Below are 72,089 nucleotides of genomic sequence, written 5' to 3' on the forward strand. Positions count from 1 at the left end.
ACTAATTATAATTTTGGAAAATAAAACATAAACATAATATTAATCAGTAACTATTCCAAACTTTTTCTTTGTTTATTGACACTTTTAGGTATCTATCACTATATCTTTTTTATGTTTTAGAATGATAATAAACCTAATTAAGATCATTTAGAAAATTTAACAAAGTTTTAATATAGTCATAGAATTACTTGGCATGCTTATACTAATAAAGTCATTATATTCCAAAAATTATAACACACAGTATTTCTTTCACTGTTCATTTTGATTAACCAAATTATAACTTGTATAAAATGACTGAAATCCTTTCAGGGGAATATTTTTATCTTTAATGAAAGTTTTATTAAACTTCCAACAAAAATATTGCTTATTAAAATTTTATAAGATAAAAAATTTATCTGCATTGTTTTTGAATCATTACTTTCAAATAATTGTCAGCAATAAACTGTTAACATAGATTCATTCTCAGAATGAATTTACAAACTAATTTTGTTTCCAGTAGATAACTGCCTCTCTCCTCAAGTGCACTATCAAACGAAACCATTATTTCATTGTTTCATTACTTTCATAACACAATGTTTGTTTATGATATTTAAAAAAATTATGACATAATGTTGGAACAGATTATTTTAAACAGAGAATAATGTAGATTTTAGCAGTATATTTACTGCTATTCCTGTAACAAGTCTTGCAAGAGATTTAAAATCATTTCATTTTTTAGCTACCATTAATTTAAAAAATGAGTGATGTCTCTTTAAGATGATATGAATATAGACTACTTTTTTCTGTTTTCTTTATTATTTTATTTATTATATCTTTTGTACTTGTCTAAGGGGATATAGCTTAAACATAAAAGTCAAATTGGGAGATAAAACAATATTTTACTTTAATACAAAAATCATTTGGTATCCTACTTCAAATTTAAATGTCATTATAGATTATTTCAATAGCATTTTAGATTCTTGTTAGGAGCGTGTGTGTGTGTGTGTGTGCGCGCGCGTGTGTGTGTGTGTGTGCATGCCCTCTCTAGCTGATTACTGGGTAGACTTCCTCTGTCTTTTTATTTTGGATACTGTATATTATGACCTCATGTAATGTTTTAATGAACTAATTTTACATAGTTTTCTTAAATTTTTATTAGGTCATCAGGATACAGTAACTATATCAAGAAGAGAAGAGAAAATCAATAGCATGTGTTGATGCACACATATATCTGAGTACACAGATGTAGTCTCAGGGAGAGGAGAGAGAGAGAGAGAGAGGAAGTTGTTCAAGTTCTATGAAATCAACATATGTTTGATCAAGATGTTTACCCTGAACATCTTGAATTATAAAAAATAATTTGGTGATCTATATCACTGTCAACATAACTACCTTGTAGAGAGAAATGTAGTCCATGACTGTCTGTGAATGCTTAGCCTTGAGGAAAAAGCTGAGAATCAGTACATATTTTGCCACGAAGTTGTAAAATTTCTGCATTTTGCTAGCCCTATTGCCTGAGTTCATCAGGGAATTTAGATAGTAGGACATAATTTCAAGTAAACTGAGATTAGAATACATGTTTTACAAGGCACTTTGATAATTTCTTAACATTTTTTAAATAATTATTTTACTTTGGTGATTGTATAATTATAAAATATTTCACTATAAAATATTTTGTTGACTTAAAGTTATCAAACAACACAACTCAAATATTGAATTAATACATTTTATTTCATAATACTTGCAAATGAAATTAAACATATAGGTCATAAAAATAGGCTCAGTTTTTAATAATTCTTCATAGTTATTTTAAATAGTGAATATTATGAGATCATGCATTCTCAGTGAAATTTTACCAAGAAAAATATTTTTTTTCTTAGGAATAAACAGCAGAAAGTATTTGCCAAAATGTGTCATTTTGTGTCAAAAATTTGAAAAGGTGTGCTTGTTATTGATAAAAAATAGACAAAACTTTTGTTCTTCTAAAATATGATTTGGGGAGATTGAGTTTTATTATCCTAATTTTAAAAGTATAAAACCATATGCACTATCTCATATATTTAATAAACTGGGGAAAGTAGTAAAATAATGGTGATGATTATGATAATTATAATATTGTAATGTTCATAATGATAAATTATTTGGTAACTTATTAATTGGTAAGTAACAAACAGAGACAAAAGTACCCCCATTTGCCTACTTATAAATCTAGGCTATTTGATCTTAGCCTTTATTTTTGTGAGAAACAGAGATGACCTTCATACTTATTAGAACTATAGTTTCTAATATGTCTGAATCTAAAATTTAAATTATTAGTGGAACAGTGAGTGGAACTTTGGAAAAGATATTCTCCAGACAACAGAAATTTTTGAGCCTTATATAAGCTAAGTTGATTTAGCTATTTAATTAATGCTTAAATAAATAATGTTTCAGTTTTAAGGTTCATTCTGTTTTAAAACTGAGGGAAGACAACAATTTTCTACAAGTTATTCTCTTTTTAGTTCAAATTATCTTGTAGTATTCATTGTGAAAACTTAAAGCCTAGAAAGCCCTAATGATGTTAGAAAAACAATTATCTAAAAGAGCACAACAGTCCTTGAAAGAGATGTATTAGATACAGATGTGCTGCTACTTTAAAAGAGACTGATAGTGTTGAAAGGAAACTAAACTACAGAAGCAACAACTTACCAGAAAAAGACGAAAACCATTTTTAAGAGTTGCTTTTTCCCTTTTTCATCTTCTACATTAGGTATGAAATTAGTGTTTACAAGTACTAGATTTAAAAGTTAGAAATTTATATATGCAAAAATAGTCTTTTTCTGCTTTAATTATATGTAGTATTATATTTCTTCATGTTACTTTGTGCATAGGAAGATAAATTTAGGGTTTCCAAGACTCCAAGTAGAAAGAGAAGATGTCTAGTACTGTAGAAGGACAGTAATGGACTGAGAGTTAGAAGACTGAATTCTAGCTTCATCTCCATATTTAATAAATGTTTCTAGTCTTGACTATATTAATCAATGTTTTAGAGTAGGTTTTCTTAATTTTTTTCATAATATATTCATTATCAACTCTATGAATTTTTCCATGTAATTATGAGAATCACAAATAGGTAGTAAATACATACACACATACTTATATACAGACACACGTGCATACATAATTTTATATACATCAGGAATTAGTTACTACAGAAAGATTTCGAAAGCAGCTTTGCTGCTGTAGTCCAAATTACATTCCTCCTCTTTGATTTACAATCTACAACATAGAAATAAGCTGGGCTTACATTCAGAAATATGTCCAGAGTGAGCTTTTCAAATTTAACAAAAACAATCAATACTACATTCCATTCAGTCAATGATCAAAGCTTATGAACTTGTTTTAATTATAAGCAAAATAGCCGGGTGCGGTGGCTCAAGCCTGTAATCCCAGCACTTTGGGAGGCCGAGATGGGCAGATCACGAGGTCAGAAGATCGAGACCATCCTGGCTAACACGGTGAAACCCCGTCTCTACTAAAAAATACAAAAAACTAGCCGGGCGAGGTGGCGGGCGCCTGTAGTCCCAGCTACTCGGGAGGCTGAGGCAGGAGAATGGCGTAAACCCGGGAAGCGGAGCTTGCAGTGAGCCGAGATCGCGCCACTGGACTCCAGCCTGGGCGACACAGTGAGATCCCGTCTCAAAAAAAAAAAAAAAAAAATTATAAGCAAAATACATTAATACATTCAATCTAGAATTATACTCTAAAATATATTGAATAAATAAGCATTGATTGTCTATTACTTGCAAGCTAACATGGTAGCCCTTGGGCATATACCAAAAAGGAATTTAAATACGGTCCCTGATCTCATCCCAATAAATGTATTTAAGAACGTTGCTGCAGGCCATGTGTGGTGGCTCACACCTGTAATCCCAGCACTTTGGAAGGCTGAGGCGGGCGGATCACCTGAGGTCAAGAGTTCGACATCAGCCTGGCCAACATGGTGAAACCCCATCTCTAGTAAAATACAAAAAAAATTAGCTGGGCATGGTCGTGAGCACCTGTATTCCCAGATACGTGGAAGGCTAAGACAGAGAATCTCTTGAACCCAGGAGGCGGAGGTTGCAGTGGTGGCAATTGTGCCACTGCAGTGACAGAGCAAGACTCTGTCTCAAAACAAAGAATGTTCCTGGAAATCTATTTTGCAAAAATATAAAATTTTTGTCACTGAAGTTGGTATTTCTCTGCCTATTAGTGTAGCTGAAAATGTTAAGTTTGATCATTTTTGTATTTCTTCTTTTGTAAATTTTACATTAACGGTCTGTCAAGTTTTATAGAACATTTCTTTCTTATATTTTAGGAGTTCTTTTTGTTTGAGATGATATAGTCATCATTATACTGAATAATGATAATTATTACAGTATGAAATACTATAATGTTTACAGTATTAATAATGAATGAAATAATCACAGTATGAAATATAATAGTGAAATTTGTTTGCTATTCACTTATTGATTATGAGTTTTGTGTGGATAATGGGAATAAGGCTCTCATTTGCCAGTCAGTTTACTCCAGTGAATATAAAAGAAGGAAGTTCTTTTATATTTAGAGAAAGGGCAAATGGGAAAATAGAGAGAAGAGAGTTTGAGAAGAGAGTTTGCTTTTGCTTTACTCTTCCTTGTGCATCTGGTTGAGGGAGAAACACACACACACACACACACACACACCACTTACCTATGTCTAACATACATAGATATGTATCCTCAAGAAGTGATGCTGAAGCAAGGCACCCATAAGAATTTCACTTTAATATAAGGGGCTGATTTGGAAACAGGGATGGAAAACACTTTCTGTTCTGTATTTTCTTATGTTGCATGCTTAATAACTGAATTGAAATGCAAAACCAGGACGTTCTAAATTCATACTGAAAGTTTTTAACAATATGCAAGTTAGCATCTCTGAATTATATCATGATTTTACTATAGTTCTGTGTTAAGCCACAGAAATTTTTAGAAATCCAAATATATATTTTTAAAAAATGGTGGCAGGGTGCAGTGGCTCACACCTGTAATCCCAGCAGTTTAGAAGGCGAAGATGGGTGGATCACATGAGGTCAGGAGTTTGAGACCAACCTGACCAACATGGAGAAACCCCATCTCTACTAAAAATACAAAAAATTAGCCGGGAGTGGTGGCACATGCCTGTAATCCCAGCTACTCAGGAGGCTGGCGTAGGAGAATCGCTTGAACCTGGGAGAGAGAGGTTGCAGTGAGCCGAGATCGCACCATTGCACTCCACCATGGCCAATAAGAGTGAAACTCTGTCTCAAAAAAAAAAAAAAAAAAAAACACAGATGAAAAAACTCATTGCCTCATTCATTTGCTGAATTCAATGTGCCTGTTTCAGGTTTAGTACTTTTAACTTTTGCGTAGTGAAGAATCAGCTTTACCAAAAGATAGGTCTGGCCTTCATCCTTGGCTCTTGGTTAGTGATCTCTAGGCTACTAGAATATCCTTCCTGATGGGAATGTCTTTGTCTGGGAGCTTTGGCCACTATCCAGTCAAAAAGTGTTCTGCGATGGAATCTTTGGACCACAAGTTTTCAATTCTGCCTCCAAAGGGGACTAGGGAATAAAAATGTCAGTCCAACTTCCAGAAAGGGCTGAAGACTAAATGCCAGCCACAGCAATGGTAAGTGATTGAACCCTATTAAAAATTCTGGACACCAAAGACTTGAAAGCTTTTCTAGTTAATAATACTTCATGTGTATGGTTACATGTTAATACCTAGAAACTAATAAATTTGCCACTCCCCCAGGTTGGGGGCAATGGGAGATTCACATTTGGTACCTTTGCTGGACTCTGACCTAGGTATAATACTTCATCTCCTGGCAGATTTTAATCTGTATTCTCTTTCTGTAATAAGCTGTAACCACAAGTAAAACAGCTTTAAATGAGTTCTGTGAGTCTTTCTAGTGAAATCACATACAAGAGTGGTGTTGTGTACCTTGTCCCGTGAACTTTCAATTGATATCTGAAATAATGGCAGTCTTTTGTTGACTGTTTATTCTAAACTTTGTAATTGGCCACAACTCTCAAAGGTGTTTATGTAAAAATTTCTAACATACCATATTGTTGATGAAAGTGATGGTAGGAAGTTAAACACAATAGCAAATAAATAAAACAAATCTTTAAAAGTGCCTTCTAAACAGTCTTATTCAAAAATTTTAGTCAATGGTGTATACTATCTCTAGTTATATAGCCAGCTTGAGTCAAAAGAGCAAAAGTAAAATTGTGAAAAAATATAGCAACTGTATTTTCCAAATTGTACCTGGCAGAAAAACTGAGAAGTCCACATCTGTTGCTGGGAATTAATATTACCTTATCACAGAAGAAACACCTTAGGTTATTTGTTATAGCTGCCATGAAATAAAATATCAAAATGAAACAGAAATCTAATGTTATATTTTGAACCCTCTGAGAATACACTTCAAGTGGCTGCAGGCCTCCAAATAACTGAAGGATGTAGTTATTTAAATGAATGAAAAATAATGATGGACAATTGATGAAAAGGTAAGTGGCATTACCATTATAAGGTCTTGATATAAAATAAATTCTTGTAAATCAAATTGTATGGCAATTATAGTTTGTAAATTTATCCATTTTTTTCATTATGCAGTGAATCAGAAGGAAATATATTATTTTACATTACATTATATTAAACATTTACATTACACTAAATATATATTTAGGTTGCATTATGAAGAAAAAATACACATACTTTACTAATGTTTAGCTGCTACTAAGATTATGATGGAATTACATTCGTTAAAAAACTTTTTATCTCAAACAATAATATTCATGATTGAAATTAGGACAACATAGTTTCTTTTATCTTAGTAAGAATTAGTTAAGAGTACTCTGAAAAAAAAAATGCTGTTTTAGTCTGTTTTGTGAAGCTGTAACATAACACTACAGACTGGGTAATTTATAACGAAGAGAAATGTATTTGGCTTATTGTTCTGGAGGCCAGGATGTCCAAAAGCATGGTGTCCACATCTTCATGAAGTACTGTCAGGGAAGGCCTTTGTGGTATGTCATCCCAAGTCATAAGACAAAAGGCAAGAGAGGAAGAGAGTGAACAAGAGATTGAAATTGCAACTTCAAGCCCTTTTGTAATCAGCAGTAATCCATTCATGAGGGTGGATTTTTCATGACCTAAATGCCTCTCATTAGGCTTACCTCCCATCCCTCTTGCGTTGGGATTGTGTTTTCAACACATAATTTTTAGGGGACATATTCAAAGCAGAACAAATGCCAAGTTACTGTATACTGTCAGACAAAATATATAAGGTATGAACTCCAGAAATATTGTCTCTACAACTAGATGACATATTGTTAACTTATAATATAATATGACTATTTTGTATAATACAAGAAATTACTAAATTCTCCAGATATCTCTCTAGGTTTTGAAAAAACATAGTTTAAATATAAATTAAACAACAGACTAGCTTTAACATTAACTATAGTAAAAGGTATTATGCTTTTTTTGCAAATACATTTCAGAATAGTATTTTGGTTTATTATGTTAATGCTGTTTTCACATGTGATCATGACTGAGAAAAAAACTCACTGGTTATGATCTGAACAGTCAAAAAGTTTAATTGCTAACATTTTGTATATGTACTTTTTTTTATTTTAAAAGGAATGCTCACTTTAAAAATAATATTAATAAAAATACAATGAGGGTTATACTAAAATGTACATTAAAATAATTTCCATGAACTTTAATTTTTGCAATGTAATAGTATTAGGTATATTTGAGACTATGTATGTTAAAAAAGACATCCAATAATAGATTATAATTTCAAGTGAAATGTTTAAAATGTTTACTTCTCATCCAAATCTAATTTTCTTTCTACATAGCAATATCATTTATTATTATTAAAGATCAGCAATTTAGCAGTGTAAAAACATAAAATTTAGGCTGGGCAATGTGGCTCACATTTGTAATCCCTGCATTTTGGGAGGCTGAGGTGGAAGGATCACTTCAGCTGAAGCATTTGAGACCAGTCTGAGCAACATAGGGAGACACTATCACTATAATTTTTTTTTTTCTAAACATTAACCAAGCATGGTCATATGTGCATGTGGTCCCAGCTAGCTGGGGGGCTTAGGTGGGAGGACCTCTTGGGCATGGTAAGTCAAGACTGCAATGAGCTGTGATTGCACTACTGCATTCCAGTTTGGGTGACAGAGCAAGTCCCTGTCTCAAGGCCCTATTTTGTGGGATCTGATTTATTTAGTAATTATATTTTAGATATAATACAGAAGAAATAAAGTTTTAAATTATTTGTATGTGTCTAATATATGGAGCAACGTAATGTTTATATGTCAAATATTCCAAAGTGTAACACCTAAGGTTCTTGCCTAGCCACACCAAAGAATTGGTGTGGCAGCTGACTGTGGCGAGTGATAGAGACACGAACAAAGAGAGAAAAAGCTGTAGGTTTTACTGAGCAGAGTGAAAGTACAAAACTTCCACAGCAAGGAAGGGGTCCTGAACGGGTAGCCACTGCTGGTTTTGGGTGATTGCCTTTTAAACTCTTTAAGTCAGGGAAATACATCAGGTGGAAAGATGTTACCAGAGCAAGAAACAAAGGCAGTAGAGTATTTTATGACATGTCTCAGATTTTGAGGAAAACCGGAATTGCAACTTAGGTTTTATCTATTTTATGACCTTGCAGCGGCATGGCAAAGGAGACAGGATCTTACAAGACTTTACAAAGTATGTTTACAAGGAACTGGAATTGGGAGTATAGATAAGGTCTGCTGGTCACAGAAAAACAGGCAGTTAACATTCCTTTTACTTTAGTTTCAGGGGAGGGGGAAGGGAGAGAGGGAGACAGGACACAAGGAAACTTAAAGCAACATTTTCCCTGTTTATAGCTTTCTTGGGGTAGAAAACACATGCACAAATCCTGGTGTTAGGAATATTTTAAGCATATATCTTCAATATTATCCATCCAGGACTGAAGGAAGTCCTGATGCAGGAAATGAGAGAGTGTCACAGCTTTCTGAGCCCCTTCTCCACCCAGGAAGCCCAGCTGGCACCTACTCTCTAAAGGATTCAGTTTACATAAAACTTAATAGTCACACATAGTTGTAAATCACATCTGTATATATTAATATGTATTATACATGCAAATTACCTAACTGCTTAATTCTAAAATTAAATAATTATACACAACTCATGAAACATTTTTATTATCTGTACTATTTGTGCCAAGGTTGCTTTAGATGAACTAATTCACAGGAAATCTACAAGTATGTGTCATTTATGAGTCATTTTTACTTTCTAGATGTTTACATTAAAATACTAAAACATGTAGGAAATAAATAATAATATTGTAAGCGTTGTCCTAAAAAGAATATGCTGCTAGATTTCAGAAGGGACTTAAATTATATTTTTAAGGTGTCTGAACCCAAGCTAAGCCATCTCATCCCCTGTGACTTGCATGTATAGGCCCAGATGGCCAGAAGTAAATGAAGAATCACAAAAGAAGTGCAAATACCCTGTCTCATCTTAACTGATGACATTCCACCACAAAAGAAGAGAAAATGGCTGGTCCTTGCCTTAAGCGATGATATTATCTTGTGAAATTGCTTTTCCTGGCTCATCCTGGCTCAAAACCTCCCCCACTGAGCACCTTGTGACCCCCCACTCCTGTCCACCAGAGAACAACCTGCCTTTGACTGTAATTTTCCTTTACCTACCCAAATCCTATAAAACAGCCCCACCCTTATCTCCCTTCGCTGACTCTCTTTTCGGACTCAGCCCGCCTGCACCCAGGTGAAATAAACAGCTTTATTGCTCACACAAAACCTGTTTGGTGGTCTCTTCACATGGACGCGCATGACAGTGGAATATCATTTGTTGGAAACTATATTCTAGAATTAGCTTATAAAATGATTCAAATTAGAAAAGAGTCAGTATTGCCCATAGGAATGGAAATAAACTAGGAAAGTTGACTCACTAATTATTTAGCACACTTGAATAAATTGGTATCCAAAAGGATTACTGCCCAAAAGTCTGCCCTGGGGTCGGAACAGGTGTTGTTTCATCAGAATTCTGGATTGCTGCTATTTCAAGGAGGAATTCAAAAAGACAACCCAGGGAAAGAAAATCCCATCTATGTGACATGAAAAGCATGACTCCTAAGTTAGTTAGTATGCTTTCTCCCTCTCAGTTATTTCCTAGACTTCTCTCTGTCTCAAATAGATCCCTTACCAGTTCCAAAGCAGCTGGCATAAGTCTTCTCCTGAAAATGGCAATAGCACCCTTGCAGCAAATCTCAGGCACACAGGTGTTTCAAGGGATCTGAGACACAGCTAGGCAGAAGCCAAATTTCAGGTACAATCACCCATAAAGGTTATGACTATGAGGCCAAAAATTGCCAACTAATCTTCCTTCCAAAGGTTTACTGCTCAAGGCTACACTTAAGAACCTTCCTCCTCAAAGTGAGTTACCATTAAATTCCTCTGCAACTGTTTGGGAGATTGTTTTGGTTGGAATTACAGTGGTATAATGACTGCAGTGCTCATTGCCTCTGTGCATAACACCTGCAAGTTCTTTAGTCCTTATTATCTCTCAAACAATTTAAATGACTTTGAATACTTTGCTAAGCACTCTGAGTAGGAGTTTAAAAAGTGGTCTATTGTTCCTGATGCTAATTATTACAAATTGTCACTCAGTCTTGACAGCAGATGCTTTGTCTTACTGTTTTCCGTGGGCAAGAGGCTATAGAAACTTTGCTTTGGGAGGAAGAAAGGAAAATGAAAAAGAAACTTTAGGTCTTGAGGATCACTTCTTTATTTGCACTACAGATATAATTTGCATGTGTGTCTGTGTGCGCGCACGCTCAAAGTGTAAACCAAAGAGTATCTAAGTCTCAATCAAGTTGTAAGTTTATTTTGACTAAAAGTTAAGGACATGCCTGTGACACAGTCTCAGGAGGTCCTGATATGTGCCTAAGGTGGTCAGGCTACACCTGATTTTTTACATTTTAGGGAGACATGAGACATGAATTAACACATGTAAGATGTACATTGGTTCAGTCTGGAAAGAAAGGTCGACTAAAACTGGGGGAATATTGGGGACGGATTTCAGGGCATAGGTGGATTCAAAGAATTTCCGATTGGCAATTGGTTGAAAATGTTTATCTAACAATCTGTAATCAACAGAAGGAAGTGTCTGGGTTAAAATAAGAGGTTGTGCGGGAGGAGGAGGTTGCAGTGAGCCGAGATCACGCACTGCACTCCAGCCTGGGCGACAGAGCGAAATTCCGTCATCAATCAATCATTCAATCAATCAGTCACTAAAGGGTTGTGGAGACTCCCTCATAAATAAATAAATAAATAAATAAATAAATAAATAAATAAAGAGTTGTGGAGACCAAGGCTCTTATTATGCAGATGAAGCCTCCAGGTAGCAGGCTTCAGAGAGAATAAATAAATCAGACTTTTTAAAGAGTTTGTTTTGTCAGTCTTAAGGTCTCTGTTTTAATGTTAATGCTGGCCAGCCATGCCTGAATTCCAAAGGAGGAAGATAGGATGAGACACGTCTGATCACTCATTTCTATCATGGCCTGAACTATTGTTTACTTTAGAATGCCATTGGTGCCATCTCAGGTTTAGAATGCCATTTCAGGTTTACTTTAGAATGCCATTGGTGGAGAGGAGGGATCCATTCAGTTGGTTGGAGGGCTGAGAATGTTATTTTTGGTTTACCAAAGAAATCAATTTGTATGAAAGTAACATAAAGTTAAATCAGAGGAGTCTGTTTTCTGAGTACAGAATAATGAATCTAAGGAACTCTCCTAAGCATAATTTTACTTTTCTTGGAATCTCAGCTTTTCTGGATGTTTGTTAGTAATTCTTACTGAATAAAAGATGCGCACATTTTTTTCCTTGCTTTCTTATCCAGCTCTACCATCTCCAGTCATTTTATTTTTAAGTAATTAATCATGGAGGTGAAATATATTCATAACAGTGTTCCTGAGTCTGAACACCATTTTCAGATTTTTTTTTTTTTAATCTTTGCCTAATCCCAGTCAGACAAAGGGACACTGAAACTGTGGCAGCAGATATTTTGTATCACAGATGAGAGTTTGATATAATAATTAATTTTGGAGGCATCCTAATTTATGGAAGTAATTACCTTAAGTATCAGTTCACAAACTAAAACCTTGACACATCTCTTACAGAAAACACTCAATTTAGGGACAGATTCAGGTGTGTGGAAAAGCAAAACCGAACGCAGAGCTTACCTCTTAGGTTGTTCACTACAGGGATACCTTTTGAGGTAATAGATATTAGCTAGGAATAACAGGTAGAAATGTAGGAATATAGAAGCGAAGCATATACCACCTTAATATGCATCATGCCCAAGCTATTAAGTTTATCTTATACTATACTTTACATTAATTTATACATTCATTTGCTTTCAACAAAAAATGAGAGTATTGTTACAATAAATTTAGAAATCTTAAGATAGGAGAGGACCCTCATGTTATTTCGGTAGAGAAAGGTAACAAATGGCTGATGACTCCATTCTATGAGTAGGAAGGAGAATTAGTCACTCGTGATTTTTGTGTTCTTAAGCTATAAACTTATTTTTTAACTATAAACTTCAGTTTATAGTTAACAGTTTTATAGCTAACCTTGGACTTAGAAAATGCCCTTCTTTATAGACCACCCTTTTTGTCATACCAAAGTGATTTCAACTAAATCTCTCAAGAGTATTATATTAGAGATTTCAGCATCAGACTCTTACAAGTGAAAACCCGTATCTGCCCTTGTTAACAGTGGTGAATCCGTATGGTTCTGCAGCAACCTCAATTCTTGCCTCCTCAGAAGAAAGAATTCCACTGAAGGGCATAAGGCAGAAGGAGAGACTAAGGCAGGTTTTTGAGTTGGAGTGAAAGCTTATTAAAAACTTTTAGAACAGGAATAAAAGGAAGGAAAGTACACTTGGAAGAGGGCCAAGCAGGCAACTTCAAAGAGTCAAGCGCCTGGTTTGACCTTCTGACGGTTTTTTTTGTTTGTTTTTTTGTTTTTTTGTTTTTTTGCTTTTTTTTTTTGAGACGAAGTCTTGCTCTCTCTCCCAGTCTAGAGGGCAGTGGCGCGATCTCGGCTCACTGCAGGCTATGCCTCGCAGGTTCACGCCATTCTCCTGCCTCAGTCTCCTGAGTAGCTGGGACTACAGGCGCCCGCCACCACACCCGGCTAATTTTTTTTTTGTATTTTTGGTAGAGATTGGGATTCACCGTGTTAGCCAGGGTGGTCTCGATCTCCTGACTTCAAGATCCACCCGCTTCGGCCTCCCAAAGTTCTGGGATCACAGGCATGAGCCACGTGTCCAGCTGACTTGGGGTTTTATATATTGTATGCATGCTCACTGGAGGCATTCTTCCCTTAGAGGTGGAATGTCCCTGGAAGGTCACATACCAGTTAAATTACAACATTTTGCCTCTTATGGTACATGCTTGAGCTTACTTGCCCAACTCCTGAGATTTTATGGAAAGCTACTTATTGGGAAGCAACACTATTTTCAGGTGTTTCTATCTATTGGGAAACGGCCGTTCCCTGACACCAGCTGTAACCAATTGAGACAGCCAGGTGGAAGGGGGGTCCCTGGAGAAACTTCAACCAGCCTACCCACTGACGTGGAGTCTCAGGAAGTTCCCGCCCTTTGCAGCAGGGAGGAGCCTGGCCCCGCCTCTTCCTGTGTGGAACCTGGACTTGGAACCTGGAATTTGAACTGTGGATAGGAAGAACTTTAGCAAGGCACTTTGGCCTAGCGAGAGTCCCTGTTTTCCCCTTTTCTTCATTTTCACCCAATAAAAACCTATCTTACTCACTATTTAAATTGCTTGCCTGAATTGTTGTGGCTGTGAGACAAAGAACCCCGTTTTTAGTCAACTAAGGGAGAAGTCCTGCAACACAATTATTATTTCAGAGAGGTAGTGAGTGTGATAACTGCCTAACTATCACCTGATGGTTTCCTGACATTCCTGGTGGGAGAACAGTGGGCGGTGTGGTGGGAGGGTGCTCTTCTTCCCTGCTCATGCCTGAGTAGCTACCCACTGTTAACACCCTCTTCATATAGCAGGAATAGTACTGATGGTAAAAATCCTAAATCAAATGTCCAGTAAGATGATGGGAGCTGGTCTCCTTCCAAAATACACAAATTAGTCTAATAAATTGAAACTCTTTAACAGTGTAGACTTTTTTTTAAAGAATAAATTATGCACAAATTCTAATTTATCACAGTAGTTTGCCATAGTTAAGCTAATCCATAGAGTTTTGGTTTCTTTTTAGTGAGTCTTCATCTGACCTTTAGAATAGCTGAGTTAGGCTAGCATTAAAGTAATTAATCAGCATTCTTGTCTTCATGTTGGCATAAGCAATTGGGGAATGCATAACATGTGTGTTATGTAGATCCCTAGACTAAATAAAAGCAGGCTGTGATATATAAATTAAAGACTTTTATGACTCCTAAACAATATTATGACTTTTTAGTGAAACCCCAGAAAAGTATAAGTAAAGTTTGATCTCATGTTTATAACTTTCATAAATTATTCAACTGAACCTGGGTTTTTGAAGTAACTATAAATGAAAATCTTTCTTACATATTTATGTGCCAGGTAGGTTTTCATATGTACCACTGCTGCTTTAAAAAGAAAAATTACTAACTTTATTTACTTTGGAATGGAGTGGAGTTAATAGAGAGATTAATACAAAGAAACAAAAAAAGAGCAGTCATTTCAGACCTCTAACAAGAGTCTAGAAAACTGAAGCAGAGAATAAACAACAAGCTATCATCTTAGATTTCTTGAGACACTACTCACTGTCTTAAGGGATGGCATATGTAAAAATCCCAGTCCGGAAGGGGAGCAAATCCGTGTCAGCTATACTTTCTGTCTTAATTTAATTTAATTTAATAATTGTCTTAATTTAATACATAATTTAATACTTAATTTAGGTGAGCTAAATAATTAAATATGAGGCCAAAGTACATAAGAAAGCACCAGTCTTCTATTGCAAATACTCACACACTCTCCGGCGAGGTTCTCCGGTCCTCAGGTATTGGGCCAGGGAAGTTGGCCAGGCGCTCTCGGGTGAGGTTCACAAGTAGGAGGGGCCGAAGAAGTCACCACGGCTCCTGCCGGCAGCAGACTTTTATGCATTGGTACTGGAAGGGGGCGGACAGTGGGCGGGATAAGGGCGTGATAGGGGCGTCTCCATAGGCGTGGCTGGGTAAGTTTGATCTCTTCCGATTGACCTCAGCTGGTGCATGCTCAGTTGATCTGCATCTTCCCGGGGGCGGGCTGCATTTTCCCACGCCTGGGAAAGTTGGTGAGGAAGAACCCGGAAGCAACATGGATTGTGCCTTCTTGTTCACCTTCCTCCATCTTGTCCTTTCTCCCTCACCCAAACACTTTCTGCCTTCAGAAGCTTATATTCAGTGGAGAAATACAATTCTCCATTGAATTATTCTTTCTTTTGCCCTTACACAAATATTTGTTGTGTCCACTGTTTCATGAGATGTAACCGTGAAAAATGTTCCATGGGGAGTGTAAACATCCATTAAATTAATTTCTGCTAACTAAATTGAGGAGGAAAATTGTCATACATATAGACTGAGCTAGACTGAACTGCTGTGAAAGATTTCTATAGACAGATATTGTGGCAAGGATATGAGTATTTTTGGAGAACTCTCTAGGCACATTTATTTTTAATTAAAAACACATAATGTTGTCATTAAACACATACAGAAAATAATTTATAGTGTTTGAAGGAAGACTATGTACCAGCTTTTCGGCATGCTTTTCCCAATAAAAAGAAGTTGAAATGTACCTTGGTCCAAAATTGCCTTTATAATGACAATATAAATAATGTGTTGTGAATCATAATCAAGTACAGTCAGGCTTTATTCAATAACCCAAACAACTAATTATGTGCCATGCTAGATAAATCAGAATAAATATAACAGAAGCTAGAAACAGCTGGGTGGACGTCTAGGGATTTTGAAGCTTTCTTTTTTTGCAGATAAAGTCAGCATACCAGGGACACAATTTTTTTCAAAAGGTTTGAGAGTCTTGGAAAATTCTATTTACGAGATACTTTAAATTCAATAGATTCCTTTACTTTTTAGAAGTAACATATTTGATAATTATACAATAATAGAAATAAGAATATAATAATATAGAAATTAAGAAAATAAAGAAAAATCTTAAAGATTAATAAAATCATCACTATTCTAAGAACGGTGGCTCCTATAAGCATTGTACATGTTACTGTGGGTTATTTCCATTGCATGTTATAAAGCTTTATTTTTTTATTTGTCACAGATTACACAAATGTTTATTTTCCTACGTCTCTTATTCACTTGCCCATTGTCTCTACAAGAAATCTGGTTCATGGTTTATTTAACCCTGTCTTTAAAGTATTGTTTGGCACACAATTAACTACTCTCTTATTCCTGAAACACTTTTGTTTCTTGGATTAATTTCTGCAAATTTTATGGTTTCTTTTTTTTTTTTCTTGGTTCTATTATAAAAACCTGGAATGGGAAGGGGGAAAAACAGCAGAGTGCTTGCTCCTTTTAGAGGGAGAGAGAGTACCCAGCTCCTTCCTCTTTTTGCTGAATGGGAATGCAAGCCCGGTGCTGCCTGATATTTTTTTTTTCATTTTTGCTAAACATAATCATAGATTTTATTCTCTGAAGAAATATATATATATATATATTCAGCTAAATTAATTTTTAAAACATAGTTTGTGGAATAATGCTTCACAGTTCAAAAATAATATGAAAAATAGATATAATGAGTAGATCCAGAATTTCTTGTTTTTGACATATACCATGTATTCTTCATTCATTTTTGTTTTATTTTTATTTATTTTATTTTTTGGAGACAATCTCGCTCTGTCACCAGGATGGAGTGCAGTGGTGTGATCTCAGCTCTCTGCAACCTCAGCCTCCTGGGTTCAAGTGATTCTCCTGCCTCAACCTCCTGAGTAGCTGAGACTACAGGTGCACACCACCACACCCAGCTAATTTTTGTATTTTTAGTAGAGATGGGGTTTTACCATGTTGGCCAGGAGGGTCTCAATTTCTTGACCTCATGATCCGCCCACCTCAGCCTCTCAAAATGCTGGGATTACAGACTCATTCATGTTTTTAATGAGAAATGATTTTGCATTATTTACAAATTTTGTTTTAAATTGATAATTTAAGTTGTTAATCACCCAGTGGAAAGCTGACTTGGTGACTGTGACACAATCACCTCTATAACTTGTTTTGTTGTGGTTATGGGTTCTAGTTTTAGACTACCTACTAGCTTGTCTGAAGTACTGACAAATCATCTACTAACTATGTGCCTTTGTACAAGTTTTGCAACCTCTCTAATTCAGTTCTTTTTTTGTTTTGTTTTGTTTTTTTGAGACGGAGTCTTGCTCTGTTATCTAGGCTGCAGAGCAATGGCGCAATCTCGGCTCAGTGCAACCTCCGTCTCCTGGATTCAAGTTATTCTCCTGCCTCAGCCTCCTGAGTAGCTGAGACTACAGGCATGTACCACCATGCCTGGCTAATTATTTTTTTTTTTTTTGTATTTTTAGTAGAGATTGGTTTTCACCATTTTGGCCAGGCTGGTCTCAAACTCCTGCCCTCAAGTGATCCTCCCGCCTCAGCCTCTGAAAGTGCTGGGATTACAGGCATGCGCCACTGTGCCTAACTTGAATTCAGTTTTTATATGTCCAGAATGGAAGTCATAATTACACCTACCTCTTGAGCTATAATGGCAAAATGAAAATCAATATAGGTATCATAGTGCTTGACGATATCAACAGTTGCTATTTTTTTCCTTTTCCTCCTTTTATTTTTCTTCCTCTGCCTCCTCTTTTCTTTTCCCTTCTCGTTAAATCAAATCTCAATCCAGTTATTCAATCCAGAAATATGAGTGGGATTTTGTCCTTTATTTCACTGACCCCATATCTAAAATATTGCTGTATTTATTTGCGTCTACTTTTTAAATACTATACTTTAATAATAATAATGAATAGATCATACTTTAGTTTTAAAAGTTTATATTGCATCCCAACTCTTTTACAGTGAAGTCCAAGACCCTTTTTTTGTTTTTTAATAGCCATATTGGATAATATAAGTAGTGCACAGTCACTTATTTGGAAAAACTGATTTCTGCTATTTAATAGACTTTCGGCAGTGGTACTTATGGTATGGGTGATGTTGTATTCTTGCAGGTCTAGTGCCAGTTGTATGTGAATGCAGAAGCCCTAAGGGAGGTAATGTGAAGAACTGAAGAGTAATTGAGGAGGTTTTTTAAATTTTTTTTTCCTTCTCCTCCTTCACTTTTCCCCCTTCCACCTCCTTTCTCCCACCTTGGCCTCCCAAAGTCCTGGGATTACAGGCGTGAGCCACTGTACTTGGCCAAGAAAATTGCATATATGTTTATATATGTAGTATAGGAATATCTGAGGACAGAGAAAAATCAGGCTACTATCAGTGCCTTTCCTAAAAGGCGAGAGGGCAGATTAACTGTCTTCTTTAACCAGCCCAAACACTGTTGGACTGGTTGGTGCAATGTATTTTAGTAAGAAGTTCATTGAAAGCAAAGCCTGTGACAAGGACTTACATGGAGGTAATTTATTTGGAAGCAGCACAAATAAATGCGTGAAGAAAGTAAGACCGGGGTGTCTGGGCAAGGAAATAAAATAAAGCATGCATTAGTAAGGTCCTTTCTGCAGACAACAAAACTTGACTCCTATGGGCCGTCTGAGAAGCATGAAGTATTTTCCAGAATTGTCCATATAAAGAGATGTGGCTGAGGTAATTATCCATTGACTCATTCCCCATTGCTAGGCCCAGGTGTAATTCCTTAGATTCTAACTTCTGAAAAAGCCACAAGGAAGAAATATGAGAGCTATGCTCTTGAAGTAGAAACTTTAGGCTGTATGTAGTCTGAGGGAGCCAGTAGAAGGAATGACGGGCTCAAAAACTGTCTGATACAAATTACCGTGAGCATAAAAAATTTTCACAATTTTTAAATTTACACTTGGAAATAAATTAAAACTAATGTGGAAATTCCAAAAATAAAAAGTGCAGAGCATCTATATACCCTTTTCCCAGATTCACTAATAGTTAAACTTTTCTCTCATTTGCTTTCTGTCTTTTTCTCTTGAGAGAGAGGGAGAAGGGGAGGGAGAAGAATAATATTTTGAGCCATTTACCTAGCATATTTTATCCCCAAAACTTTAATGCATATTTTCTAAGAATGTAGACATTTTGGGTTATAACTGTATTTCAGTTATTATTTAGGATATATACAATATTTGTATGTAATCTATCATTCATATTATAATTTTGTCAGTTAATTTAACAGTGTCCTTTGTAGCATTTTTCTTCTTCTATTCCCATTAACCTGTGCTTAACCTATTTTGTAAATTTTTGCCAAAATAACAGGAATTTGATTTATTAAATTCATCTGTCATTTTGTTTTCTCTCTAACAGAATTTACTTTTATATTTATTTTTTCATTATATTTTCTTTGGATTAATTTTGTTGTTACTTTTCTTTAAATTTTGAAGGGGATAATTAAATTCATTTAAATGGTTAGACTTATATTTTTGCTAATAAGCATCTCTTGGACTGGAGAATTTCTTTTTATCACTGCTTTAAATATATGTCATAGATTTTGATAGGTAATGCTTTTCATTAGCATATATTTTCAGAAATTCTAACATTTCTGTGTATTTTCCTTTTTACCTCAAAGCTAATTATGTAAGAAGTCTTAATATCCATTTGCAAGAGATGTTTAATTCTATTTTTTAGACTGTTTTGTCTTATTTCTACATTATAAAAATTATTGATTTTTTTATGTTTTAATGTAAATATTTTGGTCTTTTCATATGCAAATGAAAATAAATTATGTTCTATTACTGGAGCATATTGTTGAATGAATATCTAAAAAATCGATCTTATCAGTTATGTATTTTATAGACTTATGTAATTTAATTTAAATTTTGTCTGACTTACTACTTTCAAATGATATATTAAAATCTCTTACTAGTACTGTGTTTTTATAATTTCTTATGACATCCTCCATATTTTTTGCTTTTGACAAATAGTTTCTGTGTTATTTGGTACATATATACTTAAACAATATTTTCATTTTTATAGTTTTGATCATTCACTTTTTAAAAAAATCTCAATTAAAAGGTTTATGCCTTCAATTGTACTTTGGAATCAAGATTGCAACCCTTTATTGTCTTACTGTTTCTTGCTGGATTGTGAATACTTGCCCATTCCTTTATTTTTAGCCTTTTTTAATGACTGTTTTAAATTGTTGTCTTGATTAGAGCATAAAGTTGAGTTTGCTTTATGTTGTTTGTTTGTAGTTGAGTTAAACCTAATCACATTTATTGACATAACTGTTTTGTTTGGTCTCAAATCTGTCATATTATCTTGGAATTATTTTGAGTGTTGTATTTACTATGTTTTTTAAAAAATCATTTTCTGTGTCTTTGCACCATTTTAAAAGGTTATTTTAGTACTTAGGAAAGTCTGTATTTTCATTTTAGTAACTACCTTTGTTTTAATATGTTTAAAAATATTTTTCTTATTTAACACTTTGTTATCATTTGTGTTCATTTTATACAGCACTTTTTGACTGGCACCTACTACATATCAAACAGGCAACAATCATTCTACTCCTTCTCTCCCGGTTTTTAGTTGCATCCTTTCTACTTTGGCAGAGTACGTATGTTTACATATAATTCTTTAACCTCAAAACCCCACCCTTGTGGTAGTCTTAGCTCAATAAATTAAATACATAAAATGACCAATATCAATTTTTGGCCAAAATTTTCCTAGTCATTTTTTGGTTGGATAAAATTCATCCTCTAACAGATTTATCAGACCAAAACAACCAAACAAACAAAAAACAGTTTTTTTTTTTTTTTTTTTTTTTTTTTTTAGAGTCTTGCTTTATTGCCCAGATGGGAATCTTGGCTCACTACAGCCTCCACCTCCTGGGTTCAAGCGATTCTCCTGGGTCAGCCTCCTGAGTAACTGGATTACAGGCATGTGCCACTACACCCAGCTAATTTTGTATTTTTGGTAGAGAAGGGGTTTCACCATTTTGACCAGGCTGGCCTCAAACTCCTGAGGTCCATTCATCCATCCATTTTGGCCTCCCACAGTGCTGGGATTACAGGCATTGGCCACCGTACCCAGCCTCAGCATTCTTCAACATTCAACATTGTTTATCTATGTCTTTGAGACTTGAAAGAAATCTTAGCTGGATATAATGTCTTTGGTTCTTGCATTCTTTCCTGAGCTTCTTGAAAATGCTGCTGCACTATTGCTTTGTTATTTTTCCCCCGTAAAAGTAGAAGAGGTAGAAATATTTACTCCTGAATCTTCTTTGAGGATAAGTTTTTTCATTATTCTCTCTTTCTCTCAAATTCTGCATTTCTGACGGCCAATATTTTTCTTCTTCTTTCTTAATCTCTCTATGCTTTACTTCCCTGACTTGCAAAATAGGGATACTGATTGCATGAATGTCACTGAATCAGTGTAATTATAAATGAGATTATACATGTAAACTTTTTCTGTAAAATGTCTGTCATGTACTAACAACTCAATATGTATTTGTTATTAGTGATATATAATTGCATACACATATATTAGAAATAACAATCTATAGCAGGAAGCACATGGCTGAGTATTTCAACTTGCTTCCTCTTTGATTTAGTATGATTCTTACCTTTTCAAAGCAGGAAAATTCTGTAACAAAAAAAATCCATATTTTATTATCAAAAAATTAACACTATGGTCTAACAGAAAAGTACACCGTATGGTGTTCAGGGCATAGATCTTATTTTATAGTATGTTAATTGTCAGGGTGATATAGCAGAGAAATATAAGGTTTCAGAGATTATATTTGATTACAAAACAGATGCATCTACTGTCTGTTACCAGGTCACAAATTTAGTTCAATTATCTTGATCATTTCATTGGTGACATAAGATAAAAATAAAATAAATGTACTATGCTGAAATCAGTTTGTATGTACCTATAAACTTCATTTTGTGTCTGGCTAGTGAATGCATGTTGCTTTTATAGGATGTATGAACAATGATTGTATATTTATACACAGATACTTTAACAATAATTTAACCAGATAACTGTAGATATATTCCTTCAATCTAAATTGGTTGAAAAGTATTTTGTAGAAAACATTATAGTATTGCCTATTCCATTCCTTGCTTCACTAAATTGTGGGACTTAACTACAAAAACTATTTTATAAGTATAATCTCTAACATTAGAAAAATCAGTGTTTATTGCATGTCTTCTACATTCTAAACTTGTACTTTTACTTTGTCCTAGAAGAATTTGCAATCGACTTTGGAACAAGTTTTATATTCACCAAGTACTGAGTTAACTATATAATGCATTTAGGTCCAAACAATGAAGCAACTAGTAAATATACACACCAATTCATTTGTTTAGGCTATGATTAGGTAATGGTGAAGTAAATACAGTTTTCCAGACTGCCTAACCAGCTAGACATTTTTCATTAATTATAGCATTTTATTAGATAAGAGACAAATATAAAAAGATGGTAGAGATTAAAATCAGTAAGGATTTCTTACCTCCCGAGATTACGTAGTTGCATTTAGTTTATGTCGAAGAGTTAGGTAAAGCTGCTGGCATCATCTTCAATATTTTAAATCTAGAGAAACTTGAACCAAAGCCGTTTAGGGAACTAGCTCAATATCTTGAACACCTGTGATCTACATATTTTTAAAAAGACTTATTCTTAGCATAGTAAATTTTAATTTATTATAAAGGAGATAAATGCAAATAGATGTAACTCATTTTAGATAGCTAAACAGCTGCTTTTGTTTGATGGAACAAAACGTATAAAAGGTAGTTATTTTAAGCTCATGCTAATATGATTGATTCATTACATAACTCTCTACTGCTGATTTTAACTCTTGATTTTCTACTCTTTATGGATCCACCAATTTAAATGATAATGTTCATTCATACTATCTTGCAACAGCAAATTGTAATGAATTACTGGTTAACCAGCAGCCCTTGAATAGGCACTGAGCCTATCAGCTGATATGTTATGGATAAGAAGTTTGGTTACAGTGGGAGCTGCTGCTGCTGGAATTTTTTTCTCTCCACATAGAAATGTCAAATTTTGTTTGTGCAGGAGAGAAAAATAAATAAGAGCATATTTAATTGAAGGTGTGATGATAAAGGTATGTCAAAGCTTCCTTCTTTTGTAACTAGATAAACTGTATTTTGTATGAACTCTGAAAAAATGTCCAAGTCAGGGCAACCTTGTAGACAAGAATATAGCTGTTGTAACTACTGTTCTGAATGACAAAACTCCATGGGCAGTTCTTTTGCCCCTCCGGCAGTTCTTTTCTGCCAGGTATCAAGTTCTAAAAGAACAAGGAAATCTTTTCATTGATGGGGGAGGCAGCTGCTAATAGTCAAGGAATCTTAGAGCAGCATATAGCAGCAAGTACCCTTTCCAATAACCACCTAAAATTGTCTCCACTCTCTTCAAACTTCCTTTTTTGCTAACTTCCCGTTTACCTACTGTCCATGATGTGCTGCTCTACCACAAAGGGAAATAGATGTCACCAACAGGCTTTTTTTTTTTTTTTTTTAATTTTTTTTTCTCACTTTGGTTGGGAGAAACTGAGTGACACACTTTCTGTGGTGAAGTTTATATTTCTGATAATCAGGAAATCCAATAATACGGGTTTCAATAGTTTTTCCTTTTTTTAATTAGAAAACTAATTGATGGTTATGATATTGGTCCTTACACACATATTCACAATCACATCCTCTGCTGTTTATTATGGAAACGCAAAGTCTCCTGGGCCAATTTCAAGTTCACACTTTCCTTTGAACTGATTTTCATAACCTTGTGGCTCAGAATACTCAATGTCTACGATTAATTACACAATAGTCGTATTTTTCTGGATAGGTATTCTGTTTGTGTGTGTGTGTGTGTGTGTTTGTTTTTGTTTGTTTGTTTGTTTTTTTGAGATTGAGTCTTGCTCTGTCACCTAGGAGGGAGTGCAGTGGTGCCATCTCAGCTCACTGCCAACTCCGCCTCCCAGGTTCAAGCGATTCTCCTACTTCAGCCTCCTGAGTAGCTGGGATTACAGGTGTGTGCCACTGCGCCCAGCTAATTTTTATGTTTTTGGTGGAGAAGGGGTTTCACCATCTTGGCCAGGTTGGCCTCAAACTCCTGACCTCATGATTCAACCACATCGGCCTCTCAAAGTGCTGGGATTACAGGCATGAACCACCCCACCTAGCCCTGGATAGGTATTCTTGTGGGTTGAATTGCTTTCCCCCAAAATCCTGTGTCGGAATCCTAACCCCTAGTACCTTAGGATCTGAACTTACTTGAAAATATTAGGTCATTGCAGATATAATTAGTTAAGTTTGAATGAGGTTATACTGGAGTAGGATGAGCCCCCAGTCCAATATGACTGGTGTCCTTATAAAAAGAAATACAAAGATAAAGAGAGTCATAGAGAGGTGACAAGGTGAAGGGACACAAACATCAGAAGAAGATGGCCTTCTACGATAATGGCCTGGAACAGGTTCCTTCTTCTCAGCCCTTGGAAGGAACTGAGTTTTTTCTAAGGAATATTTTACTATAAAATTAAGAAAAAAAAAAAAAAAGAAGAAAAAGGAACTGAACCTGCCGACACCTCAGTTTTAAAATTATACTGTCCAGAGCTGTGTGCCAATAAATTTCTCTTTCTTATGCCATATACTTTGTGACTTTGTTACTGCAGCTCTAGCAAACTAATATAGATGTAATGCCCATCCTAGCTCTGGCATAAATTTTGAATACTTTGAGCTGTTCTGCAGTCTAGACTATTTAAAATATTCTGTCTTAGCTCTCCCACTACCCTGAAATAAATTTTTATATTTTTCACTAATACTTTGATCCCCCATTTGGTTTCTTACATCTAGTCTTGCACTTTTACAAATTAACAAGGTATTCAAGTTGACCTTTTAAAAATCAACCGTTATTAAGTCATGTTCCTGATTACAGTCTTTCACTAAATGCTCACTACTTTAAGGTTAGAATCCAGAAATGATGACTTCAGAAGACAACTTTGAAATGAACTGTTACCTACCTCTCCAGCATCATCTCTTAGCACATTGCCCTCATTCTCTTTGGTGATTCTCATTTCCCTTCATTTCCCAAAATGTGTGAAAACTTCTCTCAAGCATGCTTAAACATTTTTACTGACAAGGAAATTTTATGCAAAAATTTTCAAGACAATGGTAGTGTTTACTGAATGCTTGTCTACTTCACTGTATCATAAATTTCTTGAGACCACGGCTGCTTCATTAATTAACTTTACCCACAGAGTGTAGAAAAATTTGACATGTAGCCAGTACTCAATTCAATTACTTACTTAATTAAATGTTTGAATAAATGAACGTGGATATAGACTGCTTAATATTGGGTCACTAAATCTGATGAGTAATGGCAAAAATTGTTGCAGTATTTACCATTCCTTTAAAGAAGTTATACATTACTAGGTACCTACATCTTCAGGCTCCTGTTCTGGTACTTCTTCCCATCCATTATTCAGTTCTCTCTAAATCACCTCAGTGCATTTGATTAGCTTTCCTCTAGCTGTCTTCAAGCTGCCTCATAATGTAGTGGTGAGGAGCTCAAGCTTTGATGTCAAAATGTTTGAGTAAAAATAGAGGCTCTGGCATTTACTGTTTGAATTATGTATGAAAGAGTCATTGCTGGATACTATGATAATTGTATTAGTTTGGTGCAAAAGTAATTGTGCTTTTGCCAACCTGATATCAACTGGTTCATAGGTCCAGTGACCTTCATTTGGATTTCTTGGTACAGTCCCTGTTTACACTGTTGTCTTAGCATGACATTCGGTTCAGTATTAACACAACACTTCACAATTTTTATGAATTTTTACATTAATAGTTGCATTAAAATAACCAAGCTGCATGTAGAAACTTCACTTCTTCCAGTTTCCAATATAGTCTTGTCTAGTAGGATATGAGAACCTGTTAACTAGTATTTTTATCTGAAGAATGTAATAGACTATTTATATCTCTTTCCGGATACAGACAACTAACCCCTGTCTTTCAAGAACAGTTTGCCGGGTGTTGACCGATATCAAACTGCTTATCCAGGAACCACTAGAAGTGAATCTCTTCTTGAGTATTCCATAGGGCTGCCCCTGCTATTCATTGGGGTCCCAGCCAGTTGTTACTATGTATCCTTTCTCAGTGTATATGATGTGCCGTGTGCCACACCACCCAACTGTGGTGTCAGAGGAAAATGTGAGGCATTGTAAGATGAAAATTCATAGAATATATGTGGCATATAGAGGCTAAGCAGTCTGCCATCAATGGAGGAGTAACTTGAACACTCTTAATACAAATATTGGGTCATTCATTGTGTGGTGTAAATCTAATAATTTCTTTTTTTTCATTTAACTACCTGATAAGTGACACTTTTTTTTTTCTTTTTAGTTGTTGTTCAATAGATCATTTCAGAGGAATTAGCTCTAAAAACAAATAAAGAAAAAAGAAAGATCATCATAAATTATGGGGCTTCTCTTCTTAAGGAAGTTTATAGTGAACGTATAATTTCCATAACATGTTTGCAGATATTTGTCATCTATTGTAAGAGTTGTGATGTCATCTACCACATGAGTGATATTGAGAAGGAACAAATCTGCCAAAGATGCTTCATAGTACTTCAAAAGTTAGCAGGTATCTTTTTAAGAAGACTGTGCTTGAAAATGATGGCAAAACACCCTTAGAAGAAGGATGTGCATTTTCACATCAGTCTATGAAGTATAACTTGACATTTAAATTAAAATGATGTTATTCAAATTAATTTAGACTGTTTTAATTCCAAGTTTTCTTGTACAGGGGAGAAGAAGTAAGGGGTAGCTCTAATATGTTGGCTTCATTTACAGAAGAAACATTTTTATAAACAGTTAAATGATGCCAGCTTTATGTTGATGCCATCAGATCTTGCAAAAAAATAAAAAATAAATAAGTTAAATTCAATCATCAGTTGATATTATTTCATTCTACCTATGTAATAAAGAGTCTTTCTCAGTTTTTGATGTCTGATTGCTGCGGGCTTTTAAGTTTCAGCCCTCCCATTTCCTCTCTTGCTCCACATGTAGGCAAAGGGATAAAAAGCCCATTCACTACATCCCTGGACAGTAGGAGGAAGTCCAAAGCATGCAGATCTCTGGCAGTGCACTGCACCTCACACATCCGAGCTCCACCTCCTGACCACAGTAAAAATCAGTGTCACTCTAGCCCTCTTTTTGCTGAGACCATTTTTGTACCTGCTTGGAGCCTTTCCTGTTCTCTCCAGAAAGTCTTATGTGTGTAATAAATCCTTTCCTATCCTCTTGGCATGTGTGTTATCAGTCTTAGCACACAAACCAAATTTTAAGTTCAGTCTGCCCAAAGGAAATATTTTGAATGCTGTTTTAAATTTAATTAAAAGAATAATATTGAGATAGAATTTTTATTTATACTAATAATACAAATAAAACATTTTTGAAGAATTGTTTTTTATATAAAACAATGATCTACTAAATTAGAAAGCTAAGAATTTCAGATTTTATAGAGAAACAGAATATCATATACACATATATAAAATGTATATATGTAATTTATATATATGCATATATATACTACATATATACGTGTGTGTGTGTGTAGAGAGAGAGAGAGAGACAGAGAGAGAGAGAGAGAGAGAGAGAGATTTATGGCAAGGAATTGGCTTATATGATTAAGGATCCTGGCTAGTTCAGATCTATAGAGTCAGCTAGCAGGCTCAAAACCCAGGAAAGCCAATGGTGCAGTTGCAGTCTGAAGACTGGCAAGATGAGCCTCAAAAAGTGTCAATGGTACAGATTAAATCCAAAGGCAGTCGGCTGAAGAATTTCCTCTTGCTGGGAGAGGCCAGTTTTTTGTTTTGTTTTATTTTGTTTTTGTTTTCTATTCAAGCCTTCATCTAATTGGATGAGGCTGAATCGCATTATAGAGGTCAATCTGTTTTAACCAGAGTTCACCTATTTAAATTTAATATCATCCCAGTACACCCTCCAAATTATTTCACACGTAAATGTAGTCATCAAAAAGTGGAAATATAATTGGCATTGTTTGTGGTGCATATATAACTTATAATTGTTCTTCCCAAAGCCTGTGTTTTGCTACTAATTGGCATATATATAAATTGTGTAAATATATCTATATATGTTTGTATGTACATACATATTATAATTATAGTAACAAAATGATAAAATTTGTGAAACACTTAAAAAAAAACCTCACACTTCAGTTTGGAGTACAAGGTTTTTCTCTTTGCTTATGCTTGTAAATATTATTTTTTAAGAGTTTTAAAAATCATGTTTCAAAAATGTTGATTGTGTAATTTCTGCTTTTCTTTAAAAAAATTATTTCCACAGATTTTTGTGGAACAGGTACTATTTGGTAACATGAGTAAGTTTTTAGTGGTTATATGTGAGATTTTGGTGTACCCATCACCCAAACACCCAAACTGAATTTGTAGTTTTTTTTTATTCCTCACTCCCTTCCACTCTTTTCCTTGAGTCCCCAAAGTCTATTCTCCCGGAGTCCCCAAAGTCTACCATTCTTATGCCTTTGTATCCTCATAGCTTACCTCCCCCTTATGAGTGATAACGTATAATGTTTGATTTTCCATTCCTGAGTTACTTCACTTAAAATAATAGTCTCCAGTTCCATTCAGGTTGCTGTGAATGCCATTAATTTGTTCCTTTTTATTGCTGAGTAGTATTCCATTGTGTGTGTGTGTGTGTGTATATATATATATATCACAAATGCTTTATCCACTCATTGATTGATGGGCATTAGTATTGGTTCCATATTTTGCAATTGCAAATTGTGCTGCTATTAACATGCGTATGCAAGTATCTTTTTTTAGTGTAATGACTTCTTTTCCTCTGGGTAGATACCTAGTAGTGAGATTGCTGTATAATATGGTAGTTCTACTTTTAGTGTTTTAAGGAATCTCCACACTGTTTTCTACAGTGGTTGTGCTAGTTTACATTACCAACAGTAGTGTAGAAGTGTTCCCTTTTCACCACATCCATGCCAACATCCGTTATTTTTGGATTTTTTGATTATGGCGATTGTTGCAGGAGTAAGTTGGTATCACATTGTGGTTTTGATTTTCATTTCCCTGATCATTAGTGATGCTGAGCCTTTTTAAAAATGTTTGCTGGCCATTTATATATCTTCTTTTAATAATTGTCTATTCATGTCATTAGCCCACTTTTTGATGGGAATATTTGTTTTTTCTTGTTAATTTGAGTTGTTTGTAGATTCTGGATGTTAGTCTTTTATTGGATGTATAGATTGGGAAGATTTTCTCTCACTCTGTTGGTTGTCTCTTTATTCTGCTGACTGTTCCTCTTGCTGTGCAGAAGCTCTTTAGTTTAAATGTCACCCATTTATCTTTGTTATTGTTGCATTTGCTTTTGAGTTCTTGGTCACGAAGTCTTTCCCTATGCCAATGTCTAGAAAGGTTTTTCTGATGTATCTTCTGGAATTTTTATAGTTTCAGGTCTTAGATTTAAGCCCTTGATTCATCTTGAATTGATTTTTGTATAAGGTGAGAGATGAAGATACAGTTTTATTCTTCTTCATGTGGCTTTCCAATTATCCCAGCACTATTTGTTGAATAAGATGTCCTTTCCACACTTTATGTTTTTGTTTGCTTTGTTGAGCATCAGTTGGCTGCAAGTATTGAGTTTATTTCTGGGTTCTCTATTCTGTTTCATTAGTCTATGTGCCTGTTTTTATACCAGTACCATGCTGTTTTGGTGACTATTTCCTTATAGCATAGTTTGAAGTCAGGTAATGTGACACTTCCAGATTTGTTTTGATTGGTCTTGCTTTGGCTATGTGGACTCTTTTTTTGGTTCTATATGAATTTTAGGATTTTTTTTTCTAGTTCTATGAAAAATGATGGTGGTATTTTGATGGGAATTGCATTGAGTTTGGCATTTTCACAATATTAATTCTACCCATCCATGAATATGAAATGTGTTTCCATTTGAGTCCTTGAAAAACTTTTCCAATCATTTGGTGTGTCCCATCATATATGAAATAAAGAATGTATTAAATTTTATTTGCATTTGTTCAGAAAATAGTGGAACTCTTTCATTAAAATATTTTATAAAGAGAATGGCCAAGTTTTAAAAAACTTAGGTTTTTGAAGACTTCAGTTAATTTCAAGTAGTTAACATAACATTGTCCAGAGAAACATTCTTCCATGTTTCCCACAACCTAAACTCAGCAATCATCATTTTGATCTATGACATCCTCCATGCTTAGTCTATTTACCACATGACAGGCACTGAAAAATTAGATGATAACTACTGGAATATGGTAATTTTAAATCATGTAATTATAATTTGAAATGTCAAATGTTGGGATGAATCATCAAATGGAATTTCTGTTTTAACTGCATACATAGATATATTCTATATTGAAGTGGAATAAAAAATTGTAAAGGAGAAAATTCAGCACAATGAAAAATTGGCCAAATATTTACACATTTTGTCTTGCAAAATATTTCTGGAAATTCATTATTCTCAATGACAGCGTTACACTAGTATATATAAAAATATTTTACAGGTAAGTAATTTTAAAATGTCAATAATCTCATTAAGTATAAAAAGCAACATTGATGAAGATTAAAAATTAGAAATAAGACAGTATCAAATATGTTTCTTTTCTGAGAAATAACAACCCATGAATATTAGTTAAAAATCTGATTAAAGTATATAACTATGCAGCAAATAATACTTATCTGGCTCATTAATTTCTAAATACTAGATAATTAATTTAGATGTATATTTTAAAATTATATAATTTTGAAATATATGTATATGCACACATATATAAATATATGTATATACTATATATACACATATGTAAATATATGTATTTATACATATATTCACATATACACATAGTTATATATGTTCATATATACATAAATGTGTATATATGTATATATGCGCATATATAAAATATAGATGATGGACACAATAGATTTTGCTTTGTAGATAGGCTTATAAGAATAGTTCTAATCAAATTCATATCAAACATGAAATTTGTTCTAAAGCAAATAAAAAAACCCCACATATTCCCATCTTTGCCTTATTAACTCTCATGCATCATTCAAGCCTCACTTCAAAGAGCTCACAGATTTCCTTTGGGATCTCTTCCATGATTCTGTAAGCTGATCTAAGCACTCTCCAGGCCTGTTCTCCTGCTCTTACTACAATACAGTGAAATGATCACTGCACTGTTTCTCTCTTCAATAGATTAGGAAGCATTCAAAGTCAAAGACCTAAATTTGTAACACTTTAAGTCTTGTTTTAGGCATCAAATAAGTGTTTTCTAATTGAACTAAGCACATTTGGCTGAATGTAATTTTGTTTTCTTGGAAAATGATTGATAAATGTGGATATGGAAAGATGAAAAAGTGAAAATCCTTTTGCATTCAAGCTATGCTCCTGAGGAAAGTAATCAGATTCTGGCATATGTCAGTGATTAATAATGAACGATTTCATTGGCATGAGATTATCTAAAGATAGTCCATGATCACTGAACTGTTCCTCTCTCCAACAGATTAGGAAGCATTCAAAGTGAAAGACCTAAATTTATAACACTTTACTGCTATTGATGTGCAAGTGTCTTATTTGGTGCTGTATAGAGACCATGAAATGTTTATAGGATATCTATAATGGTTTCTTATGACCATCAACGGTATCTGTCCCTATCCTCTGAAGGGCCCACAGTTAAGGCCTTTCTCTAGTGCTTATTCTATACTCCCTGCTGTTGATGACACCAGCTAATCATGAGGAGCAGGAGCAATGGACATGCAACTAGAACTGCTGCATCTTCATTACAAGTTGTAGCTGAATCTTAAAAACCTAAATGCTTTTCTTTCACAAAATGTGAATGTTTCTACAATACTCTATCATACGATTCCAACTGTCATTTCCACAAGACTAACCATTTTTTTCCGGGAATATTCAATGAAAGTGAACCTACAGTAGATCAATGATACAACCATGGAAAAAATGAGCCTGCTATAATGAAATATTTCAGCTAACTGAAATGACAATTTAAGTTTATTAGAACACGGCCTGTAGGCATCCACATTTAAACATATAATATTCTTATATGTCAATTTGCAAATGAAAAGGGTTTATGATGAACTCTTAAGCATATGGGCTATCTGAAGTAATATTTCAGATATGTGCTATTGGATATAGTTTTGGGGAAAATGTATGACAGCCTTGTTCCTAGTGGAAAACAAAGTGGATGTCCTGAGAAAAGTGAACCAATACTATATTTATGAATGAATAATAGCATATTATGTGTGCACATATTAATAAGTTATACATTGGAGTACATACAACTGAAGTTTTGTGACTTGAAGAATCAAACATCCTAAATCAACGCTGTACAAAGGATTACAGTGTAAAGTTTTATGCCTAAGAGTGAGCTCTGACTATAGATCATTGTTTTTTGTTTTTTACAGAATTAAAATATAATATAAGATTGTTACAAACAACGTAGGATTTATTGTAAAACACAGCCTGTCCTCCTGCATCTGTGAAAAGTTTGAACTAATCATCCGGCTAGATGTAATGATACATTGAGACATGCACAGGTTGAATTTTGTTTTTCCAGAAAAAAAAAAATAGGATAAAATTTACAGAAAGACATTTTGGTTTTGGAGGACCAATTGATAACCTTCTATGGACTAAATAATAATCTGATAGTAGCCTTCCAAGGAGTATACTATGATATATAATTGATTCTCAAATAATAGATGTTATTTCATTTGTAATGCATTAAAATAAATAAAAAACTGTAATGTTTTAGAGGTATTTTCTCTGAATAGCAAATCGTCAATTTACGTACCTGTATGTGTGTTCTGAATATTAAGTCCTTTAGCACCTGTAGAGAACAAGGAAATAATACAAATGAGATAGAATTAAATATTTGCATTGGCAAATATTTACATGATTATACAATATGCCAAAATCTTTAATAAATCTATAGATAAATCTGAGCCATTTAAAAATATTTGTCATGGATTGAGTGCTTTCTTTTATATAATATGTTATCTCTTTTAATTTTAGCTGCCATACTAAGTTTAAATTATTATCTTATTTATAGATGCAAACACTTGAGTATTGAATTGGCAACTTAAACATAAATTTGTGTGATATGAAATTCATACTGTTAACCACTCTATCATACTATCCTATAGGAGGTTTCCTTCCTTTATGGAAAATGTAATTAGAACATGCAGCTAAATAATAGTGAATTCTGGTGTGGAATTATTAGTATTTATGTTTAAGAATGGAATTTGAAGTAGTTTCAATTTATTTCTTCATTCTTAGATCAAATTAAGTCAAAATTTGTGACTTTGATAAATTGAATCTCATATCACTGCATGTTTTATATGGGATAAATATTCAAAAAGGTAATGAAACTTTTAGTTTTCAAGTAATGTTCATGTGTATAAGTGGCACCTGAAAATTCTTGGACATATTTTGATTATGGGAATTGTATTAGCTCATTTTCACACTGCTATAAATAACTCTTTGAGACTGGATAATTTATCAACAAAAGAGATTTCATTGACTCACAGTTCTGTATGGTTCAGGAGGCCTCAGGAAACTTACAATCATGGCACAAGGTGAAGGGGAAGCAAGCAACTTCTTACATGGTGATGGGAAAGAGAGAATGACAGGGAAACTGACACAGACTTTTAAACCATCAAATCTCTTGAGAATGAACTCACGATCATGAGAGCAGCATGGAGAAAACTGCCATCATTATCCAATCACCTCCCACCAAGTCTCTACCTCAACAGATGAGGATCACAATTCGAGATGAGGTTTGGCTGAGGGTCACACAGCAACACCATAGCTAGGGTATCAATATTTTATACCATGTAAAATAACTTTTTATACTGACTTTCCTGAACTGGTGAATTATTTCCTTTAAATAGTACAACATAAATTGCCATTTTGCTAGTTTTGTGAGAGGCTGTAGCTGCCAATGCCAAAATATAAGGGACTAAAGAGGTGCCTCAATTAAAAAGGCCATTTATAAATTAAAGAAAATCTGTAAATGAGGAAACGCCATTGTGTTTTTCTACAAAGACTACTACATTGCCGGACTGGGGAAATTTGATGGCAGAAAGTGAAGGAAAACTAAAAAGCAGAGAGCAAATGTGCTTTCAGATATTATACTCAAATATGGGATATAGCAATCAGCAAAGTAAATTATTTATGAATGAGTAGGTTTGAAAGATGCAATATACTGTGTAACATTGAAAATACTATTTTTCCTATGTTACTGTACAATGGGATACATTTTTCTAGTTTTACATTGTACAATGGGATACATTTTAAAAAAAAAATTATTTGAGAGGAAGTTTTGCTCTTGTTGCCCAGGTTAGAGTGCAATGGTGTGATCTTGGCTCACTGCAACCTCCACCTCTTGGGTACAAGCGATTCTCCTGGTTCAACCTCTTGAGTAGCTGCGATTACAGTCTCATGCCACCATGCCCAGCTAATTTTTGTATTTTTAGTAGAGATGGAGTTTCATCATATTAGTCAGACTGGTCTCGAACTCCTGATCTCAGGTGATCAGCTTGCCTCTGCCTCCCAAAACGCTGGGATTACAGGCATGAGCCACCGCGCCCAGCCAGGAGACATGTTCTTATAAAAGTCACCAAAATTACTGAGCTAAAAATATGTCTAATATAAGTGAAACAAATCCAAGTGTCAAAAAGCTTACATAGTTTCATTTATTTTAAATTTCAAAGTGTGGGAAATATAACTAGCAGAAGAAACAAGACACAAATAACAATGTTTACTTCTGGGTAGTTAAAATGGGCATGACAAGGGTATTTTTCATTTTATAGTTTATTGTATTTGTGAACTATTGAAATAATTTTGATATATTTGTAGTATCAATTTAGGGAAAACTGTTGATACTTAAAATTTAAAAGAATATGGTAAAAGTCATTGGAAATTATTGGAAGTTAACATATCAAATAAAAATTATGGAAAAGTCTTGCATCTGGCAAGGATATCATTATCCTGAACTTGAGGTCATTGCAGGATAAATTTTTGAGTAATCCATTACCTCCAGCCATGCTGAGAATTGAAATTTTAATAAAATCAATTTGATGACTCTTAAAAATGATCTTAAATCTATAAAATCCTTAAAATATATTCACTTATTCAAAAATATATTAGGATTTTTAACACTACCTACTGGTAGGGTAAAATTTCTAGGCACTGCAATTGACATTATTACCTGACATTATTCTTGGAATGTTTATAGTGTGAACTAAAAGATTACATCAACAAAACCAAAATGTCAGAAAATAAATTACTGTCTAAAATAAGGATATTTAGTACAACGGAAAGATTTTAAAAAATTAAGACTGTAATTTACTTATTCCCTATTTGTATTACTACCAACATGGCTGTATCTAGTTTGGATCTATAATAATTACTGTATCTTTACATTTATTGATATTGATAATGTATTAATCTTTATATAAGCTTGTATATGTATGAGAAATAATCGAAAGGATACCCAAATTTGAAAGCATCTCTTTTTGTATATTTGATAGCTTATTATAGAAATTATCGTGGACTGAACTTACTTTCAAATCGAAACTTTTCAAAACAATAATTTAAGATTATAAAAAACAGTAAACATATAGAGATATATGGAGAGATATATGGAGAATCATTTGTCTACCAAAGCAATCCCAGATGTTCCAGGAGAGTTGCTTTCCGTAACTATTATTTAGTTTACAGGACAGTCTGTGCCTAGGAATTTTTCCATAATATTCTAATAAATATAGCAATAGTAATAAGCTAGATTACTTTAAAGCTAACAAAAATTAAGGTTCAATGTTCTTTCCTTGCAATATGCTTATATGGCCACCTTTTTTTTTTTTTTTTTTTTCCAGGAAGAGTTACAAAAGTAAGATGATTTTAATACCAAATGTGTAAGATTTTCATCTATTTCCATCGTAACTTTGCATCCCAACAGCGCTCCCTAGTGTTTGTGGCCTTGTATTGGTTACTAACATTTTGAGGTATAAATTAAGCAAAGTTTGATACATTTCTGGTATGGAGCACTTGGGAGATATTTACATGGTTCACATGTTCACTTACGGTATCAGCCCATTGCCCACACACTTTGCCTCTCTGCACAATAGAAACATAGAATCCTTACACAAATTTTGGCTATACCAGCCATGATGGAACTGTCCTCTTAACCTCCCGGGGGGGAAAAAAAAAAAAAAAAAAAGAAAAGAAAAACAAGCTGGAGGAAAGTCTGACTCCTTTTTCTATTTTCATGTCACATTAAGAGACAATCAAAGTTTACATAAATAAATATTATGTGATTTCTGGATGCTTTTGAAGTACCTATTAGTCTTTTGATTTTTAAAATGTAATTCATTCATTTATTTTGAGACGGAGTTTTGCTCTTGTTGCACAGGCTGGAGTGCAGTGGTGCGGTCTAGGCTCACTGCAACCTCTGCCTTCCGGGTTCAAGTGATTCTCCTGCCTCTGCTTCCCTATACCTGGGATTAAGGCGCCCGCCACTGTGCTCAGTTAACTTTTGTATTTTTAGTAAAGACGGGGTTTTACCATGTTGGCCAGGCTGGTTTCAAACTACTGACCTCAGGTGATCCATCTGCCTCGGCCTCCCAAAATGCTGGGATTACAGGCGTGAGCCACCGTACCTGATCTGATTTTTAAAATTTAAAAATTATTGTAATTTATTTTCTCATACCAATTAAAAAAGGCATAGGGTCAGTCAAGTCTAGTTGGAGGCTAATATACACACAGGAATTTATGTAATCCACCAGGAATACATTCTAATCTAAAATGTCTAAACCGTTTTAGGCATGGAGTAGAGAAATGATTTACACATACTTCCCTGGGGTTTACTTCTTTATAAATGATTTATTATCCAGATCAAAGCACTAGACCCCAAGAGTAACAAAATTATTAATTATGTTCACGGATTATAGCAGTAAATATTAAGATAAAAGTGAATATTCTGTTTAAAATATACATTCCATAATGTTTTCATTTAACAAAACTGAATTCCCTAATTTTATTATATAATTTGATTGTTTTTCAATTCAATTATTTAAGATGAAAGAATAAACTCATAATATATTTTCTTTATGTTTTTAGCCCAATCTCTTAAAACAGCAATTAAAATTTCATAATTGTTGTATTTCTTCTCTTTTAAAAATGTCCTTAATAATGCCAGAAATGAACATACAAATGTAAAGTCTCTTAAGAATTAGCTTTCCCTTTTGTTATAAATTTCTGTGTCAAATAGAGTAAAAGTCTTTCCATTTTTTTCCCCCTGAAAGCTGATTTAAATTTCTAGAAAGAATGCTCTCTTCCTTGTGACTTCTCACATTGACTTGGGACTTTTCCCCAAGGCAGGATCTTTCTCTACAGGGAAATCTCACAGAAATTTTTCTAATCAGAAACTCTGTGAGTTGAGTTTCCTCTGTGAGAGGAAAAGTGATATGGGATACTCCAGGGAAATACTAGTTCTAAGGTTTTTTTTTTTTTTTTTTTTTTTTTTTCTTTTAAAGAGAATCAATTCCTTCAAGGAAGTTTCAAAATGGAAGTGTTCCTATTAATAAATAAATAGCACAAAATGAAAAGGAGAATTAGTGATGATATAGGTAGTTTGATAATCAGAGATGTGAATGAGTATTCTGACTTGTATATTATCAATTTGTTTCCATCTATAAACTAGATAGTTACAGATTATACTTGCTTTTTTCTGTATACATTCAGCCTTGACCAATTTAAAATGGAAACTTCCCAATAAATTTGAATACCCTCATAAAGCTAAAGTATCCACAAAAATATATTTAATTCTTACCAGAAATATATATGCTAAGATGTAAGTGATGACTAAATTATTTTAGCCATTAAACTTTCTGCATGCCAACGTTACATGTAAATTTTAGCTATGCTGAGAAAACAATCTTCAAAGAAGTATTCTGAAAAAATTTATATTAGTCAATATTTGTGTCATTTAAACAGCATTTTGTATATTTCTTATTGAAGTATTTTGTATATTTGAATATAGAATTATTTTTGGAAAATATATCAAGTTCCTATACATGGTTTAGAAAGGATTTTAAAGCCTGGGCCAGTGGCCATGCCTGTAATCCCAGCACTTTGGGATGCCGAGGCAGGTAGTTGCCTATGTGTGTTTTTTTAGTAATGACAAAAATCTAAAACCTTTAATATTCAATTTCCTATCATGTAATTGAATGTAATTGAATCTGTATTTTCAGTGGGCCATACTATAGGTTCTTATATATGTTCATGTTTAAATTTCATAATATTATGTACTTTTTGTATAGGAATTTTAGGTTCTCTTTTTTCAATTAATCAAAAGAATAATTTATACCTTTTCTTCAGATTTGTTTAGTGTTAGTCAACTACCTGTTTCCTCTTGTTATAATTCCCCAGTTAATAACAATTACTGTGTATTTCTTCACAACTTTTTCCGTGTTTATGCAGTTAAACAACACATCCAATTATATAGATTTCTTTGTGCATTACCAATAAGAAAAGAAAATATCATAATATATTCATTTAAATGTATATGTATGTTCAGGATTTTGCTTCAACATCTCCAAATAACATTACACTGTGAATACCCATGTTGTAGTAGATAGTAACTACAACTGCAACCCATTTTATGCAATATTTGCACCACATTCTAAAACCTATTCAAATATTCTAGTTATGCTAAATATTAAAGTGGTTTCCAACATAGCCCAAATACAAAATTATGATAATAAACGTAGTTTTGCATATAGCCTAGATAACAGTGTTTTGAATTTCATTGGTTTGATTCCTGAAAGAGGAAATGTTCAATTCGGGAATTGTTTTCATTTATACAGGTATTAACAGATTATGCTCTCAAAAGACTGTAGGAATTCATAATTCCTACAGAAACAAAGAGTGCATTCCCCCTTAATGTCTATGGGAATCCTGATGAAGTATTTTCATTCTTTTTAATTTTACTTAGTCTAATATGAAAAGAGTATATCATTTATCAATTAATTTGCATTTTCTTTCCTTCCAGTAATGATTTATTGATCTGTGTACCATTCATAAATTGCATTCAATTTCCTACCAATCTTTAATATTTTATTGGACATTTGTAAGAATTATTGGTATAAGACATATGATCTACTGTCTGTCATATATGCTACAAATATTTTCCCTGACTTTTATTGTCTTAACAATGCTTAGTTAAAAAATAAATTAAAGCACACATTATGCAATATATCTTTTATCCAATTAGGACTTATGTCATGAAATATAACTATCTTTTATTGCATAGATTCTTTCTTTCTGATTTTGCCTTGAACCTTCATTCTATATTAAACAAACTTAAATTAATGTTATAGTTTTATCGTTCCACACTTGTGGTGATTTTTTTTTTTTTTACCAGCTCTTATTTTATCAATAAATTTAAATGCCATGTTTGCTTCATTAACTTACAGTACATATTTGATATATATGTGATTTTTCAAACTCCTTATAGACTTACATAAAAGTCTGATGTCTATATTTATGTGTGTATATATTTCTGTGCTAGTACTCTACAAACTACTCTACATAGGGCTTATTGCTAAAGTACAAGATACATATTTTTAATTTCTACTGCTGACCATATCATTTATAATTTTAGTAGCTATAAGCTACTGATTTTGTGGACTTTTTCTTGTTTCAAGTAGTCTTACCAAATTCTATTGTATATTATAGCACTGCTTATGTAAAATATGTTACATATAAATAAATATAAACATATGATATTTAAAAATAAATACATATATATTTCAAATACTAATATATATACATCTAGTACCATGCCTTGTCTACGTATTCAATCATATAGTATACAGTATAAATAAGTTTTGCTATTTTATTTCAAAATTTATAAGAATATTCATTTGTCTTCTTATTAAAAAATTGAAAGACAATAGTGACAGAGGCCTTTCCTGCTTTCTTTCCTGATTTTAAAAGCATGAATTAATAGCATTACACTTTACAAAACATAAATATAAATTAATACTGTTTTTCCTAAAAAAATTGAATTTGTCTCATAATCATAGCCTTATGTCCTTCCATTTTGATGATCCACAAGTGATGCTATAGGTTGCTTAAATCACTGTTTTAAATCTTTGGAGATTTGCTATGTTAAATTATTTTTATATATTCACAGAAGTTTTATTGCTTTTCCCTCATTTTGTTATTTCCAGAAATCTTTGTAAAATAATACTAGAAATGTAATGTTATTTTTCCAAAAAAAAAGTGATGTAACATTAACAATAGAAAGTTGATTATTACTGCTCCCCAAACAAAAGCATTGTAACATAAAAATTTTGACTCTTCTATTTTATATTTCTAAAGTATTATAGGAATGGTGACTATTGCTGAAATAGTAAAAATAAAACTGAAGTCGGTGAAACACATAAGCATATCTAGTTACTGGCAAAAATATTGATAAAGTGTTTCTCTAAATATAGTAGATGCAAAAATTAGCCAAGGAAAGCATATATTTAATAGAATCAATTTAAAAGAATCAATAATAATCTCAATGGCATTTTTACTTATCACTAATAATATTAGTTTTTATCACTAATAAAACTTGTATTTAGATGAATACCATAGTTGATAAACTTATAGTGATAACAACTGATGCTAATAAGTCACAAAATTAAATAGAAAAACATGAAAGATAAATGACATAATCTGGGGACTTTTACCTAGAATGAATATAAGTGTGTTCTTTACAGTCAATTTTTTCATTTATTAATGAAAATTGATATAATTCTAATTAAGATGTTTTGCTTTTCTAGACATGAAATTAAGCCTTCATCAAGATGAAAATGGTGGGGATCATAATATCTGGAATATGTAGATTTTCTGTGAGGTTGGGTTAGGCTTAATTTTTTTTTTTTTTTTTTTTTTTTTTTTTGCTAAGGTAGTTTTACACCCTTGTCAACCACTTATTTCCCTTCTAATATCTACCTATTCGTAGTTATAAACAGAACCACATTATCTTAAAACCTTCCAAGTGATAGGTCATGTATTATTATGAAGCTCTCTCCTTTTGTGGAAAACATATTTAGAAAAGTAAGCACATTACTGGTTACATTTTGTAAACTGCTTTTAGAAGTTGCTAGTTAAGGTTGGGCAAAGTGGCTCATGCCTGTAATCCCAGCACTTTGGGAGGCCGAGACAGGCGTATCATGAGGTCAGGAGTTCGAGACCAGCCTAGCCAACAGGGTGAAACCCTATCTCTACTAAAAATACAAAAATTAGCCAGTAATCCCAGCTACATAGGAGGCTGAAGTAGGAGAATTGCTTGAACCCAGGAGGCGGGCGGAGGTTGCAGTGAGCCAAGATCGTGACACGGCACTCCAGCCTGGATGACAGGGCAAAACTCTGTCTTGGAAAAAAAAAAAAAAAAAGTTGCTAGTTACTTTTCAAAAGGTGTATCACTTTAATGACTTCATATATATATATATATGTATGTATGTGTGTGTGTATATATGTGTGTATATATATGTATATAATCTATCTATCTAGCCATCCAACTATCACCTGTCTATCTAGAGAGACAGAGAATATGGTGTTAAAAGGAAAATTTACAACAAATTAAATTTAGCAGCAATTTTTAAAATTTGACTTTTATTCTAAGTTCAGGGGTACATGTGCAAGTTTTTTACATAGGTAAACTTGTGTCGTGGAGGCTTGTTGTACATATTTCATCACCCATCTATTAAGCTGAGTACCTATTAGTTATTTATACTGATCCTCTCCTTCCTCCCACCCTGAACCCTCCAATAGGCCCCAGTGTGTGTTGTTCCTCTCTATGTGTCCATGTGTTCCCATCATTTAGCTCCCACTTAGAAGTGAGAAGCTGTGATTTTCTGTTCCTTTAGTTTAGAAGTGAGAAGGTGTGATTTTCTGTTCCTTCAGTTTAGAAGTGAGAAGATGTGATTTTCTGTTCTGTTAGCTTGCTAAAGATAATGGCCTCCAGCTCCATCCACGTCCCTGCAAAAGACATGATTCCATTAATTTTTATGGCTGCATAGTATTCAATGGTGCATATGTACCACATTTTCCTTGTTCAGTCTACCACTGATGGGCACTTAGGTTGATTCCATGTCTTCCCTATTGTGATTAGCACTGCGATGAACCTATGCGTGTACATGTCTTTATAACAGAACTATTCATATTCCTTTGGGTATATACCAACACCAAATAATAGGATTGCTGGGTCAAATGGTATTTCGATTTTAAGGTCTTTGAGGAATTGTCACACTGTCTTCCACAATGTTTGAAGCTAATTTACACTCCCACTTACAGTGTATAAATATTCCTTTCTCTTCACAACTTCACCAGCATCTGTTGTTTCTTGACTTTAATAATCGTCATTCTGACTGGCATGAGATGGTATTTCACTGTGGTTTGATTTGAATTTCTCTAATAATCAGTGATATGGAGCTTTTTTTCATATGTTTCTTGGCTGCGTGAATATCTTCTTTTGAGAAGTGTCCGTTCATGTCCTTTGACTGCTTTTAAATGGGGTTGCTTTTTTTTCTCATAAATTTGTTTAAGTTCCTTATAAATGCTGGATATTAGACCTTTGTCAAATGCATAGTTTGGAAAATTTTTTTCCCATTATTGTCTGTTCACTCTTCTGATAGCTTCCTTTGCAGTGTAGAAGCTCTTTAGTTTAATTAGATCCCATTTGTCAATCTGCTTTTGTTGCAATTGCTTTCGGCATCTTTGTCATAAATCTTTGCCCATTCCTATATCAAGAATGGTATTGTCTAGGCTCTCTTCTTATAGTTTTGGGTTTTACATGTAAGTCTTTAATCCATCTTGAGTTGATGTTTGTATACGGTGTAAGGAAGGGGTCCAGCTTCAATCTTTTGCATGTTGTGAACTAGTTATCTCAGCACCAGTAATTGAATAGAAAATCCCTTTTCCATTGCTTATTTTGTGAAATTATTCTGGGTTCTTTACTCTATTCCGTTGGTCTACATATCTGTTTTTGTACCAGTACCTTGCTGTTTTGGTTACTGTAGCCCCATAGCATAATTTGAAGTCAGGTAGCATGCTTCCTCCAGTTTCATTATTTTTGCTTAGGATTGCCCTGGCTATTCATGCTCTTTTTTGCTTACAAATGAATTTATTTATTTTTTTCTCATTTTGTGAAGAATGTCAATGGTAGTTTAATAGGAATAGCATCAAATCTATAAACTGCTTTTGGCAGTATGGCCATTTTAACAATATTGATTCTTCTTATCCGTGAGCATGAAATGTTTTTCCATTTGTTTGTGACATCTATGACTTCTTTGAGCAATGTTTTGTCAATCTCCTGTAGAGATCCTTCACCTCCCTCATTAGCTGTATTCCTGGTTATTGTATTCGTTTTTGTGGCAATTGTGAATGAGATAGTGTTCCTGATTTGGTTGGTAGGCTATTTATTACTAAGTCAGTTTTAGAGCATGTTATTGCTCTTGGCTTGACTGTTGTTTGTGTATAGGAATGTTATTGATTTTTGAACACTGACTTTTGTATCCCAAAATTTTGTTCAAGTTGTTTATCTGCTGAAGGAGCTTTTGGGCTGAGACTATGGGGTTTTCTATATATAGAATTATGCCATCTGCAAAAAGGAATAATTTGACTTTCTCTTATCCTATTTGGATGCCCCTTATTTCTTTATTTTGCCCAATTGCCCTGGCCAGAACTTCCAATACTATGTTGAATAGGAGTAATGAGAGAGGGCATCCTTATCTTGTGCTGGTTTTCAAGGGGAATGCTTCCAGCTTTTACCTATTCAGTATAATTTTGGCTGGGTGTTTGTCATAGTTTGCTTGTATCGTTTTGATGTTTGTTCCTCAAATACTTAGTTTATTGAACGTTTTTTTCTTTTTGTTTTTCTTTTTTTTTTTTGGATGAAGTCTCGCTCTGTTACCCAGGCTGGAGTACAGTGGCACGATCTGGGCTCACTGAAAGCTCCGCCTCCCAGATTCACACCATTCTTCTGACTCAGTCTCCCCAGCAGCCGGGACTACAGGTGCACGTTGCCTCGCTTGGCTAAGTTTTTGTATTTTTAGTAGAGACTGGATTTCACCGTGTTAGCCACATGGTCTCGATCTCCTGACCTTGTGATCCACCCGCCTCAGCCTCCCGAGGTGCTGGGATTATAGGAGTGAATCACAGCAGCCAGCCGTTCATTGAATGTTTCTAACATGGAGTGCTGAATTTTATCAAAAACCTTTTTTGCATCTATTGAGATGATCATGTAGTTTGGGGCTTTGGTTTTGTTTAACATGATGAATCACATTTATTGATTTGGGTATGTTAAACTACAATGGCATCCCAGGGATAAAGCCTACTTGATCATGGTGGATAATCTTTTAGATGTGCTGCTGGATTCAGTTTGCCAGTATTTTGTTGAGGATTTTTGCATGGTTTGCAAGAGCAAACAAATCCCAGAGCTAGTAGGAGACAGGAAATAACCAAAAGCAGAGCTGAACTGAATGAGACTGAACACAAAAAGCCATTCAAAAGATCCAAGAGCTGTCTTTTGTTGTAAAATATATATATATCTACACACACACACACACACACATATATATGTAAAATATATAGACCACTATTTAGAATAATAAAGAAGAAAAGAGAGAAGATTCAAATAAACACAATAAAAAACGACAACGGGGATATTACCACTGACCCCTCAGAAATACAACCAACCATCAAAGAATATTATGAACACCTATGCACCTAAACTAGAAAATCTAAAATAAATGGATAAATTCTTGGACACATACAATAAATACACCCTCCCAAGACAGAACCAGGAGGAAATTCAGTCTCTGAACAGACCAATAACACACTTTAAACCTGAGTTAGTAATAAATAGCCTACCAACCGAAAAAAAAAAAAAAGCTCAAGACCAGATGGATTCACAGCTAAATTCTACCAGATGTACCACCAAGAAGAACTGGTACCATTCCTGCTAAAACTATTCCAAAAAATTCAGGAGGAGGGACTTCTCCCTAACTCATTTTATGAGGCTAGTTACTTTTAGTAAGGGAAGAATAAATATTCTCTGAGAAACATCTTCAGGAGTATACCAACACAGTTAGGTTTGTTCTTTTTTTGTTGTTGTTTTGTTTTGTTTGTTTTATTTTGTTTCGAGACTAGGTTTAGCTCTGTCATCCAGGCTGGAGTGCAGTGGTGCAATCGTGACTCACTGCAGCCTTGAACTCCTAGGCTCAGCCTTCCTAGTAGCTGAGCCTTCTTCAGCCTTCCTAGTAGCTGAGAGTACAGAAGCATGCCACTATGCCCTTTTAATGTTTTCAGAGATTTGACATTGCTAACATCGGTCATGTTACCTAGAATTTGTCCATGTACCTATGACATATTCCACAGCTTGATTTTCAAACTTCATATCTTAAAACTATTCTGTGCATGCAAGCTTTCTCAGTATTATTCCCTTTATAACACCTTTGCTCCAGAAATAACAGATTTCACTGCTTCTTAAATAGGGCCTGCTTCTCCCTACCTCTATAACATTTCTTTCACGTAAGTGCTCTTTGCTTTCACCTCCTCCTTAAAAAATGTTTCCCTTTTTTTCAGGTTTAGCTCAAGCTCCATCTTCTCCAAGAAAATAAACTAAACAAACTAACATAAAATGTTTTCCTATAATGTGTTATTTGTGTTTATGGCTTATTAGCTCTTAATATATTTTAGCACCTTGATAGCCTCAGCTGTATCTCAGATGTCTTTATATTCATTAATTTATCTAAAATCATGTCTTATAGAATAGCCAAATGGGGAGGAAATGATTGCATGCATAAGTGATGCTAACTGAACTGATGGCAATCACATGCAGAGGAAAGTGCCATCAGCAGAGAAAGGAAAGTTTTCTTCCTATTATAGAGCCTGGCTGCAGAGTTCATTATTGCCCATTCTGGAGGGTAGATGTATATTTGCTGTATTTAATTTTAGCACTTGCTTTTCTCCTGTTTTCACTGGATACTCAGAGAAGTGGATCATAGGTTTATTTATAGTAATGGCTATGCCATCCCTAGGCAGAATGTTTTATGATTTTCAAAGTGCTTTTTACATATATTACAATTTTGGATCCTCATAACAATCTTGTGAATTAGGGACAGCAGCAGTTTCTGGTCCATTTTTATCAGGCATTATAAGAAACAACTTTAGTCACAAGTTCAATATAGCCATTCGTTCAACTAGACTACATATTGAAAAGACTCCTTTATCTTTTCATTTTAAAAGATGCTTTCTGTGGCTTCAATTACAAACCGAAATATGCTTTTTAAAAAACTTGCATAAATATGCACTAACTTAGAATTCTCTATTCATTTTTTTAGCACAAGAGTAGCAAGAGGTCTAGACAAATTAGAGATCCAAGAAGTATAAATCAGGGAATAAATAATGTCAGCATTGATAAATGAAGGGGAGAGCAAATAAATGTCGTTGTGCAGCTTGACTGAACGACTTCAAACAATGTTTGTAAGGTCAGGGAATTATTGTTTAGAATGTACTTGAGAATCAAAAACATAATAAAACTGATTCTTCATCTTCTGGATTCTTGGCTAATGAATTTTAAATCTGCAGATGCAGATCTCAGATATTCCTGTGCATGTTAGCTCTATCTCCTAAAGAAACACAAGATGAGCAGGTATATTGATACTTTAAAATGGTGCTTCTTTTATCTTTCCAGAATACCGTTTAGAACATAGTAATGGCATAAGGTCCCAAATATGTGTTAACATGGATGGGCAATTCTTTATTGAAACAGAACACAGACCCCTTTCAAATGGAAATATGTGAAGGCATATTTCTTTCTTCTAAAGCAACAGCAAACGTGCTGATGTGTTTTATTGGGGCCTAAAGGGTAATGTGTTAGGAAAGGATAAGTGTAGATAAATTCATGATGCACAATTGCAACTTTCAACACATTGTGTGATTTTACTTAGAATGTTAATGGTTAAAAAGGAAACCTTGGTTTATTTTTTCTATTTTCTTTATCCCAAGGCATTTTACAGTGGTATCATATCACCCTCTCTGCTGAGATCTCCAGAAACTTACTAGATATGATAACTGTTGTATGCCTTTAATTTAAGTTCATATTATTTCCCCTGGGAAATTTTAGAAATGCTGGGGGAGAAAGTTTGGAAATGGATTAAAAAAAATCTGGTAGAAGGAAACCCATTCAAGGAAAAAACAAATGACTTCTTATATCTTTGCCTTTTTTGATTCTTAAAATTCAATTATAACCTTGTTTATATTCACTCTCAGAACCCAATAATAGGAAACTTTTTGACCTTACATTAGCTAGAGTTGAAATTTTAAAAATCTCTCCTTGAAACTTTGTTTTCACTTTTCTATTTTATTGAAACATTCAGGAGCACAGTTTCCTACTCAAGAGTAGGAGGTTCAAAATTTCTCTCTTGTTTTTTATTTGTTTCTTCAGAAATAAGTGAATTAATGAACATTAATCATAAATTCTGTGTAAGAGATTTGTGTATAAACAACTGTCATTTTTTAAATGATTATATATCAATTTAAAAATATTTCAAATAAAATTAGAATTTTACTCTTCAAAATATAAGAAATATTCTATCACCTTCCAATTAATTATTTTCTTTTCTTATTCTTATGGTAAGCCAACATATGTCATGAATGATCTTTAAGATTTTTACACCACTTGTTAAAGGCATTATCTAGTATAATGCCTAATGAGGTTTTCTATATAATGCAGGTAGTGTTTCTTCAATCTTTTATTATTACTATTATTATTATTACTATTATTGAGACAGAGTCTCGCTCTACTGCCAGGCTGGAGTGCAGTGGCGCAATCTCGGCTCACTACAACCTCCCCCTCCCAGTTCATGTGATTCTCCTGCCTCAGCCTCCTGAGTAGCTGGGACTACAGGCACGCACCACCACGCCCAGCTAATTTTTGTATTTTTAGTAGAGACGGGGCTTCACCATGTTGGCCAGGATGGTCTCCATCTCTTGACCTCATGATCTGCCTACCTTGGCCTCTCAAAGTACTGGGACTATTGGAGTGAGCCACCGCGCCAGGCCCAATGCTTATTATTTATCATGCTTTCCACTCACCAATTTATACAAATTTGCATGTATAAATTTTCATAACCACTGTATGATGTAGGTTCTCTTATTATTCTCAAGTTAGAATTAAGAAAACCAACAGATAGAGGTTTAAAACCTTGCTTCAGAACCAGAATTTAACTCCAAACAGTTAGGAAAGGATAAATGTAGATAAATTCATGATACACAATTGCAACTTTCAACAGATTGTGTGATTTTACTTAGAATGTTAATGGTTAAAAAGACCCTAATCTCAACCACTGTTGTGCTGCTGATGCTGGGTAATGCTACATGTTATAAACTACATTTTTACACTATTCATGTACATGTCTTAAATGCAAATATTGTACTTTGTGTCAAAGGTTTAAATATTAAGATATGTAGCTAGACATAACAGTAGTTTTTATTGTTTTAGGAATTTTTTCCTCTATTTTTTCCCTTCAATTTCAATAAGGCAAGAGGTTTAGCTTGTACTATTTACCTCCGTATTCTTTCAATACTTTATGTTTCTTCCATCTGCTTGCCTTTTCCTTTTTTTGTTTCATATCTCAGAAAAACTGTAAATTGAAAGGCTGGGCTAGGAGTCTGGATGTTAGGGAGTGTGATCAGATTTGGGAGTAATCATACCATCGTCCTTATGTGCACGCACTCTTAATTTATGCTCTAGATGAGGTTATTCCAATATTCTTGATCCTGTATTCAAGCGAAGGTGTTATATAATTTCAGAGGTAGAAAAGTAATTAACTAGTTCTTATAGAGAATAGAATTCTGAGCAGTTCTTCAGAAAGAACAGATTCCATTTTTTTTCTAAGCAGTAGAATGCTGAGACAGAGCTTTACAAACTTCTGGGGTATCCTTAGTGGAATCCCCTTGAATATCCTCATAAGAGACCTAGATCACATACCTATTCCACCTTCTGCCTAAGTTTTTGCTCATAGTACTTCTATCCCTGGGACACGGCACCAAAGAGGAGCTCTGGAACCTCTGCATATGCTAGATATGGGATTAAGCTAGTTTATTCTCATTTAGACTTGTTCTCTAGATGTTGAATTTCATTTAGGAGCCCTTACCTCTGTGTGTTTTCTGTCAAAAGAGACCAGAGTGCTCTCTTTCAACCATCTTGCCAGGCTACTTTTCCCTGCCAATATGGCATACTTTTGGTGTCTAATAATGAGTGACAAAAAGAAAGCGATGGCTTTACTATTCTTTTTAGAATCTAACACAATGCTTAACATACAACAGATGCTCACTAACTTTGGTAAGTAAAATAAATATCACGAAGAATGAAAAACAATTTTTGGAAAAAATTAAGATTTTGTTTTTGTTGTTATTGTTGCTGTTGTTGTTGGGATCAAAGTCTCACTTTGTCACTCAGGTTGGAGTGCAGTGGCATGATGGCATGACCATGGCTCACAGCAGTCTCAGTCTTCTGGACTCAGGCAAACCTCCCACCTCAGTCTCATCTGTAACTGAGACTACAGGTTCATGCCAGCAAAAATTAAGATATATGGCAAAATGAAATATTTACTTTACCTTTTGTCTCTTGGAGGACACAGTTATCATGTTTCCTCAAGAAAACTGTTGTTCTACAGATTATTTTAAAAATATACTTGAATCCTTTAAAAGGTAATGTAGAGAAACTTTAGTGTGCACCACTACCTGCATTTAGAAAAATGTCATTGATGTATTGGAGTATATGCAGATTAGCCTACATGATTTTCATCTGAAAAGAATAAACATTGCATAATGTAATAACTCTACATCTTTGATAAATATTGAAATAAAACTGTTATTAAACTCTCTAGGGCATTTGTAGTTTTACCAGAAGGGTGTAACATCTTGATTACACTTGTCAGGGTCCTCAGACTTCAACAATCTATATCTAACAAAAGTTGAAAAGCCATTTTCTTGGAATGGATTTTTAAAGAAAAGTTTGGAAATTACTGTACCTCACGCCATAAAGCATACATAAATACTGAAATGTCTAAATAAATATTAAAATGTTAAATATTAAAATCAAAAGAAAGCTCAGACTGTCATGAGTGAATAGTACCTCTGCATTAAGGAATGTTGATAAACTTTATTAGGAGATGTTTCAGGGGCCTCTCTTTACTGAATCAGATCTGGATTCTCTTCTATGAATGTCAAATCTATCTTGTCCAGCACTGCTTGTATTAGATTGCCACCTTTTTACTTGAGGGACTTGTATCTGTTTAACTTGCTTCCTCCTGTCTGCACAATGTTGGCTGATAACATTATGGCTGAGTTTCATGAATTTTGGTTCATGCTACAATATTTCATCTCCATGATATCACAGCCTTAACATTTGATTTTGTCTTGATTTCAAAAACTCTCTGGAATATTTACTCTCATGGGCTTCAGTAGTAATATTATTAGCCTGTTTGGTTAAAAAAAAATTTAAAAAAAGGATACTTTCTGCCTTAAATACAAACTAGAAATGAATTTACCATTATTAACCTTTCTTTTCAATCTAATGATTTAATAAGAATAAGCTTCCTTGCAAAGAGTATCTCAGAACTATGGTAATGGTGGCACCATAATGTTGCTTTGTATCCAATATTACATAAATGACACTGGCTTCCCCTCATTTGACATTTTTACATGACATCAAGATGACGTGAAATATAAAAATGTCTTTAAATTGTGTATTTTCATAAGTAATGTTGTCACAAGATCCTTGCAGTGTTGCTAATCCAGATGGAAACATCTGTGGCCAGTGGCACCTTTGCCTGTGTTTTGCTCGGGTCTGCTGAGCTCGTTTCACCCACTCGATCCGGCAGGTAGCACTTGGCTCACACTACCAGCTTGGTAGTGTGGGATCTGGCCCCTGTGCACAGCCAGGCATGCCATTTATGGCAGGATGGGCACCTCCAGGTACAGGCACGGGTGCCAGCTCCCTGCGAGACTGTAGCTGGACCAGGTGTACCACAAGCAGCTTCCATGACAGGCACAAGGGAACACGGTAGCAGTCAGAAGCTTTGAGATGCCAGGAACTGCAGAGCCCCCAAAAGGGTGTAAGAGCTCTGGCTTTGGGTGCTTCTAGGTCTGGGTTTAGGAGAGCCCCAGTTTTTCTCTCCTCTCTTCTCTCCTTGTTGCCTGCAACATGATAAGCAAGGGGTATGTCTCAGCTCAGTTTGTGTTATGGTTGTTTCAGCCCTGCCATTCAATGGTCCTGATTTCTTGTCCTCTATCCAGGAAGAATGAAGTATGCAGACAAGTGGAGGGTCAGCACGGTGAAGAGGTGCTTTATTAAGTGACAGAATAGCTCAGAAGAGACCCACAGTGGGTAGCTCCTCTCCAAAGGCAGGTTGTCCCCATGAGTGTTCAGCTCTCAGCAGAGAGGAGATCCACTGTAGGTATCTCCTCTTTGCAGGCAGGTTGTCCCATTATCTATCTGAGTCTGGGGTTTTTATGGGCTTCAGAGGGGAGGAAGTGTGTGTTGATTGGTCCATGGCTGGCCATGGGGGTGCCCAGAAAAGGCACCATTAAGTTGGCACTCCAGTCAGAAGAAATGGCAGCCTAGCCCCCAGAACTCGGGCCCTCTCTGGCCTGAAGGTGGAGCTTCACTGAGGACACATTCTTTTCTGCTCACAAGCCTGTCTGCCTTCTGCCACCATCAATCTGCTATCCACCTGCATTCACGGTGCCCAGGGTACGTAGGCTGTTAATGCTATGGAAAGCCTGCAGTCCTGCACAGAGCTGCCCTTGGCCCCTATTCAGCCTCCCACCTATGCTCATTGGCTCCCAAAGTCTGGAGGGGGCTAAGGGCAGCAGGAGGCTGGTGTGTCAGTGCTGCCCTGAATGTGTGCACACCCATCTGGGTTGTGACAGTTCCTGGGCTCTACCACAACTTTGCTCTGAAATTGGAGCAGGCACTGGGAGCCGGGAGAGGCCAGGCAGTGGGAGCAGGCACTTCTAAACCTGCTGGTACAAGAGTATTCCAGGGCCCCAAGAGTGCAGAGATGCCCAATCTGCCATTGCAACTGGGCAGCCGCAGCTGTGCCCAGGAGGGCGGGGCTCCCACCTTTCCAACTTGGAAGCGAATGTGACTTCTGCCTGTTTCTAGCTCCCGTAGGCTGCTGGTAGGCTGCTTGGAGCGTGCAGCCCTAGCCATGCCTCCCAAACTGCAGCTGGCATCATAGCAGTGGCTGCTCCAAATGGGCTGCCACTGCCATAAATATTAACAACACAGATATGTGGAAATATGGAAAAAAATACCTCTCCTTCCTTTCTCTTTTTTATGTTCAAAATATCAGCAAGAACATATAACAAATTTTTATTGTGATGCCAGTATATGTTTTACAAACAGTTACATTATGTTTGGAATAATGGAAAATACTAGGAATGATTTTTCTTTTTCTTTTTTTTTTGGCCACCAAAATCACCGTTTGTTAACTAGCTTAAACAAGAATCAAAGTATATTATTACGAGTTGGTCTTTATATCAATCACTGAATTGATAAAGTTGTCTGACAAAATTATTTGACCATGTCAAATGGTAGTTTTACTGTTACTTTACTATATGAGAGTGGTAAGTAGCATTTTAAGATTGCAAAAGAAAATAACCATTATGTGTGTTGTGTTTTTAAATTTTCATCGTAGACCACTCTACTATATGGATTGTAAAGAAAAGTAATGATGCCAAGAAACAACTTCTGCATAATCATCATGCTGCTGAGAAACAGGTTCTTACCCGGAGTTTATCTTTAAATATATAATATTTATTATTTGAAACTATTTGAAATATTTGCTTTATTCATACCACTCTCTAAAATATTTCATTACAAATATCCTTAAAATGTTTTCAATATATATTAACAAACATTTATTACTTTGCTATATGTTAAATGTAACTGAAAGGAAAATGGAGTAAAACCTATTATTGAGTCTTATTTTATGTGAAATCAGCAACATTTCTCCCATTTTAGCTCTTTTCATCAGTTGATCAATGTGTAGAAAGTGCTTTTCCTCCATACGCATTTAAGAATGATTGGAAGTACTGAATATCATAGTGTGAATACCTTTCACTCTTAGGTATGATGAAAAAATTGATTTTTACTTGTCCTAAACATTCCAAAAGTTGTTAATACTTTATGAAACAAAAGTTGAAAAGATAACTAAGAAATACTGCTAGAATTTCGAAAACCAAATACATTAAAAACCGTCCTTGTGTAATATTGAGGTTAGCAAATTACAATCCATAAACATTTTATTCTTAAGTAACAAGTCAAGTTTAACTCAAAATTGCACACAGATTTTGGGCAATACTTTTAATAAATATGTTTTCTTTTTTACATTTCTTCAGTAGTGTTTTCTGTATATACTTTTAATAAATGTTTCCTTTTTTACATTTCTTCAGTAGTGTTTTCTGTATAAACTTTTATAATAAACTGTAATCGAAAAGGTGTTAGAGGATATTACCTCCATTAGCTCAGTAGCTTTATATATCGGGCATTTCTGAGCTTCTGATATACCCAATAGGAAATCATATCTTGGTAGATTTATAGTTTCCAAAATGGTTGGTATAGGATTTATTCAAATATGAGATATAATACTATATCAACCTGTAGTGAATGCTTATAATTTTATGTTGCCTCAGCATCCATTTTTAAATATGTTTCACTTCCTCATACCAGACACAGGACTGAGCCACCTTTGGCACAGGTTCCAATGCTATGCCCTCCAGAATGGCTTTAACTGGTGGCCAGAGACAAAATTTAATGGTATCTCTCCCACCTAGCAAACTGGACTCCTCACTTTCTTACAGCAATTGTATTTAAAATGACCAATCAGACATTTGCCTATGAACTCAAAGTGTCCACTTCTCACAGTGTGGCCTCCTGGAATCTCACTCCTGACAATGAGATACCCCTGAGGAGACTCATACAAGGGCATCCTGGCTGGTGCTTTTTGGTCCGAGGTCTAAGCCTCTCAGCTGCTAGGATGAAGTTTTACTCAAAACAACCTCACAAGGGTAACACTGTTTATGAAAAGGATATGTGAACAGAAAAGTGTGACTGTAAATGTCACCAAGACTTTATCATCAGGTTTTCTGTTCCCTTTTGTGGTCCAGTTTTCACTGATTATAACATCCCATATGAAATGTAAGAGAGAGATTCACAGAGATGATGTTTCTTATCTGAAGTCCAGAGAGATTGGATTACCTTACCTAAAGTTATCAACTCAGTAGCAAGGTCAGTTTTTATTAGTAGCATACACATTTGAATATTATTATGGTTTTTGAGTCACAGAGCTAGGATTTTAACAGCAGCTCATGCAAAAGCAAAATTTAGTTAGGGAGAGTACTTGAGAAGCAGGTATATCTCTCAAGGGGGCCTCAATGTGGATAACGGTCTGCATAAGAAAAGGGAAAGAATTGTCCTGTTTCATCAAAGAGTGGTGACGGTAGGAAAAGAAGGCAGGAATTAAGGAAAGTTTGGGGAGGCTAAAGACAGACAGTTGTATAAAGATTTCAGCCATCTTACTGCACCTTCCCAGTGTAGGATGTGTGTGTGTGTATGTGTGTGTGCATGCACGTGTGTGTGTGTGTGCATGCACATATATGTGTGTGTGTATGAATGTGTGTGTTCACCTGTGAAGAGGCTGAGCTGAGCACCTAGAATGACATGGGCAAAACCTAAGGAAGCAAAGACAATGTTCTAGTAATTACATGAATTCCTATAGGTATAAGAGGCCTCCCTGCTCAGTAAAATAGAAAAAAATTCAGACTGAAGTCAGTGGGAATAGAGAAGGGCTCTCAATTTTCCATTTATAAGCCAGTTTTGCTATAATTTAAAGCAATAATTCAGTTGGTTCTCATATATTTTCTTATCTATTAAACATAACCACCGGAAAATAGCCTCTTCAAATTTGCTTGAAAGAAGTTGATCACCTTTTTTCTTCTTCAGTCATTCCCAACAATGAGTTACTATCTTCTAAGAGGAATTTTTAACATTTAGGGAGCTGGTTTTGATTGATTGGTTAGCACCAATGGCATTCAAAAGAATGGGGCCATGGAAGCTAGAGGTATACCAATGTGTAGGACAGTGTAACAAAAATAAATGATTAACACATGGTCTATGTTAATTTCTATGTCATCTAATATTTCTGTGGTTAAAAACATGTTGTAATTATCTGAAATAATCATGTATATCCATTTTACAGACACAGTATTGTTGCATACTTTCAAAGTACTCTAAATTTACCAGAAATACACTTACATACATTGAGGAAATAATTTAATTTTTTTGATTTAGTTGTAATAAAGAATAGTTCACCATTATGAAAAATTAGATCTCCAATAGTGTATTAGGATTCTCCAAAGAACAGACTAATTTTGTGTGTGTGTGTGTGTGTGTGTATGTGTGTGTGTAGAGAGAGAGAGAGAGCGAGAGAGAGACAGAGATCTATTACGTGGAATTTACTCTAGTGATCATGGAAGCTTGCAAGGGTAGTCCAGCAGACTGGAAATACAGAAGAGCTGATTTTCATGTTTGAATCTGAAGGTTGTCTGCTGTAGACACAGGAAGAACCAATGTTACATATGAAGTCTGAAGCCAATCTGCTGAAGAGTTCTCTCTTGCTCAGAGTTGGCTGGCTTTCTGTTGTATTCAGAGCTTCAACTGATTGGATGAGGCCCACCCACATTAAGGAGGGCAATTTGCTTTACTAAAAAAAAAGTCCATCAATTTAGATATTAATCTCATCCAAAAACATCCTCACAGAAACACAGAGATAATGTTTGATGAAATATCTGAATACTCTGTGACCGATTCATGTGACACATAAAATTAACCATCACAAATGGCAGCACTGCTCTTGTTACTATAAAAAGTTCCTATTTATCAAAACATGCCAAATAGAAAGGGAAAATATTGGCAGGTTGATTTATGTATTTTTAAGATACAAACATTTTCCCATATGTGTGTGCGAGCAATTTGCTGTTTTATTATAGTTGTGTTCAAGATTTTACATGTTGAATTACATATTATTTTACTATACATTAATTTTTCTTTTTCACTAAGTCACTATATTGGCTTTTAAAAAATACACATACATGTATATGTATATGTATATGTATAAGTATGTGTGTGTGTGTGTATGTATATATATAAAATAGATTATTTGTTAGTTAACTTTTGGCACAATACAAAATATTTATTATACAAAGAGGGCATTGAGTCCGTGAGAATGAGGAATCATTGAGATATTGTTATAAAGGACTGAAAAAATTTTAATATTCATCCAGATAGTCTTTTTCAATTTGTTAGGCTAAGCACCCCAAGGTAATAACTCCTTATGAAACCTCACATTTATTTAAAACAAGCCCTCAGACCAAGTCAAACATTTATTAACATTCATATTTTCAATCATTTTGAACTGACTAGTCAGCTATTCTGTTATTAGGTGTTTTTTTTCCTATGGCCAAATTATTCTAGCAAAATGTAATTCTGTCATAGGTCTACAAACTTTGCAGTCTTTGGTTATGTTTTTCAGCTTTTGGGGAAAATATCTCCTTCCTGTTTATAACATTGCTCATAAGAATATTATAAGGTATCGCTTGAGATAATAGGCATGTGACAGAGATTGTCTCTTCTTGGACTATCCCGGCCCGCGGGATCGTCGAAGCAGGCCCTGGAGGAGGGAGTGGGAATTTGGGGAACAACAGACATGAGAAATGGAGACAAGACAGTGCTCTGATCAAGTCTCGTTTAATGGCGGTAATGCAGTGCCTTATATACACTTGAAGAGGAAGGGGTTGGGCCAAGGTGGAAATGATCTCATTTCAGAGGGCGTGGCCAGGCAGGTTTCGGTTTCAACGGTCGGACGTCCTGTTGCGCCTGCGCTATAAAGTAACAATTTTCGCGCGCGTGGGAAAGATGAGTGAAGAAGAAGCAGGAAGAGCGCCATCTTGTGTGAGGTATTTAATACAGGGGAAAAGGACAAATCTAGGAAGGAGGTGAGAGGTGGAAATGAATAGCGCTCAGGCGTTTAATCGTCAATAATTACTTGCCATGGCCGGGGCGCGCAGCTCCGGACATTGGACAAACTTTTACAATATGATGATTTGATTCTTTACATGTAGATAGAATCATGTGGTTAGTACTTGCCACAGAAAATGCAAAAGTGTGGTACATCAGTTTTGGGCTCCAGTAGTTAGGAGAGGATAGGCTTTCTCCATTTTCTTCTCTTCCCACAAATGAAAACCTTAGAGGTAACGTATTAAAACATGGTTACATATCATAAGGTGGAAGGAACATGTGTCCCTGAATGAATATATGAGGTAGAAGCTCATTCCTTGCTGTCTCTCCTGCCAACCCCATTACACTATAACATGGGTGAACCATAACATTTGTGATGTTAAGCCAATGATATTTTAAGATAGTTGTTATGGCAATTAGCATACCCTGACTAATTACGTATCTTGTAAGCATTTCATACTGCCTGGCGTCAAGTGACTGTGTAATAAGTTGTGGCTGTTATCAACACTTTATATAGCAGATGATACCATACGTCTTCTGTTTCAAATACGCCTGCAGATGAAAGCATATTTTTTATTAGAAATGCTACCTTATTTGATATTTATAAAATAATTTCATTTCAAGTACATGCAATTTTATGCAAGAGAATCTTGGTATCCTAATTGCTCATTTTAACATTGACAATTTTCCTGATATAAATGCTCCTGGCATTTTCTGTTTTTTTATTTACTCTGAGTTTAAAAGAAACGTGTATGTCTCTTTTAATGATGTTTAGCTTAACCTATTTCAGTATCTATTCTGCTATATTCCGCAGTTTAGACTGGCATAATTTGTTTGTATGGAGTCTTAGTGGGAGAATATTCACTTCTTATATCTTATGAATGTATTCCTAGTGAGTTATAAGTTTCAAAAAGTGGCTCATTTATTGACATTTTTAAGATAGTGGAGCAAACATTGTGATACAGTAATAACATCTTGCATAGAATTTTTGCACGAAATTGGCTCGGTAGCTATATTTCTTCTTAAACTAATATTATACTATAATTTTTAAAAGAGTATAATTTCAATCCATAAAGAAACTAAAGATTTTTTTATGGAGTTTTTATAATTTTTTCTTTTTCTTTTTTTTTTTTTTTGAGATGAAGTCTTGTTCTATCACCCAGGCTGGAGTGCAGTGGTGTGATCTCGGCTCATTGCAACCTCTGCCTCCCCAGTTCAAGCAATTCTCCCAAGTTGCTGGGACCACAGGCTCATGACGCCATGCCCAGTTAATTTTTTGTGTTTTTAGTAGAGATGGAGTTTCGCCATGTGAGCCAGGATGGTCTCCATCTCCTGACCTCATGATCCACCTGTCCTGGACTCCAAAAGTGCTGGGATTACAGGTGTGAGCCACTGTGCCGAGCCTGGAGCCTTTATAATTTTAACTCCTTAAGGTAAAGATTTTATCAAAAATATAAAATATATGTATTTTTTGTTAGAATGGATAAGCTTTTTAAGAATATTCCATATTTTTTCTCTATTACCTATATAAAAAATACAAGCTTTTGCAGTTGTTCTCATACAGTTGTGCCAAGAATGTGAAATGTCTCTAAAATTTGTGCTTTGTGATGACAACAGAATAAGCCATTTGTTTATAGGTTTTCTAAAGTTGAAAAAAATCCATCTTGTTTAAAATGTATTAATGGTTACGTCACTCTGTTTATGCTGAGAATTTGTATTTGAATGTCTGAAGTTCAAAAGAAGAATGCCTATGAAATCGATGTTAATATAAGAACCCAGAAGTAATAGTATCTTAACTTAGAATAGCATAGGTCTATAATAAATACTTAATAATAAATTACAAGATACTAGTTCCAGAAGATTCTAGGATTATTTTTATAATATACATAACAAAAATGTATTTGAATGGAAAATACATAATTTGCATGTTAAATATATGTTAACTATAAACATAACGTCTTAAAATGTGGAAATAGTTTCTTGAAATTAAGATATTTAAACTATTTTTGGATAACTTCATTTTCAATAATGAAAAGGCTATGTTCCTTTGTAGCATGATATCTTTGTTTCATCATTGTCAAATAACTTTTATACCTTATAAATACCTTATAAATCCAATAATGTTTATATTTACTTTTTATAGTTTATTCATGTATTTATTTTTATTTCACTCAATCCTTGTGGAATCTATCAGCTGCATAGCTCTATGACTTAGATTAGATGCTTAGTGTTTGAAAACATCAGCTTGCTTAATAAGGGAATGTTAACCCTTTCTTCAAGACTAAAAGAAGTATAAATTAAATCTCTTGAAGTTATGCACACCTCACAGACATGCTGTTTAACTTATTGTAGATGTTCTTAGGCCCCTGGATATCAAAAAAGAGAGCTAAGTGAAAAGATTGTGTCAGAAAATAATTTGGCTATTTGAAGAATAACATTATTACTGCAGTCAGTAGTACTAGTATACCTTGAGTACTTAAAAAAAGCTTTGTCTTGATTAATACTTTAAATCTATGAATAATACATGGAGGTCATGAAGTAAAAATGTCTTACATGGTAATTTGCAAAGCACGTTGTTCAGGTATAGGAATATTTCTATGCACTCAAAAATAAAATGACTAGATATAAAATATCAGGTTTAAAAACAAGAAAATCCCAATTAAATTTGAATTTCAGATTTTGTTTTAGTATTAAGTATACCCAAATATTGCATGAGGCATACTTATACTAAATAAAATAATGTTCATTTTTTATCTGAAATTCAAATTTTTAGGACTCCTATAACTTTATTTGCTAAACTGGAAAATGGTCATATATAATACTTTACAATAATTACTGTTGCTATTTTTTACTTTGAAAAAAACTCATTTAACTTATTAAGTAAACGGAAAGATAAATAATAAAATGATAAATCGAACTAATTAATATTTTTAAACAAGAAAATGTGTATATAGATAAAAAACCATTTATTACACTATATAAGAGAGAAAAAAATTATTTCCCTCTATCCTTCCTGGGTTCTTCTGCTGGGATCATGTAAATTACAGTGTGGAAAGACAGAGTAACAGGAGAGGAGCTAATAAGTTTATTAACATGTGCGTTACACATTCATATGGAAGCACTCGGGACTAACTCAAAGGACTGATGACAATACAGAATCTTAAAGAAAGAAAAAGTTCTTTGAGAAAAGAACTTTGGAGTTTCTAAGGTTGCAAATTGCAGAAAGGTAAATACATGGGAGAAACTTATGGAAGATTAGGGCTAGTTAGGGAAGTTTGCTATGTAAATTCTTCTGATCTTCTTTTTGGGCTGGTAAGAGTCTAGGCTTTTCTCTGTGATTAAAGCTGTTTCTCTTGTAGAGAAGGGATAAAGGACACCTTTACAAATTTGTGTTGTTCATTTAGTCAAAGAGAGGGAGTTTTTCTTGTATCTGCTTTTTTTCAGTTACTTTCAGCTGAATATAACCCTTATGCCAACGTGACATATTCTGCAAACTTCAGCAATGTCTGATGAGTTTATGAAATTATAATCACATAAACTACAAATGTTCCATCTTTGAAAATAACTTAATGGGATTAGCTATTAATAAATAATTACTGAATGTGTTTAATTTGACTACTATTCTTGTTATCTAGCTACTCAGAGAAGCACTATAAAGACTTTAATACAAAGTAAAATATTAAAATAATAATGATGGGCCGGGCGCGGTGGCTCAAGCCTGTAATCCCAGCACTTTGGGAGGCCGAGACGGGCGGATCACAAGGTCAGGAGATCAAGACCATCCTGGCGGCCGGGCACGGTGGCTCAAGCCTGTAATCCCAGCACTTTGGGAGGCCGAGACGGGCGAATCACGAGGTCAGGATATCCAGACTATCCTGGCTAACCCGGTGAAACCCCGTCTCTACTAAAAAAATACAAAAAACTAGACGGGCGAGGTGGTGGGCGCCTGTAGTCCCCAGCTACTTGGGAGGCTGAGGCAGGAGAATGTCGTAAACCCGGGAGGCGGAGCTTGCAGTGAGCTGAGATCCGGCCACTGCACTCCAGCCTGGGTGACAGAGCGAGACTCCTTCTTAAAAAAAAAAAAAAAAAAAAAAAAAAAAAAAGACCATCCTGGCTAACACGGTGAAACCCCGTCTCTACTAAAAATACAAAAAAAATTAGCCGGGTGTGGTAGCGGGCGCCTGTAGTCCCAGCTACTCAGGAGGCTGAGGCAGGAGAATGGCGTGAACCTGGGAGGCGGAGCTTTTAGTGAGCCGAGATAGCGCCACTGCACTCCAGCCTGGGTGACAGAGCAAGACTCCGTCTCAAAGAAATAAAAATAAATAAAAGTAAATAAAATAATAATGATGGAGTGAATAATATAATAATCTGTAACTTACGTAAATGCTGTTATATTATTTTAATAGTAGTCACTTTAGTCAATCATAGCTAATTGCAGATAATTTTACTTAATAAAATGTATTGTTTAGAGAAATGTATATTTTCATAAATTATTGTATTTTTAATAGTTTATAACAATTTAATATAAAAACAAAAATATTATTTTTTTAAAAAATGAGTGTGATTTACATTAGGCTTATACATATATCATTGCTGTAGCTTGAAGAAGAGTTAAAATTTGTACTTACATACGTTTTGAGAAATCATTATAACTAATATAGAAATTCTTTATTAATCTCCTAAAAGTAATGCTTACTTTAACAAAAGAGAATTTAAGAATGCTAATAATAAGTTAATGTAAAGATTTTTAAAATGATGTAACAATGCAATTAAAAGAATTGCAAGCTAAAGAAAATTACTAAAGCAAATCTCAGTCAGTTAGAGGTTTATTTTGCAAAGCTTGAGGATGTGCACATGGGAGAAAAAAACACAAATTACAGTAGTATCTGTGATCCATTCCTTTTCTAAAGAAGTTTTCGAGAACTTCAGTATTAAAAAGGGAAAAAGTAGCCGGGAAGAGAAGTAGGAAATTTTAAAAAAAAGAGAAGGTGGGTAATGATATAAACCGTGACATTCTTGTGAGCCTTTGATTCGCACTCACTGAATCCACATGTTACATGAGAAAGGAGGTGGTAATTATGCATTCATCTCATGAGCTCACCAAATCTGCATTTGACATACATTTGACATAAGATGAACATAGAGTAGAGGAAAAAGTTAAACATGGCTTTGTCATCTTACGGTGGGTGAAAAGATGATTTCTAATCTCTCTACCATTGCTGTGAAGATAAGCTGTTAATTTACATTGCCAAGGTGAGGGAGGCCACCTGGGGAGATGTGTGCCTTCTATCTTGCAGCTATCTGTTTAGAAACAAAATGAAAGGCAGCTTTTAGCTTTTTTGCATTATTCAGTTTCAAAGCTTAACTTTTCCCATTGGCGTAGTGAGTTTGGTGTCCCGAGATTTTATTTTCCTTTCACAGATTTAACATTAACACATTTTGTTTATATATCTGAAAGAAAAAAAAAATGAGGTAACATTTACAGATTTTGATTTTGCCTAGGGATTATAAGGAGCCTCCTGTGAATATTTACCTGGTATTTTCTGATTAGTTTTCCTTCTATTACTAAGTATTTCCTTTTATTTTGTTATTATTATTATTATTATTATTTTTTTTTTTTTTTGAGACGGAGTCTCGCTCTGTCGCCCAGGCTGGAGTGCGGTGGCGCAATCTCCACTCACTGCAAGCTCCGCCACGCGGGTTCACGCCATTCTCCTGCCTCAGCCTCCCGTGTGGCTGGGACTACAGACGCCCGCCACCGCGCCCGGCTAATTTTTGTATTTTTAGTAGAGACGGGGTTTCACCGTGTTAGTCAGGATGGTCTCGATCTCCTGACCTCGTGATCCGCCCATCTCGGCCTCCCAAAGTGCTGGGATTACAGGCGTGAGCCACCGCGCCCGGCATTATTATTATTATTTTACTTTTGCAATGTAATTCATCAATAGCTTGGAATTTCAAATATTTTGGTAGGAAAGTGTAGAATTTCTCATTTTACTTCTACTGAATCTAAATTCAGGTGTAAAAACAAAAAACTACATCAAAAATTATATCTTCTATAGAGAATTAACATTTTTTAAATAAAAAATGAAAATTGTGTATGCCTCAACATGAAAACAAATAAAAATCACTGGAATAAAATGTCATAGGCTGAAATTAGAAATTAAAAGTGAAGTTTACAAAGAAAAATAAGAGGCTCAATTTAATTATTATTATTTTTTCCTCCAAGAAATGGTACTTTGAGACTTCTAACTTCCCAAACATTATTCTGCATAAAACTTCATTTAAAGATTACAGATAATGACTTTCATACCCAAGTTCACTGTGGTTTTATAATGTACTATTTAACTTATTTTAAAAATAATTAATTCCAATAGCAGGATTTTCTTAGAGACATTATTTTGTTTATGCCTAGTACATTTTTAGCAATTTTAATATTAGGGACTTTAGTTAAATTTATTATGTACTTAGCTAATTAAACCCTTTTAGACTATATGTGTAAATTTATACCTTCAGGTTATCACCTTAAGTATTACAATTACCTACTTTAACATCTTCCTAAATATTTAAATACTCATTTAAAAAGTTATACATATATGCTCTGTAATCTTTAGAAATATTTCAATATTATATAAACATTTAGTAAGAAATAACTGAAAGTTTAAATCAAGTGATTCATTTTGAATTGAAATGTAACTACTTATTTTTAATTGGAACTACTAATTTTATTTTATTTTTCTCCAATAGGCTAAATTATCTTCCTCTTTTTTTAAAAAGTTAAATTTTAGGTTCAGGAGTACATATGCAGGTTGTAAAATAGATAATTGTGTATCACTGCGGTTTGGAATATAGATTATTCCAATTGTATCTCATTCTGGTTTTGATTTGCATTTCTTCAATGATTAGCGGTATTGAGCATTTTTTTATTTGCTTGTTGGCCACGTGTATGTGGTCTCCTTTTGAAAAGTGACTGTAACGTCCTTTACCCACTTTTGAATGGGGTTGCTTGATTTTGCTTGGTAATTTAAAGCTCCTGACAGTTTTTTTTTTTTTTTTTTTTTCTGTTGTTGTTTTTTGAGGCAGAGTCTCACTTTGTCGCCCAGTCTGGAGTGCAATGGCACGATCTGGGCTCGCTGCAAGCTCCGCCCCCCGGGTTCACGCCATTCTCCCGCCTCAGCCTCCTAAGCAGCTGGTACTACAGGTACCCGCCACCACGCCCGGCCAATTTTTTTGTATTTTTAGTAGAGATGGGTTTCACCATGCTAGCCAGGATGGTCTCGGTCTCCTGACCTCGTGATCTGCCCGCCTCGGCCTCCCAAAGTGCTGGGATTACAGGCACGAGCCACTGAGCCTGGCCAAAGTTCTTGATATGAAAACTTTACAGGGTACACACTTTTAAATATTTTCTCCCAGTCTGTGGGTCGTCTGTTTACTCTGTTGATACTTCCCTTTGCTTCACAGAGCTCTTTAGTTTAATTTAATTAGGTCTTATTTATCAATATTTGTTTTTGTTGCAATTGCTTTTGGCATCTTCATCATTAATTTTTTGCCAGCACCTATGTCCAGAATGGTATTTCCTAGATTATCTTACAGGGTTTTTATAGTTTCAGATTTTACATTTAAATCTTTAGGTCATCTTGAGTTGATTTTTGTACACCTCATAAGGAAGCAGTCTGGTTTCAATTTTCTGCGTTATTGCTAGCCAGTTATCTCAGAACCAGTTATTAAATGGGGAGTCCTTTCCCCCTTGCTTTTTTTGGTTAACTTTTCGAACACCAGATGGTTGTAGGTGTGCAACATTATTTCTGGGCTCTTTATTCGGTCTTGTTGTTTTGTGTTCCTGTTTTTGTATCAGTACCATGGTGTTTTGGTTACAGTAACTGTGTGGTATAGTCTGATGTAGAGTAATATAATGCCTTCAGCCTAGTTCTTTTTGCTTAGAATTGCCTTGGATATTCAGGCTTTTCATTTGTTTGTTTTGGTTCCATATAAATTTTAAAATAACTTTTTCTAATTCTGTGAAGAATGTCTTTGGTAGTTTGGTAAGAATAGCATAGAATCGGCACACTGCTTTGGGCCATACGGCTACGTTAACAATATTGATTTTTCCTATCCATGAGCATGGAATGTTTTATGTTTTGTAATTGTCATTGTAGAGATCTTTCCCCTTCGTGGTTTGCTGTGTTCCTAGGTATTTTATTCTTTTTGTGGCTACTGCGAACAGCATTGTGTTCTTGATTTGGCTCTCACCCTGGGTGTTGTTGGTGTATAGAAATGCCACTAACTTTCACACATTAATATTTTATCTTAAAACTTTGCTGGAGTGGTTTATCAGATCAAGTACCTTTTGGGCTGATACTATGGGGTTTTCTAGGTATAAATCATATCATCTGAAAATATAAATAGTTTGAATTTTTCTCCTCCTATTTGAATACATTTTATTTCTTTCTCTTGCCTAATTGCTCTGTCTAGGACTTCCAGGACTATGTTGAATAGGAGTGGTGACAGTGAGCATTCTTGTCATCTTCTGGTTCTCAAGGGGAATGCTTTCAGCTTTCGACTATTCAGTATTACTTTGTCTGTGAGTTTGTCATAAATGACTCTTAATATTTTGAAGTCTGTTCCTTCAATGACAGTTTTTGAGAGTTTTGAACTTGAAGAAATGAATTTTATCTAAAATTGTTTATACATCTATTGAAATGATCACGTGCTTTTTGTTTTTAGTTGTGTTTATGTGATGAATTATGTTATTGATTTGTGTAGGTTAAACCAAACTTGATGCCAAGACATAAAGCCTACTTGATTGTGATAGATTAGCTTTTTGATGTGTTGCTGGATTTGGTTTGCTAATATTTTGTTGAGAATTTTTGCATCTGTGTTAATCAAGGATATTGACCTGAAATTTTCTTTATTATGTAGGTCTCTGCCAGGTTTTGGTACCACGATGATGCTGGCTTCAAAGAATGAGTTAGGAGGACAGGGAGGAGTCTCTTCTCAATATTTTGGAAAAAAATCAGAAGGAATGGTACCAGCTTTTCTTTATACATATATATATGTTTATCTGATAAATGTTTCAGTTAATCCATCTGGTCCTGAGCTTTTTCTGTTTGGTAGGCGTTTTATTCTTGATTCAATTTTGGAAGTCATTATTGGTCTGTTCAGGGATTCAGTTTCTTCCTGGTTCAATCTTGGCAGGCTGTATGTTTCCAGGAATTTATCAGTTTATTCTAGATTTTCTAGCTTGTGTTCATAAAGGTGTTTGTAGCTGTCTCAGAGGGTTTTTGTAATTCTGTGCTGTCTGTGATAACCTCCTTCTTGTCATTTCTGATTGTGTTTATTTGGGTCTTCTCTTCTTTTATATATTTGTCTAGCTAACAGTCTATCTATCTAACTTAATCTTTGAAAAAACACACTCATGGATTTGATCTTCTATATGTTTTTTGTGTGTCCTAACGTCCATCAGTTCAGCTCTGATTTTGGTTATTTCTTTTCTTCCACTAGCTTTGGGGTTGGTTTATTATTGCTTCTCTAGTTCCTCTAATTGTGATGTTAGGTTGTTAATTTGAGATCTCTCTTCCTTTTCTATTTGGGCATGTAGTGTTGTACATGTCTCCCTCAACACTGCTTCAACTATGTGCTAGGGATTCTGGTCTGTCATATCTTTCTAGTCATTACTTTCTCTTGATTTCTGCGTTAATTTCTTTGTTTACCCAGAAGTCATTCAGGAGCAGGGAGCTTAATTTCCATGTAATTGCATGATTTTGAGAAATTGTCTTAGTATTGATTTCTATTTTGATTCCACTGTGATCTGAGAGTGTGGTTGGTATGATTTTGGTTTCTTTGAATTTACTGGGGATTGTTTTACAGCTGATTGTGTGATCGATTGGAGAGTACATGCCATGGGGCAATAAGAAGAATGTATATTCTGTTGTTTCAGGTACAGAGTTCTGTAGATGTCTATTAGGTCTATATGGTCAAGTGTTGAGGTCCGATCCTAAATATTCTTGTTAGTTTTCTCCCTGAATACCTTTGTTAGTTTTCTACCTAGATGATCTATCTAATACTGTCAATGGAGTGTTAAAGTCTCCCACTATTATAGTGCAGTCATCTACGTCTATTTGTACATCTCTGTGAACTTGCTTTAGGAATCTGGGTGCTCCTGTGATGGGTGTATATATATTTAGGATAATTATGCCTTCTTGAATTGAATACTTTACCATCATGTAATGCATTTCTTTGTCTTTTAGATAATTGTTGGCTTAAAGTCTGTTTTGTCTGAAATTAGAATGGCAACCCTGCTTTTTTCTGTTACCATTAGCTTGGTAGATTTTTCTCCATCCCTTTACTTTGAGCCTATGTGTGTCCTTACATATCAGTAGTTCTCTTGAGCACAGCATAAAGTTGTGTTTTGTTTCTTTATCCAACCTTCCACTCTGTGCCTTTTAATTGGGGCATTTAGCTTGTTTACATTGAACATAATATGTATGGATTTGATTCTGTCTTCACCTTGTTAGGTGGTTATTATGCAAACTGTGATTGCTTTATACTGTTAATGGTCTATGTAACTAAGTGTGTTTTTTGTGGTGGCTGGTAACAGTTTTTCCCCTTCCATATTTTACATTTCCTGAAAACCTCTCATAAGGCAGGTCTTGTGCTAAAGAATTCCTTTAGCATTTTCTTGTCTAAAAAAGATCTGATTTCTGCTTTATTTATGAAGTTTACCTTGGCAGGACACGAAATTCTTGGTTGAAATTTAATTTATTTATGAATGCTGAATATAGACCCCACATTTCTTCTGACTTATAAGGTTTCTGGTGAAAGGTTCACTGTTAACCTGGTGGAGTTTCCTTTGTAGATGACCTGCCCCTTTTCTCTAGCTGTCTTTAACATTTTCTCTTTCCTTTTGACCTTGTGGAACCTGATGACTATGAGTCTTCAGTATGATAATCTTGTATAGTGTCTTGAAGGAGCTCTCTGCATTTCCTGAATTTAAATGTTGGCCTCTATAGTGAGGTTGGGGAAATTTTTGTGGACAATATCCTGAAATATGTTTTCCAAGTTGCTTGCTTTCTCTCTGTCTCTTTCAGGGATGTCAATGAGTGATAGAGTTGGTCTTTTTACATAATCTTATATTTCTCAGAGGTTTTGATCATTCTTTTGTAATCTTTTTTTTTTGTTATTTTTGTTTATTTCAGAGAACCAGTCTTAGAGTTCTAAGATTCTTTCCTCAGCTTGATCTATTCTGCTGTTAATTCTTACGACGGTATTCTGAAATTCTTGAAGTGATTTTTTTTTCGCTCTGTAAGATAGGTTCAATTCTTTCTCAAAATGGCCGTTTCACCTTTCCTGTCCTGTATCATTTCAATGTATTCCTTAGAGTCTTTGGATTGCGTTTTGACATTCTCTGGAATCTCAATGATCTTTGTTCCTGTTCGTATTCTGGATTCGATTTCTGTCATTTCAGGCTGGTTAAGAAACATCACTGGAAAATTAGGGTGACCATTTGGACGTAAGGAGATACTCTGGCTTTTTGAGTTGCCAGAGTTTTTGTGCTAGTTCTTTTTCACCTGTGTGGGTATATGTTCTTTCAATTGTTTAAGTTGCTGTCTTTTAGATTTTTTTTTTTTTCCTCTTACCTTCTTTGATACCTTTAGGAGATGGATTGTTTTATAAGGTGGGTTCAGTCAACTGACTTCATTACTGAAACATTTTAGGAGACCAAGTCTCAGCTTAACACCACTGGGCTTCATACTTCCATTTTGGGGAGTTGGTGTCAGGCCACCAGCTTTGTTCTTTGGACCCTTGAGGTTAGGAACCTGATGCACTGGAGGGGCCAAGGTCTTTCCAGAGTGCTGGACACAGCAATCTGATGGGTGGTGCCAGCCAAAGCACTTCTTTGGGGTGGTGGCAGCAGGATCTGTTCTTGTTTATTTGTGCTAGAAGCAGTGGTGGTATAGCAAGGTGCATGTTCCTTGGCTAAGGTGGAGTAACAGTGGGAGTGGTGTTGTGGCATTCCTGCATGTGCTTGCACTGGTGATGGTGGTGGTGGCAGCAGGGGCAGGGCACTGGTGAATATAGGACTGCTGCCTACCAAGTGCATGTTTGCACTGGCAAGGGCAGCATAGGGTGGGGTGTGGAGTGCACTCACACTGCCTGCAGTGGTGTGACTGTGTGCATGCACACACATGCTTGCTAGCGTGTGTATGAGGTTCACCTGCCTACACATGCTAGTAAAGCAGTGAAATAGTGGTCATGGGCAAGTGTGTGCCAGCAAAGCCATGTCGGGGAGGCTGTGGTGTCACGTGTAAGTGGGCTGGTGTGTATTAGCACAGGCTGCTCTGCAGGAGCTCCTTGGTGGTCAGGTGGAGTCTGCTGGCAAAGGAGCTGTAGTAAGGGGCCCAGGAAGACCTTACTTGGGTATCTGAGGTTGCACTGCAAGTGGGCAAGGTCAGTCTGGGGCCCCAGGAGAAGGTGGCAGACATGAAGGTGCTCAGATTGGATTGGCCCCTTCTCAAGACTGCCTTACTCTATCTACGTCCAATAGTCTCCCTAAAGCAACAGCCTCCTAGAGGAGCATGATTAGCCTTGGGGGTGACCCTTTGAGAAACGGCCTCCCTGACCTTTCTCCACTACAGATGTTCTTGCATCAAATCCTCTGGGCTTTGCACTGGCTGAAGTACTTCTCCTACTACCTCTCTAAGCAGCTCTCATTGCCAGCTCAAGTTTCCATGGAGATCATGTGGTCTCCTGCTGCTAGAATCTCAGAGATCTGTGGCAAGAGCAGGCCGCTCCTCACCAATTCAACCCACCACTTCCCCAGGAGAAACTGAAGGCCAGGAAAGAGTACCAGTGTGTGATAGCCTACTGCAGGATCCCCAGCTTCCTCCCCCTTTACCCTGGCTCTGTGTCCTCGTTCTGTCCACCCTCAGTGCCTTCCCTCCAAAGATCTGCTCAAAGTGTGCCAGTCCTCCCAATTTCTTGGTCTCTTGATGGCAGATGTTCCTCCTGGTGGCATCTAGTCAGACACCTTGAACCTCTAAATTTTCTTAAACTTTACAAATATTTTAAGTATCAATTATTGCACAGGAGGCTGAGGCATGAGAATTGCTTGAACCTGGGAGGTGGAAGTTGCAGTGAACTGACATCATGCTACTGTACTCCAGCCGGAGTGACATAGTGAGACTCCATCTCAAATACATATATGCATATCAATTACTGCAAAAATTTCAATACTATGAAAACTTTTCTAAATTTACTTTTTATATAACTGTATTAGACATGGATTATTCACTAAGAGAGCAGTGGGCTTCAAAATCATCATGGTTCCCATTTATATTGGTCAAGTTTTCAAGACCAACCTACGTTTTATTCAGAACTGTGATTGGTTTCTTGTCTGTTACCATGATGGGCACAGAAAGCCTATCTTACAGTTTTTATGTCAATGACTCTTTAAAATAAATAAATAAATATATAGATAGATAGATAAATAAAACACACAAAAAAATGGTTGCATAGTCCTTGTCTCTATATTATACTCAAAGATATTTATAATTTCTTAACCAAGTTATTAAAAGAACTTGAATATATGGCTACATTTTTTACTTAATGTGTATAAATATATTCTGTCATATTAGATGTTAAGATGAAAACTAATTATTATTGTTGTTTAAGATTTTATGACTACAGGATCACAATTTCCAAAGTCGTTTAAATTACTATACTTACTCATTTTGTTTTTGTTTTTCTTGGGTTCAATCCTAGAACACTGGTATTCATTTTATTAGTTTATTATAGCCTTCATAATAACAAAGAAACGACACCCTAATAGGAAATCAAAAACACTTGAATTCTAGTTCTGTTGCTCAGTGGGAATTTAGGCAGGCTAAATGTCTTGATAAAACTGTTTCATCACCTGGAATATTAAGTTATATTTAAGTCTGATTTGACATGAGGTCTTATGTAGAAAAGGAATTTGTATACAACAAAAATGTCGTACATACATGTAAAGTTTGTCTATCCTTTTTAGTTAACATTTCTTCAATCTGAGACATATGAATCATTTATTATGTCTGATCATTAATTCCCAGATTACTAATGACATTTTAGGTTACTTTCACAAGATGGTATAATCTAAATTAACTTTAAATCATGTTTCACAATGGGAAATCTGATGTATACCTAGAGTAAACTTTATTCCAGTTAAATGAATACATGTATTTTTAAAGGTTGTTTTCTAGTGTTTGCAAAACATGATCTTAGATTCTTTAACTGGATGCTACATTAATCATTCCTATTAAATCAGTTGTCTATTGGTGTGCTTTGTGACTTGTTATCACACTAAAGAAAGTATGTCATATTTTATGATGATGAATATTTCAGTAATAAAGATTGGTTTTCTTTGTCACTCTCATTGAAAAGACGAATAACTCTAGCTGCTTAGACCCTGGCAAGAATTAGAAAATTCTAGCAAAATTATATATTTAAAAAACTTGCAGATAGAAATACAAACGTCCATATCTTGAAATGAGTAACATATATAGGACTATTTTCCTCTATCAATTCTGGGATGTGTACTGTCTTAATGGCTCCTTAATCCTATAAATATTTTTCTTCTTCTACTTATTTATTCATTAAT

Source organism: Chlorocebus sabaeus, chromosome 7 (genome assembly GCF_047675955.1).
Source record: "Chlorocebus sabaeus isolate Y175 chromosome 7, mChlSab1.0.hap1, whole genome shotgun sequence".
Classification (NCBI taxonomy): domain Eukaryota; kingdom Metazoa; phylum Chordata; class Mammalia; order Primates; family Cercopithecidae; genus Chlorocebus; species Chlorocebus sabaeus.